Source organism: Chinchilla lanigera, unplaced genomic scaffold (assembly GCF_000276665.1).
Source record: "Chinchilla lanigera isolate Chin_1 unplaced genomic scaffold, ChiLan1.0 scaffold00053, whole genome shotgun sequence".
Classification (NCBI taxonomy): Eukaryota; Metazoa; Chordata; class Mammalia; order Rodentia; family Chinchillidae; genus Chinchilla; species Chinchilla lanigera.
Window position 1 is genome coordinate 1330115 of NW_004955454.1, and position 69474 is coordinate 1399588.

The following is a 69474-nucleotide window of genomic DNA, read 5'->3' on the forward strand; positions in this document are numbered from 1 at the left end:
GCTGAGGTAGGAGGATTGTCACAAGGTTGAGGCCAGCCTGGACTCCATAGCTGTAGTCTAGTGGGAGCGGTCTTCGGAGCATCTACTCTGCTCACTTCAAAGGTTAAAATTCACCCTAGCTTCCTTTCCCACCAGACACCCCAAGTGCTCTGGAGAGATGCAGGTTCCTTCCCACCTCCCCTATCCCAGCCTCTCAGGGGCATCCCACACAGTTGGCTGCTCATCCTCATGGCCATCTCTGCCCTTTGTTCCTGTAATGCCTCACTGCCCCAACTTCCTTCTGCGAATTCCGAGCATCCTCTACTGGGACATTCTCCTCCATCCAGACACGGAAGATGGGAATTTCCCACAATTCTGTCCCCATCTGGTGTTCCCCCCAACGCACACCCTCCTCCCACACCATGGCTTCAGTTTCCTCTGTACACAAATCTTGGAAACCTATCAGCACAGCTTGATCCATTCAGGCCGATTCCTGCTGTCCTTGGCTCATGAGACCTGGCCAGATACACTGTGTGTCAACCCCCACTGCCCTGCTCCCTGTCCCTCAGCATACCTGTCACATGGTCCTCCACTGGGGACAGCTGGCTGGACATGGAATAGTAACCACTGTGGGAAGTAGAGCTCTAGCCTTGGGCTTCTGCCCTCAGTCTGCTGGGAAAGGCCAGGCTGGCCAGATACCTTCAGGTTCAGCTCCTTGGGCAGGCAGCCTCAGCTTCTCCAGCTGTCCCCCCACTCCAGATGCCTCCATAGCTGAGTTAAAGTCCACCTTGTCCATGGATCTGCTGCTGAGGGATGTGGTTAGGAGGTAGAGGTCCTAGGTGATATCTGGGTATCTGATGTGGCCCATCATCTGTATCCTAGGCAGCTGCTTCAGGCATTTGAACTTCTCCTGGGCAGGTTGTGGTGCTATTGTGGGATAAGAACCACATCCAAGGCACTGACCCCTCTGAACATTTGATTTGCATCACTGCATGGCCACTATGAGCTGGGAAGCCTCAGTGCCACACCAGGAAGCCATCCACGGTCCTAATGTTACCATAGGAAGCATGGGCCAGGGACACTGCTGAGGAGCTTGTGCTGGGCTGGAGACTGTGGACCCTGGTGGTGGTGTGCGGGGTAGGTGTCCACGCCAGGAATCCATATAGCAGAGACACAGTCAAATTGAAGGAAGGCAGAGGGTATCTCCTGAGCTGAGGGCCATGTAAAGGGCTCACAGCTAAAGCACAGCAGGTGAATGGGGGTGTGGCAGGTCACCAGAATCCTTGGGGTAGGATAGGAATGGTTCAGAGGTGCAGAGAGAAGGCTCCACTTGGGCTGGCAAGTAGGGAGTGGATGGGGCAGGAGGGGAAGCCAGCATCCTAGACTGGTCAGCATGTGGGACCACCCAGGACATGCTAAGGACAGGAGAGTGGGGAGGGGTTGTGGAAGATGACCCTCAGGTCCTGGGCTCCCTGGGTACCCAGAGCCACTGGTGTCTGCAGAGGGGAGAGCCCAGGCCACATGCACATGTGAATGCACGCAGGTAGGTGCAGGCAGGAAGAACCAGGGAGGCCAAGGTGCACTCTGTCAGCATTTAATAAAGATAGAACTCAACAAGGACAGGGAAGGGACAGGCTGAGTGGCTGCTGAGCTCTGCTCTAGGCCACAGACTGGGACAGATCCATGATGTCTTCCGAGAAGCTCAGGTAGAACCTGCGGCATATGACATCTGGGTCCTCCTGGAGGGCGTCAAAATCTGCAGTGGAGACAGTAGTCTGACTGCATGTCCGCAGAGCCTGGGACACCCTCTGGGGAGGCAGCCTGTCCCCAGATCCCAGTGTGGAGGGCAGAGGAGGGCCCACTCTCAGCCAGAGGGATCCTGGGAGTGTTGGGAAGAGGCTCCCCTTTGGGCCGCGGGCCCAGCTCACACTTCTTGAGGGTTATTATGTCACTCTTCTTCAGGTAGAAGCAGAGGTCCAGAAAGTAGTCCTGCAGCATGCCCCCTGGAAGTCAAGTGGGCCTGGCACCTTCTGTCACAGAGGGTGCTGTCCATTGGGTTGTCTGGCCTCTCATAGGGACGTAAGGCCATCCCCTGTCTGGCCTGTATAGGGAGTGAGGAGGACGCCACAAGGAGCAGAGGGCAAGGTGGCCAGGGCAGTGCCTACCAATGAACTTCATAGCTGCCAGCTTCAGGTTCCTGTAGGGGCTAACCAGGTAGGTCAGGGCCTGCATGAAAAACTGGTGGTGTCTACCGAAGTTGCTCTCCACCTGGGGTAGAAGAGGCGGCCTCTGTAACATGCTCCACCCAAAGCCCCCACTGGTGGCCCCAGCGCGCCTGCCCCAGTACCCAGGCCAGGAAGTAAAGAGGGCAGTCACTCTAGGCTGGGCCCAGAGCCCCACAGGCCCAGCTTCTCTATTCATCTCCACCTCTGGATGGGGCGGGGTATTAAACCATCCAAACCAGCTATATCTGCGACCTCTTCCTCAGCTCACCCTGGACATCCTCCACTATCCCCCAACTCACCCCCAGCCCAGTTCCCCTCCCAGCCCAGTGTAGCCCTGAGCCAGGAGATGATGGAATGCAGGAAGTACTGTCAGGTGAGGAGCAAAGGTCTGCAGGATTGGCTGGCGCAGGCACGTGTGGGGACATGTGAAGCCGCAGAGGTGACACCTCTAGGAGAGGAACCCTGAGAATGACACTTCAAGAGCTGAAAGTGTCTTCCTGGTCTCTCCCTTTTGTAGATCAGTTTATTATCTGAGCCTGTTTGAATTGACTTCTCTGTCACTGATATGACAAAGAGCCCTAACAAGTCTATCACCCTGGCACTCATCCCCAGGCCACACTTCAAACCCTGGGGCCATCTAGGTGCTATTGTTCTGCGCTGACCACTGCCATGGCTGGGAACCAACATCTGGCCTCTCCTGCCCAGCCCAGATCCACCGATGGGCACTCACCACTTGCCTAACACAGAGCTGTCTAAGTTGTGGCCCCTCCACCTGAGCTCTGCAGAGATAGACCCTGGCAGTCTGAACTTCCACAGCTAGCTGTGCCTGGGGTTGTGATAGCTTCCCTGCAAACCCAGGTCCTTCTCAGTTTGGTCCACCTTCAACACAGAAGAGCACCTCAGTCCTCAGCAGACCTGAGTGCACTGTGCATCCCAGGTGAAGTTTGGCCACAACCAAACCATGCACGTGTTCTCCAGGGCAGCCTGGATCCAGGACTCCCTGCAGGAATTCACCCTGTCTTGGAGTGGGAAAAAAATTAGTAAGGGTCTGGAACACTCTACTATTGCCAAAAAGAAGAGTGCTTACTAAAATGTCCGGGGCAATATTCCAAAAGGAAAAGGTTGCAGGGAAAGGGGTAGCTGTTTCCCTAGTGGAATGGCTTGAGTGTGGAAGCCAGGAAGCTACAGATGGGAACAGCAATCTCCAGAATAAACTCAGTCTGCTGTTGGCCACTAGGGTGGAGTTGTGTCGAAATGTGGACAAGTTGAATTCCTGATGCCCCGTAGCTCAGAATGTGATCTCATTCAGAGACGGGGTCTTACAGAGGTGATCAAAGTAAACTGAAATCACTGGGAAGAGCTCTGATCCAGTATGACTGGTGTCTTTGTATAAAGAGGAAACGTGATGCAGTGATAGATACACAGGCAGGGAGAAAACCTCATAGTGGAACTACAGTACCACCAGCTATGGAAGCTAGGCAGAAGGCCTGGGCAGATCCCCAATGGGCAGCATTCCTGGTGCTGGGAGGGGATGTGGGCAGCTCTCTGTCCAGCCCACTGTGGTGCTCTGGTTGATGACCCTAGCAGATGACAGAGGTCACAGACAAGGGAATCATGATACAAACAGAAAGGAGGCACTACCAACGGGAAGGTGCAATTCAATTCATGTAACTTTTTTCTGGTATGACAGGTGGGGAAGCCTGTAACTAACTATGAATATTCTGTTTCTGTACTTGGGATTTTAAAAAACAAGGTGCTTATGTAAGCTGGCTCCACATGGTTGTACAATCAGGGCTGTGAGTAGCCTGGGACAGGGACTGGAAAGGACTGTGGGGATGGAAGGGGCAGTCAGCCTGTGGCGTGGGGCAGCCTTGTATCCCCACCCAGCAACTGGCAGGAGAGCCTTAATCTCAGGCCCCCAAGTGGTGACAGGCGGAAAGCCATGACCTACATGGGATCCAGTTATCACAAAGTGGCAGCCTGGCAGAGGAGTCCTGACCTTGTAGACCTCTGGACACAGAGAAACTGAGGTTTCTGAGAAGGGGAGTCTGCTGGGCAGCAAAGGTCACTACAGATGGGCCCAGAGGTCAGCAACCCTCTGCCTTGGGGTGGGGTTTGCTGCCAGGCAGCTGGTTCCCCTGGAGTCTAATAAAACTAGAGCCATCTTGCAGAGTTGTAAATGCCCTAAAGGCTGAGCAGGGAAGGAAGAACAAGAGAAGGAGAAGGAGGAGGGAGGGGATCAGATGCAAAATCAAGTGATCTGAAGGTGCCCTTCTTGTCTGCAGTGCTAGAAATGCCTAGAGAATCTGATACTTTAAAGTGTTATTTTAATGAAGTCCACAGACGTGTGTCAATAAGTATGTCATCAATATATTCAGAGAGATTCTGTTAAATAAGCTTTAATGTATGGATCACGCACTAATTGGCAAATGTAGTGTTAGCAATGTTGTCTTTTAATGCTTTAAAAGAACATTTTGATGAATTAATAAGATGAATAAGCTGGATATTAAATAAAACACAAATCATAGTCCTCTCTATGCAAGGAAATACATTCAAGATGAAAGAATCTGTTAATGGCAGATTTCTCTTAAACTACTTTGCTAAACTAGCTCAACAGAAGATGAATCCCCAAGGGCAGAACTAGGCAGGGATTGTTATGCTTTGTGTCTGGGTGTCCCCCCAAAGCCACATACAGTCATGGGGTGGACTTTTAGAGTTTATGATTGATTCATGGTCCAATGTTGGAATTATGGATGTGAGTGCTACACCTGCCCTGGGGCAGGTAGTTTACATACAATGTAAGGGAGGGAAAGAAGCTGCTTGCTGCTCCTCCTCCCTTTTGCTCTGGTTGCTTTTGCTGTTTTCCACTGCCATAAACTGTTGCCCTCTGCATGTGCCACTCTGCCTTGGAGCCAGCCACGTATGGACTGAAACCTCCACAAACTGAACGCTAAGCAAACTTTTCCTTCCTTCATTTTGGGCGTTGCGTATTTTATCCCTGCAATGAGAGAAAAGTAACCAGGAGAGGGATATAACCAGCACCTTAAGCCCCAGAGGTGAAGCTCTGGCCACCCTGAGTGTGAATCTGTCTCCCCACATGGATGCTGGCATTGTCTCTTATACCCATGAGGAAATGAGCCCTAAGGCCTGGGAGTCAAGGGAAGAAGAGGCATCCTGGGAGCAGAGTGGAAGACCCCAAAGGCAGGCAGAAAGACCTATAAAAAGGTGGCTTTCAGCTCATTTGAGAAAAGTATGATTTCCAGAAGCATGACACCCATGAGTGAGGGCCACATGAGGCTTAGAATTTGGATTTATAGGGCCTGCATTCTAGGGGAACCTTGGAGCCTAACAGCAAATGTGTCCCATGTCAGCAGCAACCACAGAGATGCATGAGTGCAAGGCCCAGGATGCCCAGGGAAGGCCAAGCCATGCACAGGACAAGCGTTGAAATGAGAGGAAGTCAGCAGGGGTGACTTCCTGAGAGCTAGAGCACAGGTCAGCCAAGAAGCAGAGAATGGGCACTTTCTTAAATGGTCACATTTGTGGGAAACGGGCACTCAGAAGACAAAGGCATGACCCTTGAAGGGAGCAGGTGGCTCACAAATACCAGGCAGTGGACGTTCCAAGAGCAAATCAGAGATGGAGGAAGATGACTTCATGACTAGAAGATAAGCCTGGAAAGCAACCCAAAATGCAGCATCAAGAAGCAAAGAAGGGGCTGGGGACATAGCTCAGTGGCACAAGCACCTGCCTGGCAAGTGCAAGGTCCTAAGTTCAATTCCTAGTACCAAGAAAAAAAAAAAAGAAAAAAAAAAAGAGGCAAAGAAGATGCAGACAGGAAACTGAGTTAAGCCATGTGAACTGTAATAGAATGAGGTCAGCACACACATCTCATGTGTAGACCCTTGCATCCACACCAACTTTTTTCCTCCTTTTTTATTCCAGCTCTAAATTCACCCCTTTTGCCTGCTCTGTGAACATGGATCTGGGATGTCTCTTTTCATAGCTACCCCCGCAAGTCAAGGAGGCAGCAAAGCAGGGACCCTGTAGGGGACACGGCTGCCACCCATGTCTCCAGAATCTGCTCTTGCAGCCCCGCAGTAGTAGCTTCCTCCAGGTTCCCAGGGCAATCTTGTAGCCTATGCTCCATGCAACATCACCTAGCAGAGGCTTTTCCTGGATTTTCTGGGGGTGGGGTTCTTCCTGGGTGCCCACCTCAGGGGAGTGGACCTTATCTATTATATACATTACACATGTCACTTTATGGGTGTTGATTAAAGCTCTTGCCATCTTGTACTATAACTTGTTTCCAGTCACATATCATGCCCCTTTGCATAAGTTTTCCCTACTCAAGTGGCTGTGCCTGTCTGTCTCCTGAGTGGACCCTAATGGATACCAAATATTTAAAGTCAGCATCATGGTATTTGGGCTCCCTCCCAAGGTCCATGCTTCTGTTGTCATCATCACTCACCACGGCATAAGGTGACACATGGCACCACTGTACACAATGGTGCAGCATGCCTACCCACAAGCAAGGAACTCAGCACCACACCTAACATGGAGGCCCCTCTAGTTCTGCCAGATGTGGTACTATTACAGGGAACAGGGAGGAGGCTCTTAACAAGACCCCAAAGCATAAACCACAGAAAGGAGTACATCTAGTTATACTACACTACATTTGGAAACTTCTGCACAACCAGAGACACCATCAGCAAAGCAAACGCACAAGCCACTGATGGCAAAAACAAGTACAACCCAAATAAGCAGCCCAGGACCCACATCTGAGGTGCTCGAGGAATCCACACACATTTCCAAGCCAGAGACAACCTCCCAAAGAACAGGGAAGACTCTGATAGGGCAACCTGTGGCTGGCAGCCAGTCTGTTTGCTCCTGATGAGCTCAACCCTCAAGGCTGTGCTACCCACCAGGAAAGGAAACTTCCATCCCTCTCTGGGACCAGATGGCTCTGTCCCCTGCAGGAAGTGCTCTTGACTGCTCCTGTCCCTGGAGACTTGGCCTTTTCCATCCTTCAGCTGTTCACAGCTTCTAAATGTAGTCTGCTAGCAACTGCGGGGCCCACTCTGGCTGGCACTACCAGGAGACTTTTTACTGGTTTTCCCTTCCGTCCATGTTTTCCTCCCTCCACATTCAAGTAGGAAGTGGCTCTGCCCTTCATCCCCCTGGAGGAGGGAGGTGGCCAGAACAAAATATAGTAGTAAATGTTTCTGTTTCTTTCCTGGGGAACTTTGATTCTCTCAGGTCCAACCCCCTAAGGGTGAAGGACAGTCGTTTTGAAGCACAGAATGGAAAAGGAAACTTCCAAGCCTGGAGGGACGGCAGGGTGGCCAGTATCTACTGTGAGGTCTGTGGGATGAAAGGAGCTATCTCCACCTTGTTTCACTTAAACACGAGCAGGACCACCTGCCCACCCTCCACGACCTTCCTCTGACAGGGCTGAGGCGACTGTGCACATCCATCTCCTCCTCCCTGTCCCCGGTCCTTCTCCCAGAGGGTGCCCACACCTTACCATGAAGACAAAAATGTCGTACTCGGCGCTCAGTCCTTGGCCCCACGCCAACTTGCTGAACAGCTCCTTTCGGAACTCCCACTTCAGCAAGATGGCACAGCGAAAGAAGGTGAACTTTGTCCTCTGTGGGTACAGAACAGAGATGGGTCATCCAGAGTAGACCCAGCCTCCAGCCCATCATCATGTCCCTCCCGGGCAGATCCCAAGGGGAGCAGGATTCTGCAGGGATACTCTCCCAGGACATCTGAGGTCCTAGCTGTGCTGTCTGCCTGCCCAGAGAGAGCTGTGCCACCAGAGGAAGGGGACCCAAGAAGGTGCCCCCACCCTAAGCCCCATGGCACCTACACAAGGCTTAGAGCGAGGCCCGAGGTCACCTTGGCTGCCCAGGCCTCCTACTTGATGCCAAGAAGGAGATGCTGCCCAAAGAGTCTGCTTGGGCCCCCTGTCTCAGAGAAAGGAATTATACCTTCTAAGTCTTGAAAAGGGGCTTAACTTCCCACAGTGCAGATGGACCCAGGGTGGTTTGTTTGGTGACATCTGGGATGGGTAGAGAGGCCCTTGGGTAGAGCACAAGGGTTACAAAGTACAGTGGTACAGGGTAATACTGCAGCACAGAGAAGGCACGCAGGGCCAGTGCAAGTGGTCCTGGTGTGCTAGCTAGTAGAGGCCAGACCAGGTGTCCAGGGAAATGAAGCAGGGGGCCTGTCCAGAAGTGAAAAAGGGTTCTGCCAGAGGTCAGGGGCACTACACAAAGGCAGAATCCATAAAACCTGGGGGCCATGTGATGAGACTGGGGCCTCTAGGAGCCCTTGTGTAGGACAGTTTGGGCCACCAGCCAAGGGAGGGGAAAGTGGAGGCAGAAGACTGTGGATGCCAGGCTCTCAAGGCTGATTTTAGGTGTGGGAAAGGGAAGGTTTCTGTGGCCAGTGGAGATGCCCAAGACCCTGGGCTGACAAGGCAGCAGAGGTGGAAAAGCTGAAGGCAGGTGGCTGAAGGACCACCACAGGAATGGGTTCTTTCCTTTTCTCCATCCAGAGATTCACCTTCAAGAGGCCCAAGCCTCACACTCTGGCCCAGCCTGCCTCCGGTCTCCAGTCATAGATCTGGGTCCTCCCACACACTGGAACCCGGGCCACCCTGGCCTGGGGAAACCTGCTCACCATGACAACCTCTTGGCAGGAATCGGCTAGGTGCAAGAGCAGAGGCACCAGGGCCTGGAAGGCCAAGTTCTTGAGCGTCTGCTGGAACTTTCCGCCACCACTGTAGATAACATCCCCAAACAGCAGGATGGCACTTCCACGCACCTTCACCTTTTTCTGGGGGACAGAAGTAGGCCTTCTGCTTAGGCAGGCAACACACCCAATTCCTGCAAGCCCTCTGGCTCTGCCTGAGACTTCCAATGGCCAGCAGACCCTGGTGCCATATGTGTCACTTTCTGGCTCTGTGACCATAGTAAGCTTCCTTCTCTTTGTGATTCAGTTTCATCGTTTGTAAACAGAAGGTAGTAACACTGCCTTTGTCCTTGGGTTGAGGTAAGGATTGAGGCCAGCACCTCCAGCGGTGCGCATTACTGGCAGCCTTGGTGGTACTGATGCTCACCTCTTCAGTCTCTACCCAGTGCCCCCTCACACCTCCATGAAAGGTAGAGCTGCGTGCTGCCCCAGCCAGATTCGTGCTGTCACCCTCTCCTCACCTGCAGGAATTGCAGCGTCCCCCTCCCACCTGCCCAGCTAAGGATCGTCCAACCATTCTCCAAGGGGTCTTGCATCTCCTCTTCCTGCTGCTGCCCCTGCACAGAGTAAGACCTGTTCACTGCCCACTTTGCCTACCTTATGCACACCCTTGAAACCATATGCTCTGCCCAGGCGGCCCCGCTTCCCAGCTGTTCTCTGCGCAGCAGCCCAAGGGTCTTTCTAAACGCTAACCTGCGCCTCCTCTTTCTCTCCTCATCATAGCCCCTAGCCCCTCTTCCCAGCAGGAGACCCTTGGCCACACTGCCTCGGGGTAGACCATGAGAGCGGTTTTTAAGGGAACTGGTGGTTCCTGTCATCCCATGAGGCTGGAAACAGTAGGGGAGGGCAGTGTGTGCCCCCGCCTTGAAGATCAGCCAGTGGGAGAGTAGTCCAAGACTCAGCGGAATCTCCCATCTGCCTCCAAGTTCTCATCCAGGCTATTCGGCCCGAGGACTTTATCCACAAGCCAGCCATAGAATGGCGTCGGCCTCTCTGATTGGTGGGCTCAGGAGAGACCGTAAGTCCCATCCGGAAGAGGGCTCAGGGCTCCGGGGTTGCTGGTTTCCCAGAGACTACCACCCCGCTACATCCCGCTGCTGCCCGAGTCACCCCATCCCCACCTCCCGCCCTGCTCCCCTCACATGCTCAAACAGCTGCAGCAGGTGCTGGGCAATCTGGACGCTGATGGCGCCAACTCCCTGGAGGCCCAGACGGTGCAGGATGTCGCCCAGGATTACTATCAGACCCAGGGGATCCTGGGGCTGGGGCTGCAGAAAGCTGTATACCAGATCCCTGAGCATGCCATGGAGCAGGGCCACCTGCAAGAGACACGCCCCTCACAGTGGGGCAAAGCGCCTGGACTGCTTACCCTCCTCCAGACTGTACCTATCCATCTCCCGGATGGAGGACCGAGTCCCTGGTTGGACTGACCACAGTTTCACTCCCCACCTCTCCTCCACGCTGGACAGGTAGATGGAAACAAGGCCCTTTACCCCTGCGATGGCATTATGGGGCAATGGACCTGCTCTGGGAGATTCAACAGGCAGAGGGAGGTGGGTGGGGCATGACAGAGGATCCCAACAAGCCTCCTCGGCCTGCTGCTGCCCTTGCATAGTTGAGCCCTGCTCGCTGCCAACCTCTCCTATGTTACACACACCCTTGAAACATATTCTCCAGAAGTAGACTAAGGAAGCTGAACTCAGAGCTCCCTGCAGCTCAGAATCCTCCCCCTGCACAGTGCCTTTTCCACTGGTTGATGTGGCTTCCCCATCTGCCTACCTTGGAGGCTTTTCTCCAGCCTCCTCCCGGCAGTCCTTCTGGGCTGGAAGTGCTTTCCTACAAAGGTTCCCATCTCCTTCTCACCTTCTTGGGGTTCATCAGGATGCTACTGAAGCCCTTCAGGCTCATGGCCCGTACCAGCCAGTTGGGACTCTTCAGGCCCAGGCTCAGAAGTTTCTTCATGGTCCTCTGGGACACGTACTTAGGAACCTCTGGACTGTTGAGAAACTGTAGGGTCAGCACTGTCAGGGAAAGTCAGCCTGCGACATGTGTCAGGCAGAAGCCGGGATGCCTTCATAGCAAGGACAGGGAGGAAAGTTCAGCTCTGACTTTCTTCCTGAAGGGCAGAGGACAGTGTAAGAGAGCAAAGTGTGGGTGGCCAGGGAGAGGCTGACCTCTGAGATGATGAGGATGGCCACAATGTTGTCTTGCTCCTCAGCGCTCCTCATGGAGACGATGGCCTGTCCCAAGACAGCCTTGACCTCACAGCCATAAAGTGCCATGGCCCTGTCAGATGGAAGAAACAGAAACAGGCCCCTGTTCTCTGGTCAGGCTGAGGGTAAGGTTGGAGGCGGGGGCAGGCACACCACTGCCACAGATTTCAGGGCCCTTGTCAGGCAGCTAAGTTGAGTGCAGGATCCAGTGGGAGAAGTTGCAGGCAGGAGGCCCCATGAGGGTGTGATCCAGCCCCTCCCAGCCAGGGTACCCGAGCTTGGGGATCACCTGGCCAGAACGGTCACTCCCTCCGTGTAGGTCTCTAGGTGCCCAAAGAGCTCCCAGCCTCTGAGCAGTTTGATGTGGGCGAACACCTCCCAGTACCGAGTGGTCCAGAAGAGGCCCTTCAGTGCTTCTAGGCAGGTCCTGGGGTGATGCAGAGTGTTGGGAGAGGGTGGAGGCCATGGGGCCTGGACCAGCTGCTGCCTTCTGGGCTCCCCGTGCCCTCTACCCCACCCTGTGGAACACAGTCCATTCCTTCCTCAGTCCTCAGCACCTAGCATCTAGTGGGAGGATCCCCGGCCCAATGGGAGGGTCCAAAAGAGGAGGGGAGTGGGCCTGAGTCTGCGCCACATCTCACCTGCAGGGCCCAAGGGGCTTGGAGTCCAGGATGTCTTCCTGGTAGTCCAAGAAGCCCTCAACCATGCCCAGCTCGAGTAGGTAGTACAGCTGTGTGAGCAGGCCCAGGAGGATCCCCGCAAAGGCCTTGCGGACTATGGCCCTGTACTCCTGCATGTAGAGGAGCTCATAAATGGTACCCAAAGCCTGCAGTAGGTGGTAGGGCAGACACAGAGGTGCCAGATGATTGGAGAAGAGGGCAGCAAGGCCACATGCCCATTCTGTCTCCAGATCCCCCTGCTTTTACTTGGTCTCACCCTAGGACTCAGTATCAGGAACCTTTGGCTACTTGTAGCCAGACCTGGGTTGGTTAACTCCTCCTGCAGCAGCCAGCTGCAAGATAGGATAGGCTGGGCCCCAACCTCCTACCTTTGCCTGGACTCCAAGCTTTGCCCAGACCCTACCACTGGCTGCCCTTCCCCTGCTTGGCTCTGCCCTCTGGTGAGCTGTCTGGCTCTTTCTAGCATCCTTTCTGTGGAGAGGTCCCTTCCAGATGCTTCCTTGGTGAAGGCCTCTCCTGCTCCCACTGGCTTCCTATCCTGGACCGCTGGTTTCTATGTCTGACTCCATCTGGCCTTGTTTCCTTATGTGGGGCTATAAATGGTCACTGTGCCCCTGGGCACTTGCCCCTAAACAATCCTGTGGTCTCCATGCCCTCTAGCTCTTCTGATTTCTAGAGGCAGTGTAACCTCCACTGCTCCTCCCCTTGCCCAGAGTCCTCTTGTCAAGGGCAGAGCTAACCAAATCATTCCTAGATCAAACTCCTCCCTAGCTTCCTGTTGCTTCTATAGGGAACCTACGGGTCACAGTGCTCTGGTGGGCACTTGCTGTGAGTGTGCGGGATGTTTGATCTTTCTGCACTGGCACCCTCATGGAGAAATGAGTGCTGATGGCAGTAGTGAGGCCCTGTGGCCAGGCAGCTAACCAGTCACCCAGTGTCCCAGACACCCAGCGGCTCATATGTGCAGGTGCAACATGGTGGCCATCTTCACAAACAACAGTCTCCCTGAAACTAGGCAGTCACAAACCGACAAGGGCCTAAGTGAGGGCCAGACTTCTGATAGTTGCATAATGTCACCCTGGGACCCCACTGGGTGCAGGTACTGTTGCAAAAGGGACCCTGAACAGAACCTGGAGCCCATCTCACTAAAACAGAGATAAGCTGGACCTGGTGGGTGGACTGGATGATCTCCAAGGAGGGGTGCAGCTTGAGCTTCATGTAGAGCAGGGTCATGACATTTCGAGCCAGTTTGGAATTGGAAGCCAGGGATATCCAGAGGGTTAGGATCTGCCTGGGGAGACAGAAGCCTGTGTCACCACTGGCCACATGGGTGCACAGGCTGTGCTGCCTCACAGTCCCAGAGGAGCCCCTGGGGGAATGGGAGACCTTCCATACACCGGTAAGTGGCAACTGGCCAGGTTCATTGTCTTGGTGGCACCCATCTGACCTCTGGCTCCGCAGGAGGTTGGCCACTGGGGTCTCTCTGAGTCTGAGAGACATTTCTATGCTGAAGCCCCCTCCTGGGACCCTGGGAGCACCCACTCAATGCCCTTAGCCCAGGTTACCCTTGGGGACTGCTTGCCCTGGGCTTGGATTCCAGGAGAAGAGGTGTGCCTGGCAGAAACCCTCAGGCACATGTCTCCTGGTGCCTGCAACAGAGCCCAAGCATCTCCAGGAGGCCACACAACAGTCTTTCTGGAGCGGTGGGCTGAGGAGGAGACCTACTTCTCTGAGGGGTGGCACAGGGACAGGAGCACTTCAGCCACCTCTGATGTGTACTGGGTCCCCAGAGCTATCATGACCCTTGTCATGGTCTGCTGGGTCTTCTTGAAGTGGAAACTTGGCACCTCCTGGAAGAGGCCTTGCAGGACTTCGGCCACCTGTGCAGGAGGGGCAGGTGGAGCAAACCTCAGACGGGACAAAAGAGTAGGACCCTGGGATCCTGGGTGGGGCCCAGCTCTACAGACCTGGCTTAGGGTTTGTGCCACTTTGTCCCTTTGCACACCTTCATTCTGCCTGTTTGTCCCTGGGAAAGTGGGATGCCATCCCTACAAAAGGCCAGTGTGGAGCACCTGAGTTGGTAGGGCCAGGCACCTAATGTGTGACATTAGTGTAGGGTGCATCTTGAATTACCAGACTAACTCGCTGTCTTACAGGCTGCCAGTGAGGCAGTGTATGACTGCAATTGCAGTGGCAGAGCTGCTGGGAGGAGGCTGCTGAAAGAGGCACCGGTGGTCTCCTGTGGGAATTGTGGCATGAGTGTGCACACATGGGCAGTACAGATAGCCCCTGCTGAGTGGCCATCCACTCCCCTTCTAGTATGTGCAGGGGGACACAAGCCAGGCTGAGGACAGGCATCATGCCCCTCCAGGGGAGCCTGAGTGCCAGCCCACCTGCTCTGGCTTGATGCTGCGGCCCTCGAAGATCATCAGGAGGAGCTTGGAGGCCAGATGACATTGCAGGAGGCTGTGGCTGCTGAGGCCGTGCAGCAGCATGAGCACCAGCTGTGTGTGCTGGTCCTCACTCAGAACCTTGTCGAAGGCCTGTGCCCAGGGCGAGGGGGCAAGGGCCGCTGGTCAGCAGTGGCCGGGGCGTCCAGGTTAGGTTGTTCCCAGAGATGGAGCAAGGGCCATGTGCACCTCCTTGTGCACAGATGCTTGGGGGCCCCAGAAGGGCCCAGCTTGCCTTAGCTGCTCATTCACACAGTGACAGGCTGTTACCGGGTGGTTGCAAATGTGGCCACCACAAGCTCCCAGCTGCTCCTTCTATGAAAGATTGCTCTGGGGCAATGGGAGCAAGCAGGCTTGCCTGGGGCAGTAGGGTCGCCACCCTGCAGCCAGTGGCCAGTGCCCTGCCTGTGTGTAGCTCACAGCTCCCTGTGGCTCCTGCCTTTCCTTACCGGATCCTGCTTCCCTCACCCACTTTCCCTGGGAATAAGTCCTTGGTGAAAACAAATTCCTGTCCATTGTGTTTGGGGAGGGAGCCCCTGAGACACAGCCTCAGCTGGGTGCGTGGCCCAGGGGACTCCAGCTGGACAAAGGTGGCACTGTCATACTATAGCCTGTCTAGGAGCAGGAGGGTCTCAGACCTGAAAGGTCCTCATTTGAAAGGTGAGGAAATCAAGGCTCAGAAGGCTGGAATGTTCTACCCAAGGTCCCCTAGTGCAGTGCAAGGGAGGGCTGGGCCTGAGAAGAACGCATAGGGAGGGTGAGATGGGAGAGTATAGGGACCAGGGTCATTCTAGGTTGCCTGGGCAGAGGGGCAGTGCTAAGATAGAGCATCCCTTGAAAAGCAAAATGAGCTGTCTCCCTCCCAAGGAGCCTCAGAGGTAGGCCCAGGATGCCCAGTAAGAACCTTAGGCCTGCAGCTCCAAACGGGCTCATGTCTGGAGAAAACCTGCAAGGTGGAGCAGAGACAGGGCACTCTTCCGCAGAAGGGCAAGGTCTGTTAGGCTGTTCCATCTTGGCTGAGCTCCATTTGCTCCAGGCATAGGCCACAGGCCCCAGCTGTACAACTGGCCGAGGGGAGGAGGGGACCAGAGAAATCCTATCCTCTTGGATAGTGTGGGGGTCCAGCCAGTGTACCCACCTTCCAGTAGCCCCAGCTCTGGGAGGCCTCACCTTCACCAAATGTTTGAGCTCCGCCTCCCCTTTTCCAGAGGTCCTGACCTTGAAGCACTTCACCTTGCTCTGGCGCAGACACACCATTGTTCCTGTGCAGGACTCAAAGTTAGTGCAGGACTCCCCCACCTGGTGAGGGAGCTCCCTGCCTCTGCCAGGTCTTTGCAGCTCACCCTTCTGCTGCACAGAAAGCTGCAGGAGTAGATAGACACACTGGTGGGCAAGGCTCTGGGTCTCTGCATCTGTGTCCCACCATAGCAGTGTCAGCAGGCCTAGCTGGTGGCCCAGCACGGAAGGCATGGCCTCTTCCTAGGGAGAAGGGGAGTAAGCAGAGCCAGGCCTGGCTTCCTAGGGTCCCCTCTGGGGCCTAGCATCTTATAGCAAGTGGCCTGGCTGGGTCAGAAAGGGGCTCCTGTTCCAACCCAGCTCAGCTGTGCCTCTTGACCTCAGCATCCTCCTCTATGGAAGGGGTCCTTATTGTTGCCAGTAGTGAGAAATTATGTTGTGCTCATCCTTACCGCCTAGAGGTTCACATGCCCGTATTTCTACCTTTGGGCAGCTGTAAGATTTTTCCCATTTATCATTATCATTCCCACTTCCAACAATGTTTGGTTTCATTGTGCCTCAGTATAGGTTTCTTGGAATTTATCTTCTTGGGGTTCATTGCTATTCTCAGATCTCTGGGTTTATATTTTTCATAGAATTCAAGGAATTTCAGCTGTTGCGTCTGCAACTTTTTTCTGCCCCTATCTTCTCTTCTCTTGTGACCCCAGTTACACTTGATGTTGTTCCACAGCTTGTTGCTGCTTTGAGTGGTTTTGACTTTTTCTTTTTTTGCTGTGTTGTGGACATAAACCCAGGATCTTGCACATGCTAGGCAAATGCCCTACTACTGAGCTACATTCCAGCCTCTGATTATTTTTTCTCTAATCTTTTTCTTTCAGTTTTGGTAGGTTCTGTTGTCTTTAGGTTCACTTATGTTTTTTTCTGCATCATCTGGCCCACTAGTAAACAGAACCCAGGGACTTTTTCACTTAAGGTACTATATTCTGTTTGTATTTCTACAATGTCTATTCGACTTTTTTATAGTTACCGCTTGTCTTTTGATATTTCACATCTGTTCTATTAATATGTTCATGTTTTCCTTTAAATTGTTGAAAATATAGTCATGCACTGCTTAACAACTTTTTATTGGGTCATTTTACTGTATACAAATTTTACTTTAATAAAGTAAAGTAGTGTGAAAAAGTGATAATGTGTGCCTCTTGCAATCTTTGCAAGCACAGCATGTGTGCATGTGTGCATATGAGTGCATGTGTGTGTCTATGCATGTTGTGGGGGGAGCGTGGTAGTCTGCAACCTCTCCTGTTAGTACCCAGCCTTAGCCTCAGAGATGCAGGGAGTGGATGTAGTGGGCCTTGCCTTGGGCAGGAGCTGCTTTTGAGCCAAGCAGTTAGGACCTGGGTAGAAGCAGCCCCGAGGCTGGGCCCACCCACCTGGAACCCATTGATGAGGTGTGTGGGGAGTGTCATCAGAGACAGTCTGTGGGTGGGAGGATGGCCTCTTTAAGGCTGGGCCCTATCTCGAGTCACACTGGAGTCCTGATCCTGCTCCTCAGCCTTGAGGAAGGAGCTACAGCCTCTGAGTTTCTGCATGGATAGATGTTTTCATTTCTCTTCAATACCTAGGAGTGGAACTCTGTGGTTAGAGGTAAGACTGTGCTTAACCCTAACAGAAACTTCTGGAAATTCTGCTGAGTGGTCCTCACCATTTACACTCCCACCCTCATTGTGTGGTGTTTCTGGCTGGTCCCACTCCTGCCACACTTGGTATCACCAGTCTTTAATTGTACACTCCTAGAGGGCTGGTGTGGGTATCTATCTTATCGTGGTTTTGATTTGCATTTCCTTTATAACAAATTGTGCCTGGCCTGTTTGACTTCATGTGCTTTACAATATGCCTATTTATGTATTTTGCCAGTTTGAGGATCTGGGCTGTCTCTGCACTGAGCTCATTATTTCCAGATACAAGTCTTTTGTATCTGGAAAATACACCCATTATGCATTTTTTTCTCCTGGCCTGAGTCCTGTGTCTTGATGCACAAGTTTCTAATTTTGATGAATTCTATTTAATCAATATTTCCCCAACAGCTATAGCCTTCTGCATTCTGTCCAGGCAGTCTTTGCCTGTCCCGATTGTGTAAAGAGGGTCTGTCTTCCTCCATAGATGTCATGGGTTCTGGGTTCACACCCAATTCTGATGCTTCTGATGTTATTTTGTTTCTGCTGTGAGCTGGGACAGTGCTGTTCCTATAAGGAGCTCTGCGTGTTCCGACACTCCCTGTTCAAAGGACTTTTCTTTCCCACTTAGCATCTCAGCAGGCAGAGGAGGAGGGTCCTATTCCTTTACTCTCTGTTCTTTTCTGCTTAACAGAATTGTTCATTTCCAAAATTGCTTGGCTTCTCTAGTTCCTCCTACCACTGTGGCCTCCTTGTCCCCCTAATGCTGCTTCCTCAGGGATCAGTCTTCTCCCAGGTTGCCACAGCTACCTCCCTTCCTGCCTTCAAGCATTTGTTCCCTGTTGGTGGTAGCCTTCCTGCCTGATTTCCTTAAACCCTCCTATTTAAACTGTAGCAGCCTCAAGCCCAGGCAAGGGAACTCAGGGCAGGGCCTTTGTTCCCCTATAGCCAGTAGCTTGTATGTGCATAGACGATTTCAATCCTTGGGTGCTCCGGGAATGGTCTACTGGGTGGATGTACACCTTATGCCCTCTGCATAGCTGCTCCCTGGGGCAGTGGGCAGAGACTCACTGTGGACTTCAGAGTGTCTACCACACACTGCAGAAGCAGGAGAATGGATTGCACAGCCCGCCGCCGCTCATGGCTGTTGTCCGACTGCAGCCAGTGCTCCATGTGCTGAGATGGGAGAGCAGGTCTGAGGACAGATCCTGTAGGCCCACCTGCTTCCCAGCTCCAACCCAAACCAGTATGTGGGGCTGACTAATAGGGGTAAGGGCGGCCCGCCAGACCATCTGCCTCCCCACTGTGCAAGGACCAGCTCCTTCAGCTAAGGGGCCACCTCCCAGGTGGGGCCTGAGGCCACCTGAGATACGAGACCAGACTTCTCCTACTCTCACACAGGCAGCGCAACACCAGTGAACAAGTCCATAGGACACCACCTAGGCACCTTCCAGTTCCACTATTCTGACAATGTCTACCTGGGACAGGATCAGATCCCCAGGCTGACGGCTCAGTACTCGCAATTGCCCCCACTTTGTCAGCTATTAGCAGCAAGTGGAGTATATTAATTTATCTTTCATTATAAAGGACACCCATACACTCCTGAGAGTCTGCAGGCTTTGGGGGCTATGGGCCAAACCAGGGCCAAGGGCCAAGTACTGTATTCTTTCATAACACCACAAGCCATACTAGAGCTTCCAGGTGTCCAAGAAGCATGAGCCCTGCGTCTGTGGAGACAGCATCCGAAGGGCCTCATTGCATCAGCACAGGTGGGGTGAGGGGAGGCCAGGTGAACACCTTAGCAGTCTCTCTTTCCTCTGTTTCCTGAGTCACTTCGGGGGTTTGGACGCAGTCTCTGTGGCTGGTATTTTCCTTGGAGCTGTCTGCTTCTCCAGCCCTGTTCCTATTGCCCCTGTCCCTAGACTCTCTTGTTCCTGGCTAGACCACTAGCTCCCTGGATGTTGGTCCTGTCCCCTGACCACATACCTTCAAGCACAGATGCTAACCACTGACCCACACACCTGGGCTCCTTTCTCAAGGGGAGGGGCAGAGGGGACATCTGTGTTCTGAACTGGTCAGCTGTGGCTCCATCCAAGCCTCAGCCCTCATCAAGCTCTGGTCAATGGCACCGGCAGTAACCACTGTTGGCTTGACACAGCCTCAGGTGAGACTAAAACCTTTAACAGCTGGGAGTCTGACTCCTCTAGAGGCTCAGCCTTCTCACAGCCACCCTGCTAGAAAATGCACAGAACTACAAAGGAGCATGCCTGATCCCCCTCAGTCCTAGTCTGGCCAGCCACCCACAGAACTACAACTGTTCCTGACCTCCTTCAATCCTTTCCTGGCCAAGGGTACCCATAGAACTGCAGAAAATCATCCCTGACTCCCTTCAGTCCTGGCCTGGCCAGAAGCACCCAGAGAATTGCAGAGGACCACTCCTGACCTCCTCAGTCCCAGCCTGGCAGTCCACAGGCCAGGGCTGCACTCCCGCCTCCTTCACCCTTCCATGGGCCGCAGGCTGTCACAGGGCAGTTTAGGGCTGAACGAGTTCCCTTCAGAGCCAAGAGGAAAGCACCCAACCTGGGTCTAGCACCCACTAGCAGGCTTCCCTTTGAGCCATGTGGCATTCTTGGGGACACACCTGTGCCTAGGCATTCAGGGTAGGGCCTGGGGTTCCACAGAGGAGGCTTTCTCCTTTCTCCACCTCCAGTCATCAGGAGGCGGGGGTGAGTGTGGCCCTCTCAGGCCTGTTTCCTTTACGTGTAAAGTGGAAATGCTGCGGCCCCTCTGGGCTGGAGGGATTAACCCTTGTGAAGTATAGCACCCAGGGCCAGTCACGGGTGCTATCAGCCCCTCCACAAGGGCATCTACTGCCATCCACCCTTTGCCCGTGCAGAACAACTCAGGAAGTAGTGTGGGAGTGTGCAGTGGGCAAAGCATCTGCCAAGTTGCACAGATCATCTGCCATCACTGAAGGCCTCTGACTCCTGAGACAATGCCAGTCCTACTGGGCCACACGGCAGGACTCTGTGGGAGCGAGACCTCCATGCCTGACTGTGGCGCTGAGGCAGGATCCCAGGGGGTGTGGTGAATCTCTCTGCCTCCCTCTGTGCTTCCCTCTCCCCCACTCTCTCATAGCACAGCAGGCTGCTTGGCTGGGGCTGGAGCCCACCTCACCTGCAGGAGGAAGCAGACTTCATCCATCCTGGGGTTCTCAGCGAAGAAGTTCTGGAGGAGCAGGTCGAGGGCTTGCACTGTCTTGTTGTATATGCTCTAGTGGGAAAAGCAGGTCAGCTGGTGTCACACCCTTGCCTTCCCTGCCTCTGAGGCTTCTAAGTGTCTGCTTTGGCCCTGCCCCTATAGTTGAGGACAGACCCTGCAGGTAGGAGCCACAGGGAACTATAGAATCTGCCATGGATAGGACAATATAGGTGCCACAGGGGAGGGACACCCTAGTTGCTCAAGCAGGGCCCTCTTGCACAACTAGGGCTTCTCCAGCTTCCTGCTGCACTTCTCAATCCTGCTATGATCTGCCCCTGGCCAGCCTGAGGGCTGGAGATTTCTCAGGACTCAAGAAGGTAGGACATGCTATGGATATAAGTACAATGGAATCCTTCTCCCACAGGCAGAGCACTTTCTGAGCAAAAGGGCAAGATGTACAGGAAATGGGCTCTGCTTCAAGGATTGCCCCGCACAGGTGAAGAAGCAAGCAAGGAGCAAAAATTCAACAGCAGGAGCAAGCATCTAATCAAGTTTTCCATCATGTGTTGGCTGCTGATTTTAATTGCCCCAGAGAAGGAGAGTAGAGTCATCAGGTAGTGGGGCAGACACTTCTTCCAGATCCCAGGACAGCCAAGATTACTCCCAGGCTTTTCTGTGCTTTCCTCCCACTATGGAGGGCCAGCTGGAGTGCAAGGCAGTGAGGGCATGGAACAGAGAATGGGAGAGGAGAGGGCTTCTCAAGGGAGCAACATCTGAGAGGGTCCCTGGAGTCCAGGCTGAGTGTCACTGCAGAGTGCGCAGACACTACCCAGGACCTCCCAGGGGATAAGAGAGGGACAGTCCGCAGGGCTCACAAAGTGCTGGGCATAGTTCCTAGCTATAGAAACCTGAGCACAGACCCATTCTTACTCAATCTTATTACTCAAATCCATTTATCAGGGATTTTCAATCAAATGATTTTTCAATTCCTACACACATGTACAGTTAATCAGGAGGGCAAATCAGAATCTCTCAGGTAGGGTATTTTTTTTTAAATCAATAGATGATTAGATAGGTAGATCTAAGTGTAGGTATAGATAAAAGTATAAGTAGTGGTATATGATCTATAGGTAGAGTGAAGTAGCTAGGTGTATATTTAGGACCTGTATATATAACTATGGACATAGATGTAAATATAGATATGACCATACAGGACAAAGAGAGAGGGAGGATTAAATACGTATGATACAAATTCCAACACATACACCAAAAAAACTCAATGGCTATAAATAAGAAGTCAAAAAAGCAGGTTAAAAAAAATCTCCATAAAAATGTTAAATGACTTGAAAGAAGGCAGAAAGAGATTAACAGAGGAGCAAAGACTAGATAGACAAATAGAAAAGAAACAGCATAATGGTCATGCGATTCTAACTTCCCTTATATATGACTGGGCTAGAGCCCTGCCTCCAGTAGAAGGCAGAAACTCAGACAGTAGGAAAAGCAAGACCTAACCCTCATACATCTCCTACAAAAAAAATTTTTAGATATCATGATACAAATAGGTCAAAGGTAAAAGAATGGAGAAAGGACTACCACACTACAGATGGAATCAGTTTCAGAGCAAAGAGCACCAGCAGTAAAGATGTCACTGCTAACGACACCAGGGCCAATTCCCCGGGAAAACAGAGGGATCTTAAATGTGTACGGACCTCGCAGCAGAGGTTCGACATAAACCAAGCACCAATGGATAGAACTGCAGGGGGAGGTAGACAAATCCACAGTTTGGGTCAAGGATTTTAACCATGGATCAAAAGAATACCCTAAGCAGAGAAGGAAGGTATGGACAACACTGTCAGTTAGCTTTATCTAGCTGACTTTTGTAAGCCATTCCACTGAGAAACAGCAGAATACATATTCTTTATAAGTGCATAGCAGTAATTTACCTACAAAGTTCACATTCTGGGCCAATAAATTTAAAGAGATTTGGTTGGATGTGACGGTGCTGAGACAGAAAGATCAAGAGTTCAACGCCAGCTTGGCAACTTAGAATGACGCTGTCCCCAAATAAATCGTGGGGGCTGGGGATTTAGCTCAGCGGCAAAGCGCCTGCCTGGCAAGCGCAAGGTCGTGAGTTTGGTTCCCAGTACCGGAGAAAAACCAAAAAAACAAAACAAAACAAAAATAAATCGTGTAATCCCACCACTCGGGAAGCTGAGGCAGGAAGATTGCTGTGAGTTCAAGGCCAGCCTGGGCTGCACAATGAGTTCAAGGCCAGCCTAAACTGCACAGCAAAACCCTGTCTCAAAAAGACAACCAAAAAAAGTTAAACAAAGTATTTTCTCTGACAAAAGTAAGTAAATTTGAAACTAGTTAGCATGCATCTACATAAGCAATAAATCAAAGAAAAACCTGAAATTATAAAACATTAAAATTGAACTAAGTGCAAATGAAAACACAACATAACAAGATTGATCATCTCCATAGATGCGGAAAATCATTTGATGAAACCGACATTCATCCCTGATAAACATTCTCAGAAAATTGGAGATAGAGTTTCTAATAATGACATCTACAAGGGTTGGGGGATATAGTTAAATAGCAGAGAACTTGCTTAGCATATGTGAAGCCCCGGGTTCTAGCTTCAGCATTACAAAAGTTAATAATATTTACAGTGATGATGATGACAGTGATGGTTATCATGTAAAACAAAGACCCACACCCGGCACCATACTGAATGGTGAGGCTGCATGCTTCCCCTCTCAGACTGGGAGCAGCTTGGCATTTCTCACTCTAACCACCACTACTCAAAGCTATACCAAGACTTCTAACAAGTATCATAAATTAAGAGTGAGATATTAAAAGCATCCAGATTTGAAAGGAAAAAGTAAACTGACTTTATTCAAATAAGTCATGTATAAAGCCAGGTACAGTGCTCTATGCCTGTAATCCCAGCTAGTGGGGATGCTGAGAAAGAAAGATCAAGAGTTCAACGCCAGCTTGGCAACTTAGAATGACGCTGTCCCAAAATAAAAAATAAAAGGACTAGAGATGTAGCTTAGTGCCCCCTGGGTTCAATCTCCAGTTACTGCAAGGGCAAAAGTCATGTACAAAATCCCAGGAATTATTTTATGGATATATGGGACATGCCCGTTAATTCTTCACAGAAATGTGAAGGCAACTGAATAAAGAAATGATGGTCCTTTTAACAAGTGATTGTGCAACAGGCAGGCGGATACCAATCTGCAAAGAATTAAACTTCAATCTGTACAATATAGGAATTAATGCAAAATAGATCATGGATTGTTATGGACTGAACATTTGTGTCCTTCCAAATATATATATTCTGAAATCCTAACCCCAAGGTGATGGTGTTAGGTAAGGCCTTCCAGAGGTGACTAGTCATGAGTTAAGCCTGGTGATGGGATAAATGCCCATATCAAAGGGGTCCCAGAGAGCTGTCTGGACCTCTGCCTGCCAGATGAAGACATGGAGAAGTCGGTATCTGCATCCTGGAAGTAGCCCTCACCGAAACCAGTCACCTGGCACCCCGATTTCCAGCTTCCACCTCCAGAACTGTGAGAAGCACATACTGTCGTTTAAAAGCTACCTAGACTATGATATTTTGTTACAGCTACCCACGTGGACTAAGAGGTAGACCCAGGTATAAATCCTGGGTACAAAACTTCAAGGAAAAAGTACAAGATAAAGTCTTATGACCTTGGGCCAAGAAAACATTTTTAGGTACAATGGTCAAAGCACAGTCCATGAAGAAAAAAATAATTGAATCAATTTCTTCAACATTAACAACTTCTGCTCTTTAGAAGACAGTGTTAAGAGGATAGGGAGCCACAAACTGGGAGAAAATATTTTCAAATCACGTATCAGATGAAGGACTCCCATCTAGATTATAAGAGGAAATCTAAAAATTACCTGATACCTGAAGAGATCACCCAATTTCAAAAGTAGCTATGACATTTAGACACCTTATACAGAGATGGCAAATGAATACATGAAAAGATGCTCGACACTATTAGTAGGAAAACAAGACTTAAAACCACAATAACTTACACACATATCAGAATGGTTAATGTGTCAGAGATGCATGGTGCCCAGCGGTGTCAAGGACATGGAGCCACTGGGATCTAGGACACTGCTGCGGGCTGTGAGGTAGAGCAACCTCTGTGGAAAACAGTTGGGCAACTTGCTAAAAAGTTAAACATACACCTGTCATGTGACCTAGTGATCACACTTAAGTATTAACCCAGCAAACACTGGAGCATGTGTTGGTATGGAGACCGGAACATGAATGTTTGCAGCATCTTCTGTAACAGCCACACCTAGAAACAAGCCCCATTCCCCCCATCCAGAGAGAGGCACTGGATGGCAGCATATCCAGGAAATGAAGTGGCCCTCAGCAGGGGAGAATGGTCTACCAGTGCAAGCCACGCCATGGATGGCCTCACCATCACCGATGAGAGGAAAGAACCCAGACAAAGGTACATGCGTACTACATGATTCAGTGTGTATTAAATTCAAGGTGCAAATAGATGCTCAGTGATGGAGTGCGCTAGTGTGTCAGTAATGAGAGATGAGGAGGGACACCCACAGGGGACCCAGAGGGAGAGTCCTAAGGGGTACGGAAGCTTTAGGGACTGACCGTCTTGATTTTGATGATGGTTTCACATATATGTCTATCAAAACATACACAAGAGTGCACTCTGGATGGGTGTGGTGTCTGTCTCAATTTTGCTTTAATCAACCTTAAAACAAAACACTTCCTTCCTGAACCAATTCCTATGGCCGAGTGTCTGACACCCTCAAAGTGTGGACACTGGCTGCTGGGACTCACCTGGGTATAACTAGACGCTTGTGGTAGAAGGCAGGGCTTCTGCTCAGCCTTCCTGAAGGCCTTTATACCCATTCCCCAACTGCAGAGAGCCCCGGATATTGCCCGACACAGTGTTGGAGCACAGCCTGTGGTCAGGGCCTGACTGACCCAGTGACTGACCAGGCCCAGATGAACAACAGAGGGCCAGGGCTCCCACAAGACTGGCTGCCACTCCCTGCTGACCCCCTGGAGATGGGCTTCCACAAGATCCCACCACCTCCTCAGATCCCTGCAGGGTCCTCTCTCCCTGCAGGAGGGAATATCCAGTGGACAGCCATGCTGGCCTCTGTCCAGCAGACTGCTCCAGGAGCCCAGCCCAGGCACACAGCCCAGGTCCCTCCTGGCCTGTTCCCTGGCTCTTGCTGTCCCTGCTAACCAAGTTGTGGCTGTGAGGACAAACATCTTCCCCTGTCACTGCAGACCCTGTACAAGGCCTTGCACAGGGGGCAAAACCTAACCATCGAGGCAGCTGCACCCCATCCAAGAGCAGAGCTGTCCCAGCCTGAGCTGTGGTGGTGGTGAAGGGCGTGCTTTTGGCTCCTGGGATGTGACAAGCCCTTGCTGTGTGCTAAGTGTGGGCAGGAGCAGAGGGAGGCATGTGTGTGCCAGCCTGCACGGCCTGCCTCGGGGCTCAGGACAGGACAAAGTCCTGAGGCAGGAAAGTCCCCCTGCCTGCCTGGCTGAGGACAAAGGGCCAGGAGCCCCTGAGGACAAAGAGCCTGCAGCCAACCAGCCCCTGAGGCTGTGGGGCATTTGTGGACTCAGTAAAGCTGAGTCATAAAAGCTGAACACAGCTCACAGAACTGCAAGGGACCCGGGGCTGGAGGTTTTTCAAGGTCATAGCAAGTCTGTGTTGCAGCCAGGATGGAACCAAACCTGGGCCCCAGCTCCTTCCTTGGCCCCTTCCCCAGGCCGAGCTTAACAGCTCCCAGTCCGCAGCCCCTAACCCAGAGAGAGGATGGCTGGAGCAGGCAATCACCATGACATCGACGCTAGAGAATGGGTCCAGTGACGGCAGGCAGCTTGGCAGCTTCTCTGTAGGGGGCAGCGCATACACACTTCGCAGGCAGACTTTTATGACCCTGGACTTGACCCAGGGCGGGAGGCTGGGCCGCAGGTTGCTGCAAGAAATGAGGGAAGACTCCTTTGCACAGTCAGAGCTTAAACAGAGACCTGACTGAGGCCTCTGCACAAATCCAATGGGCACAAATGAGTGTCGTCTGCATAGAAGCCTGCCTCAGGCTCCAGGTAGGTTAGGGGAAGTGGAGCGTATTTGGACTGGAGGAGCCCTTGGCAGCAGGAACTGCAGCCGAACCAACTCCTTGGCTTCATCCCTTGGGTTCTTCGGCACTTGTGAGAAGCTTGGGGCTTATTCTGGGGTCAAGATAAGGCCGTGAGTGGCACCAGAGGCCACCTGGTGACAAAGGTCAGTACTTAATCTGTGGTCAGGATCAAGACTTAAGGGGCAACAAGGTCAGGGCTTCTTGTATGACCAGGGTTAGGGCTCGGCCATGACCAAGATCAGTCGCAGATGCAGCCTGGGTCAGGGCTTGGTGTGTGTCAGCATTATAAATGTACCTTAGCCATGAAACAAATCAAACCTAACCTCCTATGTACGATATGTCCCAGCCTCAGCCCTCCTAGCTCTGTTTAGCAGCTGGTACTGTCCCTGCTCCTCATCCTTGGCATACTGAGCCCCCTGCATCCTCAGAGGGCCTGGCCTGTCTTCGTGCTGGACCCCAGAGAAGTTACCTCAGTCCTATAATGACCAACATGATCTTCTGCCGAGACAGGGTGACCAGGCAGTTGGGCTCTTCCTGGAGGATCCACTGAGAGGGCAGAAGAGGGCCCAGGTGGCAGTAGCATCTGAACCAGCCATTGAGCTTCTTCACGCTGGGGGTGGTCCTTGAGTGCCCACAGGGCAGGACACCTAGCATGTCACTCACCAGGAGACATTGGATGATCTCCGGTATCTGGGTGAACCTGTACCTCTGAGCACCATAGTCCTGCCTGAGTACTTTGGTGAGCAGGACAGCAGCAGAAAGGAAGCTGACTTTGAGGACAGTATCCTATGGTACACAAGTACCCAGATTAGGCGAGAGTTGACAGAAATCCTGTCACACTGCCAATCTTGACCAGGGTACCAGATAATTCAGGTGCATACATAAATCCATACAGTACACCCTCATACACACACCCATACATCACACCCTCACACTCACACAGAACACACCTTCACATACACACAGCACATTCTCACACTTACATATCCCCACAGCACACACTCATACACACAAATCTCACACCACTCCTTCACACACATCCACAGAGCATACACAGAACACCACTTATACACAGCATATGTATACCACACATACACAACATACATAACACATATACCCCTCGCCCCTCAATCCCTGGCAGCTCTGGTGGTCCAGAGTGGTGAGTCTTAGCCCTTTCACTGCGTCTCCTGGATTGCTGGAGTCCCTGGATGGAGCGCTCAGAGATGTGAAAGGCACACAGCTTCCCCTGCCAGCCTCACTGCCTGGCCCAGCTAGGCCCTACCCGAGCCACCTGCAGCTAGGGCACTCAGCCCCTCATGCACGGAGCAGGACCATTGGGCTTTCCCTGGTTAGGCCCCGCTGCCTCGCAGGTCAGCATAGGGATAGGCAAGGGGACCAGAGGCACCCTCCCTGCCTACCCCCGCAAGAGAATGAGTGGGGCTCACACTGCGGCTGCAGGAAAAGTAGTGCACCATCCAGGAGGTGATGCTGTCTACCCAGGGCAGGATCCGCTCCTTGGCATGTGCGGCCATCTGTCCATAGCACAGTAAGACGGTGCTGCTGACCCACTTCCAGTGCAGGTTGGCATCTGGGTGCTGCAGGTGAGTGGGTAGCAGGGGCTGCTAGTTGTCAGCCCCACCCCATACCAGGCCCTCACAGCCCACACCAGCCCTTGGCACAGGTCCAGGGTGGTGGCCAGCTGTGTCCACACCCCACAGGAGCCAGATCCCAGGCCTGGCACCAGCTCTCACTCCCAGAAAACCCCTCCAGCCAGCACCCTTACACAGGCAGGTCTTCTGTGGCCTACTCCTCCCAGGACGGCTACTGGGGCATGGAGTGGCTAGGAAAATGAAGCTGATCGACATACCCTCCTGGAGCAGGTGCCCTGAGGAAAAACTGAGGCCTGGGTTACACAGCACCTAAAGCCCCATGCAGTCCCCATGGCCTCAGATCCTGCATCTAATAGCAGCTCTGAACTCTGCCCATAGGATCTCAGGAACAGGGAAGTACAGAGAAGACCTTCATCCAGCCTTGTCCCACGTACCAGCCCTCTGGGACCCCCTTGCTACCAGCAGGCACCCAGGCTGAGGCCTTCCCTGCCCTGCACTGCCCTTTGCAGAATGGCTACCAGGAGCCTCTCTACCTGTCCTTCAGGGCACAGGTTCCTCCACCTCAAGAACCAGGTGTTGCCCAGGTGTTCCAGCAGGGCCCACACCTCCTCCAGGTGCGTAGTGGATGCCAAGCCCACAGCCAGTGCGATGTCCTGTGGGGCAGGGTACCAGAGAACAGGACCCCAGGCAACAGTACTGGATGTTTCTGGCGCCCTGAGGGCCCACCCCTCCCAGCGGGAATGCCCTCTGCTGGGTAGGGCCTGTCAGCACCCGACAGTGCTCCTTGTTGTGAGCACAGGACATTGGAGTGCAGGCCAAGGCACAAGGCTGCAAGATTAGGAGAGCCAGGGACCTCAAGGACCCAGCGTACCTCCCGCTGGCTGAAGTCCTGGTGAGACAGCTCCAGAAGGGAGGTGAGGTACTTCTTCACCAGCACCGCATCTGTGCACTCACAAAGGATCAGCCCAAAGAGGCGGAAGAGGAGGGTCTGGGAAAGCAAGAGGGGGACAACGAGGCACTGGGCCTGTGACCAGCTGGGGCTGACACCCACCCTAAGCCTGGGGCTAGTCTGTGTGCAGGGCCCTGTGGGGTGGGGCTGGCAGCCCAAGGGTATGTCCATGCTGGTGTCCATGTGCAGTGCTCATGGACAAGGGGCAAGGGGCTGGGTACCACAAGGGCTCTAGCAACTCTACAGTTCGTAGTGACTCTTGCAGGTGATGCCCAATTCCTGTGCTGATTACTGCACCACCCTAAAACTTAGGCCTTCGGTTCTGGGCCCCTCAAGGCACACCTTGAATGTCACTGTGCTCCCTGATCACTCCTAGATGTATGGACTCGGGCTGGGTCTTGTCACCTCCCGCCCTCTTGGGGAGCTCCAAGTGGCCCTGGCCTGGCACTAACCTTATCCGTGGCCCGCTCGGGTGCCAGGCACAGGGACTCCAGGAGCTTCTGCACGCTGATGTCTGTGTCCACCACACGCTGCTGCCCCGGGGGCTGTGGCAGAGCTCAGTGCTCAGATCCTCACCTCCTGCCCCACCAGTATGGGACATAGCCCAGTGTGGACAAGACTGAGAGCTTGCTGGGTGAGGAAGGGGTGAGGGCTGGAGCCCTACAGTAGCCAGCCATTCGAACTTCAGTGATTCTGGTCATCCTGGCTTCTGCTACAGGCCCCAGCAGATCCCTACCCTTCAGACAGAGGCTGAGTACCTTAATGTGGCCAGTGACCCAAGTTGACATGTGGGAGTGCCCCTGCCCTTTGTGTTGCTGCCATGCTGGCCCCTGGGCCTTTGCATAGCTAGTTCCCTCTGACTGGATGCTTTTCCCTACCCTCTCATCTGAGCCAAGCTGTGTATGCTTGCAGCAGGACTGCTGTAAGCATACAGGCCCTACTGTGTTTCCTCCATCAGCCCTCAGCCCTCAAAGAATCTTGTCACTCAGAGTGGCCCAAGGGGTTGGCTGCAGCCTCCAGAGGCTAGAGATAAAGACTGAAGCAGACATTTGGAAGAGAGGCCAGCACAGCCCTGCCCACCCCAGGATCTACATGACCTCTAGTGGTATTCAGGCCTTCAAGCTGGTCTAAAGAGTCCCCAACATTCACAGAGTGCTGGGGTCCTGCCATTCCCACCCTATGCCCAAAGCCAATTTCAAGATCAGAGGATTCCTGAGGAGTGGGGGCCTTGTGTGCATAGGTCAGTAGGAGGCTCTGGGTGGACGTGGGGTGGAGGGGACTGGATCCCAAGCCTTGGGTCTCTGCCCAGATACCTGCTGATATGGAGTAGCCACAGGTGCCCTGACTCCCTCCAACCTTCCAGCCCTTCCTGGTGGAAGTTCAAGAGTTCCAATGATATGAAGGTCTTGGGAGCCCGACGGTGGTTGCTGGCAATGACAGCCATGCAGTGAGCTCCCCCCAGACCTCCTCAGGCCTGAGACTCTCTGCGGGTCAGGGCCAGAGAGGACTCTCACCCAGTATGGAGTCACCTTGGGGCCTTACCTGGGTGTGCCCTTCCAGGTAGCGACAAATGATGTTCAATGCCTGGCCCTGCTGTGCAGTGGACATGGCCCTGATCCTGCTGGCCAGCTGTCTCTCCAGCACTGAGGGGTCACTGTAACACTCTCTCACATCTCCCAGGAGCCCCAAGTCTCTACAGTCTGCAGAAGGCTCAGAGCAGAGGGGCAGCATGAGAGCTGCCTGTCAGTCCATAACCATGACAGGCTACCCGGGAGACTCCAGGTTCCAAACCCCCAGCCCCCCAGCTGCTGTGCCTGCAGGGTCCCTCCTTGGATCTGCAGAAATCACTTTCCTTAAAATGCATTTGGAGGGAATGGAAAGCACAGCACATAGAGGGCAGGCACGTTGCAGAGCCCTGTCAACCAACCCAGAGCAGGGCCAGTGTGCAGCTGAACAGCCCGGAGACGGAGCTGGGACCCAGGCCACTCACACCACAACTCAAAACTTCAGACCCACTGGAAAACGTGGACAGACCAGTGGTGCCACAGTAATGGCCAGTGGCGGAGAGCAGCCAGTTACCCTGGACCCCAACCTATTCCTGCACCAAAATAGAGCAGTCAACATACTTAAATTGTAAAACGAAAACTGTAAACATACAGAAGAGATTATGAATTTTATCATCGCTAATCTAGGCTTGGGGGGGGGGGCTTTGTAAATATGGAACAAAGACAGAAACCAAAAGAAACCAGCTTTACAGCCAGCAGCATGGTTTCTCGGGCCTGACCCACCCACCGAGCCCTGCAAGCAAAACTAAGAACTGTTTGCCACACCTGTGGCCACAGGTTAAGATTAACTGCATCCAGCCAGTTGTGTTGGGACACACCTGTGAGCCCAGCGTGGAGAGGCTGAGGCACGAGGATTGCAAGTTTCAGCCCAACCTGTACAATTTAGAGACTTTAGAGAGCCCTGTCTCAAAAATAAAAAAGCCTGTGGTTGTAGTTCAGTGCAAAGGCCCTGGGTTCACTCACCATTATTGCCAAAAAAAAAAAGCCTCTTCCTGTCAGTCAGAAAAGAAAGCAAAGGATTAAGCCTTAAACACAGGCAAAGGAACCCTGTAGGCCAGTAATTAAGTGGAAAGATGACCTGCATTGCCGATAACAAAAGAAATAAGCATGAAAAATGAGATGTGCTTTTTCAACTGTCAGCAAGAGAATGATGCGAAAGAGTGTGAAGAAATATGTTCTCACACATTGGTTTGTATGGGGGGAAGGAAGGGAATTCTTCCTCTGAAAACTTGGTTGGTAGCTGGTATCAAATTGGAAATAAAAAATCATGTGCAGAACCATACATATGACAGGCCCGTTTCTCACAAATAGGATGAGCTCTGCAAGCTCTATGATGGTGATACAGAGGAATTTCTGCATGGTCTAGTGCTTTTACAGAGATGTCAGAACTTCGATACGCAGAAGAAGAAAATGACTGCAAAGCCAGCAGTCACTGGGTTGGAAAATAAAGTCAGCCTCTGTTAGAATAGAAATAAAGTCGGCCTCTGGGTCAGGTATGGCTGTGTCACTGGTTTGTCACTCACTGGCAAACTCAGCCCCTGTGACTCGTGCTCTGTAGGACAGGACCCTGGTGTCACCTCAAGGGCCCATATACAATCTGATCCCGGCCTTGGCCCTGTGGCTTCCTGGGGACGGACTGGCCCCAAGCTTCGGTGTCCTTGCCCTGAGTCTGTGCTATGGCCAGGACCTGGACAATGTCTCAGGGTTGTAGGATAAATGTGTCAGTCCCTCTGCTGTGGCCTGAGTTGTTTTTATCTTTGGACCTGATAGGGAATTTCTTACATGGGCCAACATGCATTTAATCAGTCACCATTACAAAGTGTCACCTCAGGACACCTGTTTGGGGGTACTTGTCAAAGGGGGGAACCCAGCCTCTCTTGTTTATAGATAGGTGACACGAAGGCTTCCTACAGTACATGCTTGTCTGGCCTCCTCCGGTGTCATGGGCCATGGGCCACTGACCAGCAGAGTAGGCCTGAGCTGCGGAGTTAATGAGGATTTGCAGGCCGGGTGTGTGCAGTCCTAGCACTGTGTGAGGCAGTTGGCCCAGTGCCTTAGAGACCTGGCCTGGATGCACGTAGCTGAGGGGACAGAGAGGAAGCAGTTCCTGAGTATGCTGGGAGCTGCTCTTTCACTGCTATATGACTTGCTTATCTGAAAACAATCCACCCATCATCTACCAGTCAGACATTGGGGCCACTCGTCAGCACAGGTGTTATACTTGCCCCCCCTGTGACCCCAAGGCCCTGAGAATAAGGACAGGCAGCAGAGGGGTGGCTATGAAGTCCTTGCTCAGCTGGGTGGTAGGAGGTGCCCAACCTGCCTGAGAGTTCCTAGGGCTCCTGGGGTACACCCCTGGCTGTGGGTCCCTTTGCCCTGGACCAAGGCACTGAAGGGGAGTGAGACGGCAGGGGCACTGAGGCTGGCAGCAAACCTTGCCCCTGCGCACAAGGTCACAGGCCTTCCGAAGGTGTTCCATCCCATTCCCTATACTGGACGATCAGAGACAGAATAGACCACGCTCTCCTGTACAGTGAGGATTGCCCCCCTTCACCCTGCAGCGCATGATCTGCCCACTGGGTGTGCTCACCAAGCTCCAGCTCCTGCTCCTCCTGAGGCCATACGTTTCTGGACATTCTGAGGGGCCTGTGGAAATTACCACCGCGGGGCCGGTATGGAGCCTACAGTCTCAGAGTGACAGCACCTGGCAGGGGCAGATGGCTGTGTCTCTCACCCTCACCAGTCAGGCTGTGCAGAGTCACCCTAAACCTGATCACCACAAGGCTGACCTGCTCATACTGCAGTCACCCCAAGCCCAACCAGCCCTTACCTCCATCACTCCAAAACCGAACAGCCCTCACCTCAGTCATCCCAAGCTTCATCAGCTCCCAACCCCAGGCACCCCAGGCCTGACCAGCCCCAACCCGTCAGTAGAGGGTGCAGGGCAGGAATGGGAGGTACCTGTGGGGCCTGAGAGCAATTAAAAAGGGGCTGCTGTCTACTAGCTTTCAAGCCCGGGCACTGCCATCCTCAGAGGCACACAGCTCCCAGGCATCTCCTAGCCAGAGCCTGTGGGCAGCACTGATGGCCAGAAGCCTCTGGACCCAGTGGATGGCCAATTACCTGCTCAGTGACCTGGGTGAACTCCCAGGGCTGTGCAGGTTCCGAGCATCTCTGCTGCCCTCGCCCTGACTGCCCATCCACTTGGCATTCAACACAACTTAGCTCAGCACCATTTCCCCCATTGACTCTGAACCCCTGACTGCCTTCTCCACCCACACTCAGACATAGTTGTCAACTGGGTGGGGATGGGGGAGCTGGAGGGAGTCTGAACTCCTCACAACCCTAGGGGATACCATCCCCCTGCCCGGGCCTGTGCCCCGGGACATGAGTTCATTTTCACACTCTGTCCCATGGCTTTTCCTGAACTCCCCTCCCCTGCTGTACACCCAAACCCAGGCCCTGCTCATCACAGCTACAGAACCAGGTCTATGTACTTAGAGGAGAGAGTTTTCTCAGGAGGATGGACCCTTTCATAAACTGGTCTGATGGACCCCTTTCATAAAGTCTCCCTCTTTATGGAGGTGGCAAAAGCCACTCTCAGTTTGCTGCACTCCAAGCTTGGAGGGCTTCCTGGAGGAAGTGATCTGAGACCCAGGGAACGCCATGTCAGAATCAGATAGCAAGCCAAGGACGATAGGGCTGGGGTTAGCTGAGGCAACCAAGTCTAAAGAATAATTTGGCCCGAGAAGGCAGATGTGGTCTGGGAAGCTTCCAGGCAGGAAGATGAGAAGGAGGTCCTAGCTACCCCTCACCATGGCCCTCCTGCCCCAGGTCACTTGTTGCTTGGCACATGCTTCTGGTCCTCATGTCATCCACCCCTGCCCTGCGCCCTTCCATCCACAATGTCCTACATCTCTATCTCAGGTCAGCCAGGTCCTGCCCGGCCACACCTCCTAGGGTAACCCAGAGAGTAGGCCTGTTAGGCCCTTCTGATTCCCTACTGCTCTGTTGGAGAAAGGCCACCCCAGCCCCACAGTCTATCCTGGCAGGTCCCGCTGCCATCCCCATACAGCTAGCCATAGCCCCTCCCCTCCCCCAGGGAGGCCACACCCTTTTTTTTCAGTTCTGGGGAGAAAGGCATGGGCCCATCCTTCCCACTGCCCTGCATGGTCCCCCATCCCTCTCTCCTTTTAGCTCTCTCAGCCCTTGGCCCTGCCCTCTAACCCCTCCCCAGTCCCAGCACTGCTCCTTTTTACCCTGTCCCTGGGCGGCTGTAGTCTGTGCTGCGGGATGGCCCAGCTGGCCTGCGTGTGCAGGTAGCTGCCTTCCGGACTTGCTGCTCAGGGGGATGACAACGGCTCCTATGGGCTCAAAGGCTCAGAAATGACCTCCTCCAGGCTAGGCAAAGAGACAAACAAGACTTGTTACCATGTGTAAAGATTGCTTGAAAGATTGTAAAGGACAAGAGAGAGTCCCAAGAAGGCCAGACACGGAGGCCCTCACAGATTCCCACCCAGGGCCACGCCTGCTTGGCTGGGAATCCCACACCCAGGAATTCAATCTCCCGAAAAAATTAGAAATGACTAAATATTCACTACTCCAGGATTCTTCCCAGGTTTAAAATAGCCACACATGCTCAAAAAGAGAGAAGAATGGGCAGCTTAGAGACTCGCTTTCTCAAGACTATTTGATGACGTGGAGGTTGCTTGGATCCAAAGGGAGAGAAAAGCCACTCAATTCTAATTTAAAATGCAGTTATCTCTGGGCCTTGGGATTCCAGGCAATTTTGCTTTCTGAATCCTTTTTGAAATTTGCCAACGTGTCTGCAGTGGGCCTGAGTTGCTCTTATTGAGGGAAAAAAAAAAATTGCTTACTTAAAACCAAAAATGAGATGAAGTTTTTTTAAAAGGCCTGAAAAAGAGGCCATCACACACAGCCTTGGCTCTGGGGTGGGGTAGCAGCCCAGCAGGGAGCTTGCTTGGCCTGGAGCTCTGCCCAAGCCCTAGGTCTCGAGTCTAGTGGCTTTGAGGAGCCTGAGGAGAAGACAGGGAGGGTTCAGGCCTTCTAGGGCACTTGCTGCCTGGTCAAGAGGGGCCACCTGAGTCCAGGTTCAGCCTGAGGGTAGACTTGCTGAGGACTTTGGTCTCTGGTTCCATTTCCTGTGACTAGGCCAACATCCAAGGAGGATTTAAAGCAGTCTGGGCCTAGGCAAGATAGAGAGGTGCCTCCCAGGACCCCAAAATCTGCAAGGGGCTCAAGGTGGCTGTCCCCAGGGGGCTCGTTGGATCCCCAGGTATGTCCTAAGATGTTCCTATGTCTCAGTATAGTCACTCGGCCTCTGCTCCTATGTCCAGGAATCAGTGTCCAGGAGGCTGACTGGACCCACCCAGGAGTGACTGCCCTGTCCACCCCACAACCCCTGAGCAGCAATTTGTTGGGCTTCTCTGAAGGTCACCTGCATGTCTGGAGAGCCCTCTGACTGTGAGTGAGACACGGAAGAAAGTAAGATGAGGCAGGCAGGGAAGAACTTGAATCCACCATGGAAATCTCCCTAACAAGTGACAGCAGCTGGGGAGGGACAAAGAAGGAAGAGGCGAAAAGGATCCTTCTCAGGGCCCAGTGTGTCTGTATGTCCCCAAAAGCCTCTTCACCACCACCTGCCCTGGAGAAGCATTTTGAGAGGACTGCCGACCCCCACAGCGGGCTTTGGTGCTCAGGGAACAAACCTGGGTGCTCTGAGGGACTTCAAACTGGATCAGTCTCAAGACCAAGCTGCTTAGCCTCCCCAAGGCCAGCTCAACATCTGCCTTGGGTGGGGGAGTAGGGTGGGGTGAGGACAAATACTTTGCCTAAGAGAAACCTCTTTCAAGCCTGTTAGTCCCTCTCTCCAGGACTCGATGGAACTGTGTGCCGAGAAGGCTGTTCAGAGGCCCCGGGGAGTCATGAGGAATCTGGTCCCAACAGCCACTGCCTGAAAGTTGAAGGAAGTTCAGCCCTGAGAATTCTGTCCTCAACTGACGATGCTGCAGGCAGTTGAGGGCATTTCCTGGCAAACGTGCTCCCAAGGCAGAATGCTCTAGTGACAACAGTGCCTACCGCAGGTTTGAAAGTCAGCCAGGTCCTATCAGCTGAGAAGGGCAACCAGCAAGACCCAGTGACCAGGGCTCCCCTTCTAAGACCTTTCCCATTCTCACCAACAGCCACAAGAGGAGGACACATCCCTGGAGGAGCCTCAGCTACCAGGAGCCTAGCCATCTGCACTCGTTCTATAGGTTTGGGCTCGCTGGATCACCAGGTATGTCCTCATATGTCCCTGAGCCCCCAGCTCTGTTGCTGAGGCAGATCAGGACATGGCAAATTACAGCTGGACAAGCAGGTGTGACCTGTCAATCATGAAGAGCTGTCAAATCACCACCAAGATGCATGTGCGGAGCAGCTTTGAAGCCCTGCAAGGGACAGCCTGGATCTGACTTCAAAAGAAAATATAAAAAAGATAGCAGCCATTGACGTTGCCGCTACTGCCTTCTTATTCCTGCAGTGGCCCGTCCTGCATGCAGGATGTATCTTCTCTTCTCTCTTTCTTCTTCTTTTCTTCTCCTTTTCTTCAATAAAAGCTAAACTGTTATGTTCATCAGTTATCTGAACAGAACAAGAGTCGGGAACTACTGGACACCGTACTATCTGGCAACACTACTGGCTGGGCTGCCCAGACCAAGTTCTAAGACTGTCTGATGTCTGGGGAGGCAAAGAATATAGCTGTCCAGATGCCCTCAGGCCCCAGGCAATGTCCTGCAGGACTCCTGACGTCTTGGCCAATTCTGTTATTGGACTAACCAGGGTGACATCTGGAGGTGGCATGGCTGAGCCGACTGCCACCCTCCTATCTGAAGATTTCCATTCTGTAAACACCCTTACTGGAGACACTTAGGTGACAGACTGGGCACCGGCTGTGGTTGGCAAGAGGCCAGCCACCTGGAGAGCACACAGCCCCTGAGTACCCTAGACAATGCCACCATGGGACCCCAGGACTGACCCCAGCACAGACGAGGCCATCTCCAGGACACGGCTCATGTCTGAAAGTTTTGTTTAAGATCAGATGAGCCTACCCACCACTGGATCTTCATTTGCTTACTTCTAAGATTTTTTTTCCCCCAAAGAGCACTGGAGGAGCCTTCCCGTGGGCAGCTGGAAAGTGGCCTTGGGCTGGGGAAGGAATTCCAATGGATGGTGACTTCTCTGAGCCTTGAGGTGAGAAAATGCAGGAGCTGCCACTCTCCGGGCAGAGATCTTCCTGCAGTGAATGCCAGAGCCCTCCTGCCCAAGTTGGCATCAGAGGGTGTGTAGAGGGAGCCTAGAAGAGTGAACAGCTGTGTGGAGGGATGGACCCCTGAGGGAGCCCACAGGAAGGCTCGGGCTGGGTCACTCCCTGCCATGCTGTCTCAGAGAGATGGGCTGGCTCTGAAGAGAACAGGGGTCTGGACACAGCTATGCCTTCATGCCCCTATGAAACAGGGACAGGGCTCCAACTCGTCCCGTGCCCACATGCTTGTATTACCATGAAGCACAGTTGTACTGGGTCAGAGATACTGCTTCTTAGGGTGGTTTCTGAACTCTTTATCAGAAAACACATTTGCCTTGGGGCTCAGAGTTCCGCATGGGAGAGAGTCTGCATTCTACTTTCCCAGGGGCCCTCTTCCCCTGACAGCATCTCTTGGTTGAGCAGAAGAGCCCTGGCCTGTGTCCTGGGCTGGGCAGATCCTAGGGAGCCTGGGACTCCCCCCGCATGCTTCCTTCACACAGAAACCCCAGAAAGGGGCTTGCTTCACCCAATCCTCATGCTGCCCCTATGTTTGCCTAATCTGCATTTGAGACAAACGCCCCTCTAGCCCCTCATGTGGGCCAAGGTCAAGGGAGCAGGATGGGGTGACAGCAAGAGCCAGGATACACAGGCAGATCCTAGGCCAGCAGGGTTAGGATTGCCTCTGCCTCCACGTCACCTGTGGCCCTGGCTCCCCACCAGGCCGCCGCCAGCTGACTCATTCATTTACTCTGCACAGAATAATTGGGCACCCAGAATGAGCGAGGTAACGAGGCAGTCATCATCCCAGGGGCCAGAAGATTAGAGGGAACACAGACTGGCAAACAGACAGCCTTTCTGAAGGACACATGACCGGAGCGGGTGGCCTATCTGCTGGGAGCATTGCAGCAGGCCTTGCAGGGGAGGGGCATTGGAGATGGTTCTCTCTCAAAGGAGAGAGAAGCGTGCACCAGAGCTCAGGGGAGAGGCTGTGCTTGTGAGGCTGAGAAGAGAGCAGGACAGGGATGGCCTCCAAGGCCCTGTCCAGCACAGGACTAGATTCCTAAGGGACAGACAGAGCATGCAGACCAGGGCAGCCTGGCCCCAGAGAAAGGAAGCTGTGGAGACAGGCCAAGAGGCCAAGGAGCTCTAGACCCCAGGTCTGCATCCCTGGGCTGCAGGACACGGCAATCCCTCCCCTTTCTGGGTCTGCTTCTTCCTGTGCCATTGGCCATGAAGGGCAAGTGGGGGCTAAAGGGAATGGAGCAGGAGGCTGCTTGGTCCTCTGCTGTGCCCGGCATGGACCCAGGTTGTCTCTTCTGGAGTGTGAGGACCCCTCCCTGCCCTCTCAGATTCACAAGTTCCCAGCCCCTGTAGCAGAGAATGACCCTGCTTTGACCTCCTTTCCCAGGAGCCATAGGCTCTTTCTCCTTTGTCATTTTCTCGGGAGATTTAAGAACCTTGGAATAAAATGACTTTTGCCTTAATCCTTTGGCACTTCGTAATTCTCAAAGTTTGTTGAATGACTGACTCAATGAGCAGGCAGATGGAAGGATTGGGCAAAAGAATAGTCAAAGCTGGATTATGCATCCAGGTGGTGACCAGACAATGGAGGGAATGCCATCTGCAACCCCTAGTCAGGAGCTCCCACAGCTGCACCACCCCACTCCCTCCTTTTCCCCCAGGGCACAAGGCCAAGGGTGGGACCCCAGGGCTGTACACTGTAGGGCTCCAGTGGACTTGGGGGTCCTGAGCACACAGCAGTTACCCTTTCAGAGCAGCAGGGCTGGCTGGGGCCATTGTGTGACACTGAGTTTCTGTCCTATTCTGTGTGTCTGTTCCTCCTCCAGGACCAGGGTCCCCAGCCACTGGAGCTTATTAATCAGCCTTGACTTGGGGGACAGACTTCCCCTCCCACCTCATCCTTGCTTTCCAGTTTGCTGTGATAATGCCAGCCCCTTGCCACCCTTCTCCTGAGAGCTCTTTCTGGCTGGTCTGGCATCAGAATCCTGCCTGCTTCATAAAATGACACGGACCACGCCCTTCCTCTCCTGACTTCTGCAGCAGACTGACTGGAGCTGGCTCAGCGACCCCTCGAACAATCAATGGTGTTTTCCAGGGAATCCACTGGAAAGTGGGAGCTCTTCTTTGTGTTTTAAATTACACACTAGTCTTCATCTCTTGCTGGCTCCCTCATTCATTAATGGGTTCATGGTTAAATAAAAGTCTTGACACGTGTTCCCTTTATATGTGAATGAATTGTGGTTTTACTTTTAAAAACTTTTCCTCTTTCTTTCTTTCTTTTTTTGAGACAGGGTCTCACTATGTAGTGCAGGCTGGCCATGAACTCATTATGTAGCTTAAGCTGGCCTCAAGCTCCCAGCAAGCCTCCTGCCTCAGCCACCTGAGTGCTGGGATTATAGACATGCACCACTGTACTGTGTTTTAAAACCTTTCAAACATCTCTTCCCTGGTCAATGAGGCCAGAAGTCGGCTGATTCCGGAGCATAGAGTGTGATCAAAGGTGCTGGAGAGCAGGGACGCCTGGCAGAGGCTCTGCGGTGTGGGCAGAAAGCGGGCTCCCACCAGACACAGGGCAGGGTCAGCCAGAGCCAACCCTCAGCTCCAGAAGCATCGCTGCTGCGCTTTACCAGGCCAACCCCTTGCCTGCTGTCCTCTGTGTCTGACACACACCTGTCCCAGGTGGAGCCGCCACGCTCCTCCCCACAGGTGCAGAAGCCTCAGGCAGCCTGTGCACCAGGAACGCCACACAGGCTTTGGCATGGAGCTCCTCCTAAGACACTGGTGGTCCCTGAACCTGGGAAGCAGAGGTCCAGGAAAGCCAGATTGCCTGGCAGAGGTCACCTGATGGTAAATGCGGCACAAGGGTGGGAGCCTAGGTCTCATCCCCCAGCGGGCTCCTGAATGAGGGCTTTGCAGGTGCATGTGGTCAGGACATGCTCCGGTGGTAGCTGGAGAAGACAGACAGCAGGCTCTGCTCCCCCCTCTGCTGTGGGCCCCAGCCCACCTCAGTGAGGCAGCTCACTGCACCCTGTGTGACAGGTAAGACCTGCACTCGTCTCCAGCCCCGCAGTCCTGAGGACTAAGTACTGTGCCTGTGGGAGGATAGGTTTGAGCCACAGCACAGAGGCATGTCCTCATTGAATGTTTTGTCCCTTCCCGGGCAGGCACTTAATAAGGACAGTGGTGTTAGAGAGAGGAAGCTGGCACAGTGCTGGCCCTGCCTGGAGACTCTCTCAGGACTGGGCTTGGGGTGGAGGTCTGTGCTGGCCATACCTGGCCCCTCACTCTGTCTGCAAGCTCTGGCCAGGCCGCCGCGGCTGTGCAAGGCAGGACTGGCTTGCGCTCAGTCTAACGGAATTGGGCCCAGAGAGCACAAGAGCAGCTGCTAGTGGATGTGCCCCCCTGGAGGGGGTAGCCTGTACTGCAGAGCGGCTCCCCCAGGGGCCAGAATCACAGGTGCTCAGGAATTGGGATAATTCATAATTTGTAGTTATGTAACTCATAATTCATAACCCTCAGCCATGTGGGTTCAGCCCTAATCTAAGCCTCTGGGGCCACAGCAGCCAGCCCACCGGGCCTCAGAGCCTGAGCAGAGGCTTTCCCAAGGCACAGGGATTGTGGGGTCCCTGTTTGCCTTGCCCAGAGTGAGGAAGGTGTAGATAGGGGTGCCCAGGGTCACACGCACGCATCAAGGCTGCTGCTGCCCCGGGAGGTACAAGTCAGCAACCTTGGGCCCGCCCCCAGGCTCATCTGGGTCCCTGTGCAAGAAGGCCAGCCCTGTGATGTCCCCACCACCAGCCTTTCTGGGCATCTTGAACAAGGACATGTGGGTGGCCTCAGGCAGCACTATGTAAGAAAAGCATAAAGTGAGCCACCAGTGTGACTTAGCACTTTCTACCAGCCGTAGCAGAAATAGGAGAAAGGGGGAATTAATTTTAATCATGTATTTTACTCAACCCAGTATATCCAAACCATGGCCCTCTGCAGGAAATATCCCAGTGGCTGGGCACATACAGTCCAGATGGACTCAGAACCTGCCCAGACCCCTGTCTGACAGGGGGGGCCTGGCCCGGCCCTGGACCCCTGTCTGAGGAGGAAGAGCTGGCCCAGCACTGGAGCTGTGCTCAGGGGAGAGGCTTAGCTCAGCCCTCACCCCCATCTGAGGGAGAAGGCTTGGCTCAGCTCTCGGCTCTTCTTAGGGGGGCAGCCTGGCCCATCCTCTGGGAGCCTGATCCGGTGGGGTGTAGGACCCTGCATGGATGAGATCTTGCCTCACTTTCTGGCTTTCTATGGTGCTCTCTCCGCAGACCACCCTTCTGCCCTGTGGTCCCTCCCACTCCACTGGCCAGGCTGGAGACAGAGGGAAGAGGCAGCAGCCTATAAGGGCCCAGCCTCAGCGCTCCTCCCCACCTACACGGCTCCTTGGGACTCTAGGCACGGAGCTCTCAGTGGGAGGGAAGCAGTGACAGGCGGGGGCTGCTGTCAGTGAGAATGGCCGCTCCAGGCTGGGGCTGGGCACAGAGCTGCCCCTGACTGCCCACCTCCTGCAGCTCTCCTGCAAGTGGCCTGGGCCTGAGGGAGGGCAGGAGATTTTGGTCATGTGACCACAACCAAGTGCTACCTCTGCAGAAAAGGGAAGCCAGGGCACGAGGAGGGAAATCTTGTGGGGAGGAGGGGCCCTAGGAGCTGAGCCTGCTGCCCTGCATCTGGCCATGAGTGCCTTACTGCTGGGAAGCCCAGTCCTGGAGCGGGGAAGGATCTGAGCCAAGGAAGGAAGGGGCAGCAGCCAGTGGGGGAGGGAGTTGAGGCTACTGCGCCAGTGATAACCCCAGACAGTAATGGCATGTAACAGCAGTAGGAATCATAAAGGGCAACCTTGAAGAAAGAGAGGGTATCAGTTATGCAGTTGTGCCCTGGATGGGGTGCTAGATACAGGACAAGGAGGAGGTTTCTAATCACCCCACTTTTCTGTGGCCTTTGTCTCAGTCACAAAGCTCCAGGGACCTTCTCAAGCTGCAGCCCTTAAACACACACATACACGCACACACACACACACACAAACACACGAGGACTCCCAGGGCCTGTGGAACCCTCTATCAGGGAAGCCGTGGGTGCCCTGACTGGTTCCCATAGCAACACCTGGATGGGGAGGAGGGAGGGGAAAATGCAGAGAGACAGCGAATGAAGAAAAATAGCTTCCAAAATGAGTAGCAGTGGAGAGAAGGAGCCACTAAGACAGCCCAGGCTAGCCCAGGTCCCTCCGACATCCGACCTCCACCCTCACCATCACTCTCAGTCACACGCATGGGCCAGCTTTACACTTGGTGCTCAGACATAGTGATAGCCAGTGCGGGCACCTTAAGGGCAGCGGCACAGGAGGCTGTCCTCCTGCACCTGGCCCAAGCCCAGTTCTGCAGCAGCCCTAGAAGACACCATTTGTTATGGCCCCAAAGCCTCACGTAGTCATAGGTGGGGTTCTTCAGAGGTGGCTGGATCTGGAGTGTGTGATGACGGAATTAAAGATTCAATACTGGGGTTAATGGTGCAATGCTGGGATTAAGGGTGTAAGTGCAGGTAGTCTGTGTAGAATATAAGGGATAGAAAGAGGGCTGCTGCTGTCACTTGCTGCAGTGTTGCTTTCTGCCCACCTTGGACTTTTTCTCCTCTGCCCTGTCCCTCTGCTATGCTACCCTGCCTTGGAACCAGCCAACTACGAACCGACACCTCTACAAAGTCTGAGCTACAATAAATCTTTCCTCCTTTAACTTTGAGTGTTGGATATTTTGTCTCAGCAATGAGAAAAGTAACTAAGATACCATCCTGTCCCCATCTTACAGGTGAGGAAACTGAGACACAGAGTAGCCACACAAAAGAGAGGAGGGCCATGGCCCAGGCAGCACAGAGATCTACACAGACCAGGCCGCTGAGCTGTGACCCCAGGCCCAGAGGAGACTGTGAGACGTGATAGCAGACTTAGTGCCCCAGATAACATACACTGAGCTTCCTGGGTTCTGCAATCAGAACCCAACCCTAGGTAGCACTGAGCTAAGACCTTGGAGCCAGCAGCTGGACTGCACCATCCTCAAGGCTCTGCAGGGAACCCTCTGCAGCCCTGCCCCTGCCCTCTAGGGCTCTGGCACCTTCCTCCTGCTTTGAGACCACTATGGCTTTGCCTTGTCTCAGCCCTGCTATCCTTCTTGCAATTCCCTAAGATGACACCAGGCCATCTCATCTGGAGGGCAAGCTGAACACTCTGTCCGCTATGCTGGGCCAGGTAACCTAGACTGAGGTGGAGACATTTGGGGCCACTCTGCCTACCACAGTGGTGATATGGGGGTGAGAGGCCCCGGCCTGGTAGAGCAGTGCAGCGGACACTTCAGGTAAGAATGGGCACAGAGGTGAGTGCATCTCCCAAGGGAGTGGCTGGGAAAGGGTGGGGTCAGTGGCCCTGACAGTCTCTTGGTGGTGTGGATGTGGGCAGGGGCCAGAACCCAGCTGTGACAGAGGGCTCCTCTGGACAGGCATCACAGGGACTTCCTGTGGGAGGCAACTTGTGCTGCACCTGCCTGCAGTGGAGGACTGAGCTATGAGGATACTGGCCAGCCAGAAGGTATGGCGGAGAAAAGCTGCTGGGAGGGGGGCAGGGCGCAGGTGGGCTGCACCCCCGAGGAAGGGTGATTCCCGCCACCACTTGAGGAATGCAGTCAGCAACAGGCTTTGAGGCTTGGCTGCAGGGGAGTCCATGGCATCAGCAGCTTCATAGGCCTGGTGTGTGGTTTGGGGTGGGCCCTTGCCCCCCCCAAACTCTGCCACACTGCTGCCAGGGGACCTCAGTCTGCGAACCCAGGCCAATCCAGTCAACCCTCCCCACACATGCTTACTTGCTGCTTCGTCTGCTCTGGACAGAGGGGCCCTGCCAGTGGGGGCCTACTTGCAAGCGCTGGAAGGAAGAGCCTCTGTCATGTCGCCTCACAGCTTCAAGGAGCAGCCAGAGTGCACAGGGCACCTTCTTACCCAGGGCAGGGCCCAGGAGAGACCACGGGTCTGAGTGAACCACAAGCCTCCTGCCTCATCGCAGGACCAGAGTGTTTCTGCTCCCTGAGGCCGGGCCCTATTTTGAGGGCTGTGGAGGCACAAGCAGACCCGTATTCTGAAACCTCCAGCCACTCTCCCACCCTTATTCTCCTGTGGAGCCTCCTAACCTCCTTTGAGGCTGTCCTGGCCTTGGTCGGGTGGAGCCAACATCTCCAGAAGGGGCAGAGTACCCCCCAGAAATGTGAGGTGTGAGTGAAGAAGGCCCTTGATTGTGCTCATCACCCCCTATCTTTGGACACTGACTTCCTGTTCCCAATAGTCCTGAGCATGGAAATGGAGCAATATTTTCCAGTGGGACTGTACCAGGTGCCAGGTGTCAGGGCAAAGCAGAGACAAGATAATTACGGGGGAATAGCAGAAGCTAAAAATAGCCTCCTCCATAGCCCCGTCTCCTGGCAAGGACAACGCCAGACAGGCAGCAGCAGGATCCTGGCCCTGGGAGTGGGAGTTGAGGTGTGCAGAGGATCCATTCTGGGAGCATACTGGCCAGGGAGGTGGGTGTAGGGCTGACCTGGGCTCTCTATCCTCAGCGAACACTGGGCAAGTGCCAGTGCAAAGCAAGAGAGGTCAGGGCTGCCTAGGGCACAGAGTGAGGGGCAGGGTGCCCTCCAGGCAGAAGCCTGGGATCAAGCTGCGGAGGGTGAGTAGGAGTTTGGCACATTCTCTGCAGACGAGTGGTTTTACTGCCCCCATGGAGCACCCAGAGTGGCAGGGAGGCAGGCAAGGGCAGCGTTGGGGACAGTATGGGGGCTGGCTGACTCTCCCTCCCAGCTGAGGAGGGAGCTGAGCCATCCTGGCCAGGGCTTCCTTCCCTCTTCAGAGACCCTCAGAGTCAGGATGTCCCCCTCCTCAGAGCTGCTGTCTTTGGGGGACAGCCCCCAAGTAAGACTTTCCTCCTTGAGGGTAGTCTGAGGTGTTCTCAGTGACCCCAGTCAAGTCTTGGCATGCGCGGCACAGGGCTGGGACCTACTGTGGACATGGAAGGGACTCAGGACTGGCTGCTGTACCCTGGGACCCATCAGAGGGAGGAGGCCTTCTGGAGGGACACAGCGCACAGAGATGAGCAGGGAGGAAGCTGATGAGTGTCAGCGGGGGTGGGAGTCCCTACCCACCCAATTACACGGGTAGCCGAGGTTACCCACACCCAAGAAGCTCTGCCTCAGAGACTCTGGAGGCACAGAGTGCCAGGCAGGATGGGGAGGGGCCAGAAGGCTGTGGGGAGTGAGAGGAGGGAGGGTGGGCCTCATGGGGGGACACTGGTGAGCTGGCCTGGAATTGGGCTCTATCAGGCAGCTGGAGGGATGGCCCAAAGGCCTGGGTCAAGACTCCTGTCAACATTTTAGTTTTAAAGATATTTTTAAGCCGGGAGTGGGGCTCTGACTCCAGAAAGCAGACAAACCAAGGACAAATCCAGGAGTGTCCCTAAGTGTCCTGGCTGGGGGATGGAATTAAGGAATGAGTGGGCAGTAGGGGAAGCAACACAGCAGCGGGGAGGAAGAGAGAGAGAGAGAAAGGAAGGGAGAGAGGAGGAGAGAGAGGAGGAGAGAGAGGAGGAAATGAGAGAGGGAGGGAGAGAATCAGAGACAGCGAGAGAGACAGAGACAGAGAAGAGAGAAGAAAGAGAGGAGGCTCTGTGGGAAGGGCCCGGTTAGGGTGGGGACCCAGGAGAGGGTGAGGTCTGAAGTTTCTGGGAAGCTGAGCACTGTGTGAGACGGGGCTGGAGCCATAGTCCTCTGCCTGGGGTGATGGTTCACAGTTGTGATAACTAAACACAAGGATGATTTCCCCACAGTGGCAATCTGGTTGCACAAGAGGTTATCCCACAAAGCCCAAAGCTGCTAAGCAGGCTGTCACCTGGGATTGGGAGTTGGGTTTGCCTCAGCCTGGTTAGGGTTAGAGTTCGGGTTCAGATTTGGGTTCAGGTTCGGGTTAGGGTTAGAGTTGAGCAGTCATTCTGGGACATAGGGAGGAGAAAGCCTGCTATCAGGAACGGGTCTTGGTAGGTGCACTCCACTGTGCAGACTGGGGTTCCCATAGCGGTGGAAGTATAGGATAGACTTTTATCTCACCTCTTGTCCAGACTGTTTTCAAGACCCCAGGAAGGGGAGCTGGGGATTTAGCTCAGTGGCACAGCGCCTGCCTGGCAAGCACGAGGTCATGAGTTCTATTCCCGGTACCGGAAAAAAACAAAAAACAAAGAAAAGAGACGCCAGGAAGTGTCCGGGCAGCACTGGAGTTAACTATGGTTATTTAGGTGAGGTTCAGTTTGCAGTGGGCAAAGTGAGGCCACTGGTTTTGTGCCTACGGAGCATAAGAAAAGAGAAGTACCTTGAGGAAGGATGGACTTCCACAGGACACTGAGTTCACCTAGTGACTCCCTGACTCTCTTGCGCCTCGGTTTCCCCATCTTCACAAGGAATGGCCATTCCAGCTCTGTGGCTCCTTCCCAGAGAGAATGGTGCTGGACAGCCTCAGGACTCTGTCCCACAGTTACTGACAGTAGCTGCCTCACCCCCAGCCAAGGGGGTTGCCTGGTCTCTTCCCAGGGCAAGTAGATTAATATATGCCACAGTGAGCCTGTGAACACAGGCCACAAGCTGGGAGCTCTAGGCAAGTGTGGGAGAGTCCCCTGAGCTTGGAACAGACCAAAAGACACGAGGAGGCACCAGGAGCCTTCCACCCTCACCCTGCAGGAATGAAGTGTCCCTGTTTGGCCAAGGCCAGGGCTCAGAAGTGGTCTCCCGTGCCCTGTTGTCCATCCTGCCTCAGGTCTCCTGATATCCACATCCCCCAGAGCCCTCCTTCCCATGCCTAGCCCTTGGGTGCCCCCGCCAAGCATGGCTCTCTTTTATCTGCCTTTGACCCCTACCCAAAGCAGGAGGCAGAGATTTAATGCTCCTCTTCTGAGAAGAAGCACTAAGGTTAGGACCTGCATTACGGGAGCCTGACTGGGCACTTCCCCCATTGCTATGGTTTCTTAGCCCCCAGAGGCAGCACTGGCTCCCTGAGGCAGATGTAGCAGTGCTTGGTTGTGCTAAAGCCCATCATGCCTGGTCTGCAAGATGAGCCCTCAGCATTCCCCAGGATCCCTTACCTCAGGCCCAGTCCTGTCCCAAGGCTCAGAGAAAGCACTAGCTTACTCCTTACCTCAGTTTCCCTGTTTTGTAGTAGGGAGATGAGACTGAGCTGTGATATCTGGCTGGGCAGACAAGGTGGTGACGGGATTTGGAGGTATGCAGTAGGCTCTTGAGCCCTGTGTCACATCCCCCACCTATTCATCTGCCTGTTTTCTTGGTAATGGACTTGGAGCTGTCCCAATTGCTGGACCGCCTGCCAGTTACGAGGTGGGGTGACATAAGCACAGCCCTCAACTTTCCTTGGGTTGTGGTGTGTGCAGATGGTGCTGCCTCTACTCCCTGACTTCTCCTCTCCTGCCTCTGGGCAGCAGTTTTGTTATTTAAAAGGAAAAGGGGAGAGGAAGGAGGAGATAGCCTTTTATCCCGCGCACACTCCGGCCTGTGATGAGCGTGATGACATTTCCTGGCAGCAGGTGGCCCTCCCTGCTGCTCCATCTGTGTCCTCCCCCCAGACCTGCTCTCTGTGCCCTGCAGGTTCTATTCTCTCCTTGGCAGGTGCAGTGAGGGCTGCACTTTGGCCAGGAGCCCAGCAGGTGTCCCTTTGCCCTCACTGGACCTGGCTGGCACTACCCATGATGCCCTGGCTGCCCTGCCCAGGCCCCTCCAAGCACAGCAATTCCATCTGAAAGTCCAGGAGTGACTGACAAGCACCTGCATGGACCACGGAAGCTGGGACGGTCTAGCCAGTCAGGCTTCATCCAGTTGCTCTAATCCCAATCCAGAGATGGCGCTGAGGGTGTTTGCAGGCGTGAGGAAAGCCCAGAGTCTGCGGGCAGAAGGACGACTACCTTGCATCGTGTGGACAGCCTGACTCAGCCCACTGAAAGCCTATGGGGCAGCCCTGAGGCTTCCCTACCGGAGAAGAAATTTCTCCTGTGGATGCCAGCTCTTGCCCCTGCCCAGACTTCCAGCTGGCTGGAAGATTTTGTGCTGGCCAGAAGATTTTGTGCTGGCCTGAAAAAACCCTACCCTCTCACTGCCTGTCTCCTCTGAGTCCTGCTTCCCATCAAACACTGACGGGTACAGAGGTCGGAGCACACTTCAGGCCCTCTCCCCCGCCTTTGGGAAACTGCCACCCTCTCCAAAGGCAGGGGAAGCTGATCTCCCACCGGGCAGCAAAATTCTCTCCTTGCTAAGTTCTTGGCCTGCACGTGGGTAGTACCAGGGGTTATTGGCAGATGAGGAAAATTAGGTTTAGGGAGACCAATTCCAGCGTCCTACAACCAGGGCTGGCCAGGGTCCTTTTCCTGCATTGATCATGTCACCCTTTCTCCAGGCTATGTGGGCAGTAGATACCCTGTACAGGCCCTACTGCCCACCAGAACTCCGGCTGCACTCACTGAGAGACAGTCCTCAGCTCAGCAGGAACTGGCTCTTACCCCTCCGCCTCAGGCTGGGAGCCAGGCTGGGGGTGTGGGGGGGAGAAAGGGTCGGGGAGGGACCAGGGAAGGTCTCTGGGTGTGGAGTGCTTGGGCCTTTCTAGACCAAGGATCTAGGGCCCTGACTGAGCCCCGTTTCTGTACTCATGGAGGCTCCATTGTCACCTCAGGCTAGGGGGCCTCCCCACATCCGCTCCCACCAGTTGTACCCTTAGAGAAACAGCACAAACACTCCAAGAAGTTTCAATGTTTTATTAACAAAATCTTATAAAAAGAGCCTGTCTTCAAGGTGAGGTGGCAGGGGTACATATCCTGGCCAAAAACCCATGGCCTGGTCTGGTAAGGGGCAGTCACACCCTCTTGAGGTGTCCAGGGTCTTCCCAGGTCCCCGGGCCTCCATGTGGCTGGTGCTGGCCAATGTGTAAAGGTTATGGCTTATGTGCAAAGAATAAAATCTGTGGGGGCTGGCAGGGGCACAGGTTGGACCTGCAGAGCTGGTCCCCAGAATCTGGAATGCAGTGGGCAAGGCAGAAAGAGGAACCTCCACGCAGGGCCTGCTTGGGCTGCAGACACCAAGGGCTCCCAGTACCGTGGTGCTGGTGCTGAGGCAGTGACGGGAGCCCATCCTAAGCAACAGCAGAGCAGGACAGAGCACCTAGGATGCCCAGGAGCAGTGGTCTAGGGCTCTTCTGGGGCTGGATTTGTGGGCGCCAGGCAGGAGTAGCAGCTAGGGCCCTGGCCTCAGAGCTCCTGAAAGGCTCTGGCAGCAGGTAATGGCCATGCAGCGAGCAGGGGGTTGCCAGGGAAGCAGACCCCGCTCCAGCTGCAGTGGCTCTGGGAACAGGCAGCTGGTGGCCAGCGGGGCAGGCATAGTGGCAGGTCCTGGCCCTCATGCTGGCCTGTCTTCATCACCAGCTCTTGGGCGGAGCTGGGGTGCTGCCCTCTGCCAGGCTGCTTCCTCTCTGGAGCTGCCCTCTCTCAGCTGTCCTGGGACTTCTATGCAGGCTGCTTTGAGAGAGGAAAGGAGACGGTGCAAGGTGCAACAGCAAAGTTCTGGAGACAGCCTTGAGACCTGAAGGAAAGAGGAAAAGGCCGGGCTGTCAGCGACAGTGCCTGCATATCATTTGGGCCCACAGGAAGGACAGGGGTAGATGACAGATGGGCTGGAGTTCTGGAATCCAGGAAGAGTCTCTCAGATTGCCCAGAGGGCTGGGCAATGCCCAGAAACTGGGGCCTGGGAAGGAGCTCATGTCTGGTTAGGATAGACAAGGGACACTCCTGGGCAGAAGGGATGGGACTCCCCTTACCTGTTGTCATTCTCCTGGCTCCAAAGGTGCCGGCTGCTGCCTCAGCCGGATTTGAGGATTCAGTTTCTCTGGGACCCTCCGCCTGCCATGCGTGAGTCACCGAACTGAGTTCTGATTCTTCCCCAGGCTGGTGTGAATCACTGCACTGGGATGAGAAAGAACAGGGTCCCTGTGAGCCGACTCTGCAGGTTCCCCCAGCACTGCCTCCCACCTGTCCCTTTTCTTGGTCCCTAGGGACTCTGCACCCACACCCCTTCCCTGCAGCTAACTTGCTGGGAAAACCTCTGAACCTCAGTAAGTTTACCTGGAAAATGGACCTTTGCTATGGACCCTCCCAGTTCTAAGATGCTCTGGGGGCAGGGGCTCACCTGGGGGCCAGGAGGCACCACGATGTCAGGTCTGCTGCTGCTGCTGCTGCTGCTGCTGCTGCTGCTGCTGCTGTTGCATTTGTGGTTTTGGCTTTCCCTGGGGAGGGAAGCCATGCTGCTCAAAGCTGGCCAACTGTTCTGGGAGGCGAGGAGGGTGTCAGCTAGCTCTGCAGTGTTTGTCAGGGGTGCCGTCTCTGGAAGTTGAGGTTCCTTTGGCACTGGTTCTACCTTAGCTTCTGCCCTGGGGTGCCCCAGGAGCTTGGAGCCCACTGGCCCTTGTCTTCAGACACTTGGTTTTTTGGGTGCCTAGAGGGCCCAGGTATTGGAGCAGAATGAGGAAGCCGAGGATGGTCTGTGATGGCCTGAGAGCGTGGAGGGTGGAGCCACTTGCCAGCTCAAGCAAGGCCAGGGCCAGGAAGACAGACAGAGGGGAAGGCGACAGGCAGGAGCCCTGCAGGGGAGGGGCTCCTTTGCTGTTTTGGGTGATGAGCACAGCTGAATGGCATCTTTCTGTGTGAGCAGTGCCAGGAGGCCAAGGGGCTCCCTGGCTGGACAAGGGCTGCCCCTGTGTGAGTCAGCCAAAGCTCAAGTCCTGGTTGGCAAAGGCCACATGGTGGATGTGGCAGGTAGGTTAGGGGCTCTGGGATGCCCTCTACTCAGGCTGTGTCCGGTCACTGGCCACAGACTCACTGGTGAGGGCAGGTGTAAGGGCCTCAGCCTCATCCTCAGCAGGCAGCTGGGGCCCAGCTGGCTCAGCTGCCTGCTCCAGGCCATCCTGCACTTCCATGCCCCTCTGGATGAGCTGTTCCAGGGTCTTGGGTAGTGGGTGTCGAAGAAAGCGCTTCAGCTTGGGCTGCAAGGTGCCCACCACATACTGGATGATCTCCTCCTCCTCGGCATCCACATACAGTGTCTGGTACAGGTCCCGCTTGCGCCACAGGAACTGGTCCAGTGGCTCTCCCTGCTTCTGCGGCAGGTCCAGTTCACGCTGGATGGCCTCCCGGGACAGGGTGCCCTCGCTGTACTGTAAGAACTCCTTCTTGAACTCCACCCAGTTCTTCACCGAGCCCTGTTTGTACTCCCACCACTTCTTGGCTGGCCCATTCATGTGGTTCTGGATCTGGGACAGCCAGTACTCCTCAGAGCCACCCACCTGCCGCAGGTACTCCTCCAGGTGGCTCAGGAACTCCCGTGGGTCCTCGAAGATCTGCGTGTCCACTCCAGGGCTTGGCTGCCCATCTTCACCCGGCCCCCATGGTGGGTACTGCTGGGCCTCAGCTGGGTCCTGTCCCGGCAGCTCACCAGCTGCCGGCGGAGGGGTGATGGCATAGGGGCTGACCGTATAGTCATAGCCATCAGTCTCGTGGCAGTAGCTCTCAGGACCTCCGACACCCACAGAGACGGTGTGGCGGGCCGGCTCGCTGCCCACCGGGTACTTGCCACCCATGGACTCGAGGCGGTCAGCCCACCTCTCCAGCCGGTAGAAGACTTCTCGCCACACGTGCATCTCACGCTTCACCCAGCGCTCCAGGTTGGCGATGGTCTCCTGGCAGCGGCAGAGGCAGGCCTTGATGGACTTCTTCCAGCGCTGCGAGTCGCCCGTGGGCACATAGCCGTCCAGGTTGTTCTCCAGCTTGCCCACGGACCTGTGCAGCCCCTTCAGCTCACGCTCCACTTGCTTGGACACCTCGGTCAGCAGGTGCCGGTGGGTCCTCCGCACATGCTCCAGCATCTCCGCCCGGCACTTACCGATCTGCAGGATCACATTCGGCTTGGCCACCGGCGCGCCCCGTGCCCCGGGATAGGCGTGGAGGCCGCCGCTCGTCATGTGGTCCAGCTCCATCTTCGCTCAGGCAGTGGCACTCCGAACTGGCGGGACTGGCGGTGGCTGTCGGGACAGGCACAGCAGCTGGCGGCGGCGAAGCGGCTGATGCTGCGGTCGGATCAGCAGGAAGAGCGGCAGGTACTGCGGAGGGAGGACGCTGCCGAGCTCTGTGCGGAGCCTCCGCCGCCGGCTCTTTATGAAGCCCGCGGCTGTGGGCGGCCTCTCTACGGGCTCCAGCTCCCATTGGCCCCCCGCTCCCCGCTCGCTGCAGACCCCGCCTCCCACGCCCACTCGCGCCTCCGGGCGGCCTGGCAGGCGAGCAAGCGAGGACCCGCCCCCTGCACACTCTGCAGGGCTGGGGTGACTAATACTGCCGCGCGCGCCTCCCACCAGGCTGGCTCCTTCAGCCTGGAGGACCTCGCCACTGTCTGGCCAGCGAGGGCGGGCGAAGGCTGCCTGGTGCCCCCGCTCCCAGGGTCTCATGATCTCTCTCCTAAAGGAGGGGTCCCGCTGGACACTGCTCTGCGGACTCCTTGCTGCCCTGGCTTTACAGGACAGACCACTGCTGAGGAGCCCTAGCACACCCTCCCCCAAAGCCCCTCTGCCTTCAGGTGGGGATCCAGTGAGTCCACGCCCACTGTCTCCTCCCATCCCTGCCCCCGGGGCCTGAATCCCGAGTCTGGCCCATATTCTGGATCTGTACGAGGGACAAACACCCACCTGAGCCTCTGCCTGGGCTCTGGCATTGGTGCTGTGGTGTGACGACACAGTGACTGGATGTGGCTGGACTGGGCCCCCGCAGTGCCCCACAGCCAGGCCTTTGTTGAGGCCCTGGACCTCACTTAGGCCCCAAGGTATGTGGAAGTTGATACCTGAGGACAGTGGGGCCGGGTGTCTGAGGAGGTGCTGGGTCATTTAGCCGAGGGAAGGGTGCTGGACCTGAGACCTCAGGTCACAGGCAGAGCCTGGCCAGAGGCTCCAAAATTTCTAACAGTCAGGAACAGGGAGAGAGGAGGGAGGGAAGAAAGAGGAAGGAAAGGGAGGAGGGAGGAGGGAGGTGCAGAAGGGTGCTGGCAGCCCTGGCAGCCGGGAGAGGCAGAGGAAAGCAAGATGCCATATAAGGAATGGGGCTCCGGAAACTGAGATTCCCTGGGGAGGGAGGCCCCTTCCGCTTCCCTGGCAACTGGAGCAGTAGGGGAGGGGTGGGACACACTTCCAGGGTTACTCCGGTGCTGGATTGGATGGATGAGGCTGGGCCTGTCGTCTTCTGATGTTACCTGGGAACAGGTGACACCATTACCCACAGCAGAGCCCAGGGACACACAGTGACAGCCAGGACACCATATCCCTTGCTGCTGCTTCTCCCTGTCATTCTCTCAGACACAGCCACACTGCACAGTCATAGCCCCTCCAACACTTACTCCCCACTCAGAGCCCTCATGCACACTCCTACCCCCAACTCAGAGTCCAGCCCACACTCACACCCCCTACTCAAATCCTTGTATGTAGTCATCCCCCCCACTCAGGGACTCGAATACACTTATCCCCATACCCAGAGCCCTGCATACCCTCCTCCCCAACTCAGAGCCCTGCATACCCTCCTCCCCAACTCAGAGCCCTGCATACCCTGCCCCCCTGCTCAGAGCCCTGCATACACTCATAGCCTCCTCTCAGGGACTCACACACACTCATCCCCATACCCAGACCCCTGCATACCCTCCTCCCCCACTCAGAGCTCTGCATACACTCATAGCCTCCTCTCAGGGACTCACACATACTCATCCTCATACCCAGACCCCTGCATACCCTCCTCCCCCTACTCAGAGCCCTGCATACACTCATAGCCCCCACTCAGGGACTCACACATACTCATCCCCATACCCAGACCCCTACACACCCTCCTCCCCACTCAGGGACTCGCATACCTTCCTCCCCCACTCAGAGCTCTGCATACACTCATAGCCCCCACTCAGGGACTCGCATACACTCATCCCCATACCCAGAGCCCTGCATACACTCACCCCCCACACACACTCAGACCCCTGTATACTCACCTCCCTCAGAGCCTGGCGTGCGCTCATCCCCCACTCAGACCCCAGCATACGCCCATCCCAGAGCCCCCAACCCACCTGTCTAGTTCTCCTTCCCACTGGAATCCCCACATCAGCCCCCCCTTCTCTCTTCGCCCCTCCCCCCTCTCCTGGGCTTCCTCCCTGAGGGGAATGTCTTTCTGGAAAAAAAAAAACTCCCCCAAAATGGCTCTCCTGGCATTTCTAATTAAAGGTGAGTGGGCGAACAAAGAAGGGAGGGTGGAGGGGCACCACTGGGAGGGGGAGCTCGGCAGAGAAACTGCAGAAATGAGAACCCACTGGCACCTTCCCTTCCCGTGGAGGAATCCCAGGAGTCGGAGGCTGCAGGGGCGTCCTAGCCCAGAGGCACCTGCGCAGGTCAGCACAGGACCAGGAGCCGGTAACTTGAGGTGGGCTGACCAGGCAGCTTGGCACTTGCTGTGCCTGTGTGTCCATGCACGCAAGAGCCAGGGGCCAGCCCCCGATGTTTCACATGTTTGTGACCTGATAGGCCGGGGCAGGCTCTCAGGCCTCTGCGCTGCAGTGGTCTCCAGCTGCCTCTAGCCCCACCCCAGGCAGCCCCCAAGGATAACTTCGTGAGTAAGAGGCTGGGGATGCGAAGATGCTGACTGTGACCTGGGGTGCTGCGCTGCCACACTGGGCCTGCAAGGTCAGCAGCAGCCCTGTGGGTGGATAGACCGGGGAGGGAGTTTCCAAGAGAGTCCAGAGAGCAGTCTAGGGCTCAGTTTAAAGCAGACCCTTGGGGAGGAGACCTGGTGCCCCCAGGATGCCATGGCCACTCGCCACCTCTTCCCATTGCTTGCTGCAGCAGAGCTGGACATGGGTGGCCCATCTAGACTGCTACGGGAGCATGAGGCTCAGGGAGTGGGGGAGGGCAGGACCCACGGTTCCCACTCCCTCTCTGCAGGGTCTGCAGAAGCTGTGAACATAAGGTCATGGTGACAGGTGACAGGCAGCAGCTGCTGCTCTGGGAACACTTAATCGCTGCCCAATTATCGCCCCAGAAGCCCTCAGCAAACCCCCGCATTGGAGCCTGAGGCTCCGTTCTTCCGCCTCTAGGAATGAGGCTGGGTTGGCTCCCCACTGCCCAGGAGGGGGAGCCTCTTATAAGAGGAGACTTTCCTTCTCTAGCCCCCACCAGCCTGTTTCCTGACTAGAGGGACAGGGCCTGAGTGCTGGTGGGATGGGGAGGGACTGGAGAGGGGCTGGGGGCTGAGCCTGGGCAGAGAGGGGGCCGGAGGACCCATCTCCCAGAATCAAGCTGGTCTGCTTTTTGATGCCTGGTCTGCCAGAGCAAGAGGGAGTCCTACGGGGATGCGGGCCAGGCCAGGGCAACCACGGGGGTCTGTGCAGCTCTAAAGCCCTGGTTCAGGCGGCTCTCCATTCTGGCCTCTACCCCAGGGCTCCAGGCTTTCAGCCCCCAGATTCTGATCCAGGGATGCAGTGATACCCATTTCAGTCTGGGGTCCTCTTCTCTTATGCACAATCTCAGGGAGCCCTGAGCCACCAGTCTCAGACCTCTCCAGCCTCCCTGTCCTGATTCTGTCCCTGGAGCCTTGAACTCTCTCCCCTACTCCTGAAACTGCTTGACGACATGTGCATCCTGATAGGCTCACACCCCTTTCCTGGATGCTTATGGACAGCCTGGGCCTTCAGAGGTACTCAGGGTAATATCAGTAAGACCCAGGCATCCTGCCCCTGCATCGCCACTCTGCCCCTCAGAGCACATACTCCTAATCTCCCTGGCCCCCTTGTGGTAGCTTCAGCCATCCCTGCCTGGCTCCAAGGACCCGGACACAGCCTGGTTGGCACACACCATCCTGTGTTGCACTGATCGCCAAGGTTTTCACAGGGTTAGCTGCTGCCCGAGAATGAGGGTCTGGCCTATTAATGCCCCCCAACCCCTAACTGCAGTAGACACTGAGCAGCTGAGGGTGGGTGCAGCTGCTTCAGGGAAGAGCTCACTTCCTCACCTATACATGCACACATGTGTGTGTACACACATACAGCACACATCTGTTTGTAGTCATGCACACATACACACACGTGCCTACACACACGAGCACACGGATCACTCACCACGTTCTCCAGGTCCCCTGTTCCCCCTGCTGGTCTGGGCTTTGGGGACCCCCACCCCATCCTCCTTGAGCAAGAAGCTGGGGAAGCGGGGAAGGTTACAGTGGTGACATGGCTAGCCTCTTGCTCTCATCTTCCCTGGGCCCCACCACCTTGAAGGGTATAGGTTTTCTGCCTCTTGCTGTGGATGAACTGTAGGATCTTCCACCCAGCCTCAGAGTCCTGCTGTTCTGCAAGGTCACCCCAGGTTACCTGGCCTCACTCCATCACCACACACTCCCTGGTGGGGTTGGGAGAGACCAGGCTAGCCCTGAGCCCCCAGGGAGCCCACTGCTGTTCCTTACTAAGGTCTCCCAGTGGGCAGCCTTCATCCACACCTTTGTTCCTGGGGTCCTTTGCTGTCCCAGCCTAGGAAGCCACAGCCTGCTCTCAGCCCCTCCACCTCCAGTTGTCACCTCCCTGGCACAGGGCTTCCCAAGATGCTCGGCAGGGGTCCTTGAGGAACTGAGGGGGGAACATACCCTTTTGTATCCCTCTGGAGACAGAGAGTAAGCGGCTGTTCACCTGAGCCTCACCTTTCCGTCTGTAGAAGGGGTGACAGTGCTGGGTGTGGGGGCTGCAGGGAGCTGTCTAGGAAGCCTGAAGTCCCCCAGCCGTGAGCCCCTCCTCACAGTGCCACAGCTGGGACTAGAGCTGGGGAGGTGGGCCCACCTAGGACCCCTCAGGGGAGAGTTCCGGGTGCTTCCTCTCTCCGCCAGCCCCGTTTGCCTTCAGAGATTGAAATAGGGCTGATGTGTGGGTGAGCTGCTGGGGAAGGAAGGATACCATCCTCCCTGGCCCTCCTACTGGCCCTTTGAGGAGTGACCTCCGGTCACCTTCACCGCCCATGTCTGGCCAACATGGGGATGGGTGATGAGGGAGGCAGAAACCAGGAGATGCGGGTGAGGCTCCCAGACTCCAGGGAAGGCACGGGATGTACTGGGACAAGGGTCGGGAAGACCAAAGGAGGGGGCAAAGGATTGGGGTGGGGAAAGGGGAGGCTTAGAAAGGTGGAGAAACCAAAACACGGCTGTTTTAAAAAATTTCTCACAAAGGCATCTTCGCCCCCAGGCAGAGGTCCTGAGAGGCGGGCAAACTGCCCAGCCCACTGAGCTGGAGAGCGACAAGCTGGGGCGGGGGACTGGGACCTCAGGTGACTGAGGCTCTTTCCTCTCTAGACACCCCCTCTGAGCTGCGGGAACATTTTCTCTCTGCCCCCCTTCCTTCCTTCCTTTCTTCCTCTTCCGTCTGGCAGGCTGTGTGCTGCATCCTGGTCCCTGGAACAGGCAGCCTGTGCCTTCCGGGCCCCCACACACCAGACCCTCCTCCCTCCTCCCTCCTCCCTCCTCCTTCCTGCCTCCTGCTTCAGCTCCTCAAGTCCAGCCCCTAAGGGTGCTTGGTATTTTTCCACAGATCCGGCACAGCCCTGCTACTCCCTGTGCCCAGGAGTCCCTTTGGGTCCCAGGGGCTTAGACCTCTGCCCACCTGGCCTCTAAAAGGGCACAGGGTGTGCGAGCCCACCCTCAAGCGACATCTCCTTCTCACCACACCACCATCCTCACACATTATCCAGAAGGGAAACTGAGGCCACACAGCAAGGAAGATCAGAGCAAGGAAGACCAGAGCCCTAGGGTGAGGGGGTACCGTGGGGAAGACCTCCAGTTTCTCAGAGACATGCCACCGACACTTCGTGTCCTGTACCATTTTGGGTGAAACCCTTCAGTCCCCAAACCTTCCCTGGCCTCAGTTTCCCCTAGAGGCCCTTGTCTGCTACCAGTGGAGCCATGGCCCCACTGCAAAGTGTCAGCACCAGCAGGTGGCCCAAGCCCCAGCCTTGGAATTCTCTGAAGGACACTAGCGGGCATCTCGGGGGACTCTTGTCGGGGAGCAGCGGGGCTGACTGCACTGCCCAGGTGGGCACTGCGATCCGATTGGAGTGCATGTGCTGGGAGACGCCTGGGAGGCGGAAACACCAGATGGAGCTGGGTTACAGGAGGTTGTCCTGGATGCCCTTCAGCATAGCTGCCCCAGGCCTGGTCTGAGCACCAGAGCCTACTGAACAGGATTGAAAGCCTCTTGTCCTGTGTCTCCTTCAGGCAGCACAAGGCCTCATGCACATACCAGCTCCCAGGCCCTTGCCCCAATCGTGCAGGGGTCAGATTGGACTAAAGGGCTGCTCTTCTCAGTGTGAGCTGAGTAGGGTAGGGAAGGAAAAGCTTGCTGGACTCATGACCAGGAGCTTTCCTCCACCCAGAATGGGTGCCCACCACTTCTTGTTCAATGGACCAACACTGGCACAGTGTTAAAGCATAAACAGCCTAATTGAGTGTGATTGTGCATGCCTGTAATCTCAGCTGCTCAGGAGGCTGAGGCAGGATGATGGCAAGTGTGAGTCCAGCCTGGACAACTTAGTGAGAATCTGTCTCAAAATAAAAAGTAAAACTAAAGGGCTGGAGATAAAGTAGCTGAGTGCAAAAACTCTGGGTTCAGTCCCTAGTAGAGCACACGCGCGCGCGCGCACACACACATCACATAAGCAGCCTTAGCCAGTGTCTGCACTGCCAGAAAGGCTTCCTGGGTTTCTGTGCCTTGCCTTCCCCTCTGCACACTCCCACTGGATCCCTGAGCACTATGGCACCTTGGTGATGTCCATGCAGATCTGTGACTGTGCGTGTGTGCTCCCATGCAGGCTGTGGAACACCCTTCTGCTTTCTATCTAGTCAAAGCTTCTCCTTACACACTTACCGGGGCCTTCTCTTACACACATTCTGCCAGCAGCCAGCCCTGGCCTTGGTCTGAGCACATGGAGGCTGCTTCTGTGCCCTCGGGATCTCTGCTGGTCAAGTGTGTTGGGGCCAGCAGCCCAGAGGTGAGGAAGGATGACTAGGTGAAGGGGGTAGTACAGTGGGCCAAAGGGCCGCAGGGAGCCATCGCAGTTTGCCTACTGGGGGCAGAAACTGCAGCACAGGGGAGCACAGTGAGAAGGCAATCGCAGGACTCCCTTCATCTTGGCTACAATGCCAGCCTTGAGCCTCCACTGCAACGCAGGAGGACATGGGGACAGGGAGAGACCAGTGGGGACTGCTTCAGACCCAGTGTCCCAGAAGTGGGCTGAGAGGGTCAGGGATGACTCTCTCCAGGCAACCCAGCAATTGAGTTTCTCAGGTGTAAGGAAGGCCTCTAGGAGTTTCTGGGGCTGGGTGGGGGTCGGAGACAGGTGGCTGCTCCCCATCCCTGGCCCACTGGGCCCCTTGCCAGGCCAAATGCCCACCCCACTGACTCCCTGAACACCCACCCATCCTGAATCGTGCCGCAGGAACCCCAAGGGTGGCCTGCCCCTCAATCAGGACAAGGTTTTCACTACCAGCCTGCCCATGCAGACGCCCTCAGGGTGGGGTGGGCGTTGGTGTTCAGGACTTGTGCCAGAGAGGGGGCAGTGTCCAGGACAGCCTGCCACCCCCGCCCCTGTGGCTGTGCTTTCCTGCTGTTCTCTGCATTTCCATTTAAATGCCTCCCCTGAGCCAGCCCGGCATCTGCTGCTCACTTCCGGCACCATAAAAGGAGAAAGGCTGAGAATAGCAGTGTGGTGACGCTGCTAGGAGCTTCCCCACGCAGGCAGGCTCTGCGCCACCGCCACCACCAGCCTGTGCTGGCCCAGGCACTACCCCCAAGAGACCCCTACCTGGCCTGTGCCCCACCGGAAGTGGACAGCCAGAGTCCTGGACTGGGAGGCCGGAGATCAGGACAAGGAGCCCCAGCCACTAGCAGGTGTGTGACCTACTGCAATGGATCTCTGTGCTCCCTGGACTTTGGGATCCCATACATTGCACCCCAGGGTGCTGAGCCTAGAAGGATCTGTGCGCCCGGAAGGGGGGAAGGTTGGCCTAACTCAACCCAGCCCAGCAGTTCTGCCCGGCAAATCCCCAGCGACCCTGCCCAAGCTGAGGGATCTGTGCTCTGTGCTGGGCACACCATAAGAATTGAACAATGGGGACAGTGTGGCTTCTGAACACTCTCCACCTTGACCATGTGATGGTGCCATCACAGGAGGGATACATCGACTCCTACAGGGGCCAGGGTGTAGTGAGAGCCCTGCTATGAGAAGGACCCAGAAGAGCTCCCAGCAGGGGAAGCTAGAGCCCTACGGTACCCCTCGAGGCCTTCATTTCTGGCCACCTTTATCCAGCTGGGCACCACACCTCCCTGAGGCTGGCGTGTGGACCCCTCCCCTTCCCAGCTGCCTTCTTCTCTTTTTACTGGGCCAGCTCCTGTACTCTTGTACAGGCCACCTAGGCTGAGTCCTCAGGCCAAGTCCTCTCTCCTGGTCCTAACCTAGTGTCCTCCAGCTGCAGGCCCCCATGACCTGCATAACTGCAGGCACTGGGTGCCCCAGGCTGGCTTCTCACCTCGTCCAAATGCCTGGACATGGGCACCTCTGTCTGCCATGGGTTTCCCAGGTACCGGGCATGAACAAAGATCTCAGCCTCACCGGAAGGTGTGAGCAGGGCCAGAACCTCCTCTTCCTCACTCTCAGCTTGGTGTCTCCCCAACACCAGCAGGGGCGATTTGATAAACCTGTTCCCTGGGGCATATCAGTGCCCTCTGTCCCCTTCCCACTCACACATCACACAAGAGCCTCTAGCTCATGTTCCCAGGTTCCTGCTGCGGGAATCCAAGGTGGGTGTAGTGGATTAACTAATGGTCAACTTGGAACACCCAGCTGAGCTGAATCAGCATGGCTCTGGGTGTGGAAGGCCCATCTGAGATTGTTGCCAACAGCATAAAAGGAGAACTGGAGGGGAAGATGGTGTGCAGTTGATCCTCCTCGAGAAGCCTGTCACACTAGTTTCCTGATAAGAACTCAAGTGCTCTCATTGTCAGAGGAGCTCAAGTCCTCGCTGTTGCTGAGGATGGCTATGGTTCTTTTTGGGGGAGCTCTGTTCTTTACCTTGGGTGTCACTTCCTGGCTCTAGTGCAGATCCCTCAGCCTGCTGGCACAGATCCTTCACCCTGCTGATGCAGACTTTCTAGCTTCCACCGCTGAGCTTTGTGCCTTCCAAGTGCAGATCCTTCATACAGACCTGCATGAGACATCGTTGTGGGCTCTAGGCCTCCAGCTGGACTCAAGCAGGACATTGCCAAGGAATCCAGGCCGAGGAATCCAGGCCTTGGATTCTCTGGGTCTCTAGTGCATGGGTAGATCTCCTACACTTTTCTGCATTTCACTTGTTAGGTGAATATTATAAAACAATACTATAAATTACATATCTTGTATTTAATTTATTCCTTTGTAAACCCTGACTACAACAGTGGGTGACCTGGGTGGTTGCATAGAACCCTGGGCTCAGAGTGGTCTGTGCTGGCCTTAGTAATGTGCTGCACAATTCTTATTGATTTTTTGAAACAAAGGGCTCAGGTTTTCACTTTGTGCTAGAGCTGGTCCTGCCTGCCAGGGCCCCCTTCCTGGTTCCAGGGCAGGTAGGACTCCACTGTTCTCTGATATTTCTGGAAAAGGAAGTGAAGCAGGAATCAGTGGGGGCACCTGTGAGCTGAATATCTCACTGAGCCTTAGAACATTTGGGAAGGCGATCACTGTCACCCCACTTTACAAAGGGGAAAACTGAGGCATGGAGAAGGTAAGTAGAAGGTTGAGTTTGAGCTTAAACTGGAGCTTCTGGCTCTGAGGTTGTGTCCTTATCCACTTGCTTGCTATTGTCTGACTCCCAAGACCCAGTGGGGCTGTGGCTTCCTCCCCTGGCAAGGAATCATTGGCATCAGGAGGCGCAGGGCTCAGCAGAGGTAGGACCTGGGCTAATGCCTCTGTCCAAGATCTTCTGGATGGGGCCTTGGGGCCTGGAGGGTTGTGGCAGGCTGAGGGCTGGGCTGGGCTGGGCTGGGCTGGAGGCAATGAAGGGGTGAGAGGCCCCATGGAGAAAAAGCACCCATCTCTCTAGTGCTTGCCTTCCCCAGAGCAGTGTGAGCCTCCTGGGAGCCCAAGGCGAGTGGTCAGGGAAGATCAGGTTAGGGTCAGCACCCACCTAGGCCACTGGGCTTCTCCCACCATGCCCGGGCAGGGGACAGGCAGAGTTCTGATGGCCCCTGCCCCTTACCCAGGGTTCTCAACTCTCCTAGAACCCCAGGGCTCATTTGCCATGTGCAGGCAGGGCTAGCAGAGGGGTTTGTCTCCCTCTAATCTGGGATGCCTTGTTACAAGATCCAGGCAGAGCCAGGGGATCCAGGGAACCTCTGAACAAAGGCCAGATAGCCCCAGACACCGGCCTCAGCCCTGGGAAGTCGAGTCTCTCAGACCTGAGGTGGAGCCCTGGAGGCCAACAGAAAAAGGCCAGGTAGGCTGCTCCGGCAGAGTGGGTGATGCAATCCTCGGGCACAGGCACTGCTGCTCTTCCAGAGTGGAGATGGCAGACTCTGAGCCCCTCAACCTTCTTCTCTTTACCCACCTCCAACCTCAGGGCTCCACTGAGCCCACCTAGGTCAGAGGAGGAGGGCGACCCATGGCCAGTGCATCTCTGTCAGCTGTGATTTATGCACCACGCTGAACCCCAGTTCTAGGACTATTCACCTCTAGATGTTCCTCATCTACCAGCAGGAGGAGGAAGTGGGAGATAGGTCCTTGATTTGTAGCTGGACCACAACACAGTAGAAAACTTCTCTCACTGAACTGAGGGAACACTGCATTTCTCTAAAGGAAAAAAGAATGCCATCTCAGAAGCCCCTGAAAATCTATCTCCACTGCAGACCGAGGCCAGGAGGAGAGTGTCCCAGCCCCGCTGGGCAGTCCTGTGGGCTCCAGGTGCTGTGGGGGCAGGAGTGGCCCACAAAGATGTGATTCTCGACAATAGGTGGCTCCCCTAAGATCCACTGCTCTTTTACAGACAACTCAGGCACCGCCCTGCATTGGGAATGTCTCACTTGCAAGTAACCAGAATCACTGTCACAACAGCTCTCTCAGCCCACTGCCACAATCATCTCCATGAACATCACCGCAACTACCACCACACCATGGCACATGCCAGCACTACACCATCGTCACCATGGCCACTGTTCCCATCACCACCGTGACTCCTAACGTCATTGTCCCCTCCCAACTCTACAACCATTAAAACCACCAGCTCACCCATACCGACTCTTCTCCCTCCATAGCCACCCCAACATGAGCCTTGCACATGTCCCGGCCAAGACCACGATTGCCAGCACCATCACCATCTCCTTGCTTGTGCCAGCCACCATCATCTCATCCACAGCCACCCCCATCATGGTGACCTTCATAGCCATAACTTTCTCCATCAACATAACAATTACTAGCACATCCCAGCCACTCCCATCACCCCCATCAGTACCTCCTCTAGGCTCAGTCTCCCCACCATGGTCTCCATCAGTCCTATAACCAGCAGCAAAACCACCACTTCACCACCACCACATTAGTTACCAACACAACCAGTGATAGTAACCACCACCACCTCCATCACCATTACTTCTGTCTTCAACACCACACCAGTCACCTCTCATTATCATCACCATCGTACACATGACTTCCCTATTGTCATCACTATCACATCACTCTTATGCCCTTCCCACTGTCACCATTATCATCACCCTACCTCTGTGCCTGCTGTCATCACCACCATGCCCATGACCTCCCCAATATCATTACCATCACCAACAACACCGTCACTTGCTGCCACCAACAACCATCATTCCCACCATCAACACTTTCGCTGTCATCACCACTTCACAGTATTGCCACCTCCCTTTTACTGCCACCACCTTTATTATCAACATGATGAGATCTCTTCCAGCTTGCTTCCTTGCTGGCAAGAACTTTTACTAATGAAGGGTAAGGGTTTTGAGAGAGACAGTCATAGCCTCAGGTCCCATGCTCATTACTGGCTATGTGTCCTTGGGCAAAGATTTACATTCACTTTCCTAACTGATGGGAAAAAAGAAAGTATTCCAACTGAGACCCTTTTCCTGTTGTGTGATAATCTTGAAAGTGACATCTAGGTCACCTGGCTTCCAGGGGCTGTGGGTTTGGCTCTCTGACCATACACATCCCTCTCCTCCTTCCAGCCAAAGGGGGGGTCCCGTGATTGTGGGCTGGTAGCTTGGCTGGTCTGGTAGTGAAGAGGATGCTCTAGCTCCAGATCTCCAGAAGCTTCTACTCAGGGATCAAAAGTAGCCACAGCTACTGAGCAGCTCCTGGACTCAGGGCTGGGCACAGAGGATGCTGTTGCTTTGGAGAGTCTCTCAAGCTCTTCCATATAGAAGCATGGTCCCTGTTTCCAGATGTGAGTTGAGAGGACATTTCGTCACTAAGGAAGACACTTCTCTTGCTGTATCAGAGGTGGGGGGGGGTCTGACGAATTTTAAAGCATTTTCTCAAATACCCATTTTGTGTTCTGACGTCTGACCTTCAATCTTCTCAACGTGAACTAGCTCAACAACAATAAAGAACCTGCCAGCACTTGCAGTAATCATAACTAGGATGACAATAGCGCCCACCCAGCAGAGTGGGGAGGATTAAATCAGCAGTGCCTGGCACATAAAGTTCTTGCTAAATGTTAGCTGCCTCAGCTGTTATTACAGTGATTATCCTTGGAGGTGGCTTGCACTGGTCCTGGGCTGGGCTTCTATCAAGAAAGCTCCAGGTCAGCAAGCCTCCCTGAGGCCAAGGCAGCCCTGTGGCAGACTGACAGGAGGGCCTGGGGGTGATGAGGGTCACTTCAAGGGAGCAGTGGGCCACACCCCTTTGCCTAGCCTTGTCTCTGACCACTGAGGGGTGGCCTCAGGTCCCCATGTGCAGGACAGCCTCTGATTCCAAGAGACATTCCCACCCTGAGCTCCCACAGATGTTGGCATCCCAAAACACTTGTGCCAGGAGGTCCTGGTCTGTCTTGTCTGGGTGAAGAGCAAGAGAAATGCTCAGTGAAGATGGTAGATGACTTTATGGCTTCATTCAGAAGCCAATGTGGGTGTCATTGTACCCACCTTTCCCCCTCAGTGGCTATAACAGCAATTGCACCCCCCCCACCTCCCACCCAGGCTGCTTTGCTCAGCCTGGCCCAGAACCATGGGCCTGAATCTGAGACTTCAGCCTCCGGGCTGGATGGCAAGGGAGCCTGGGATGCCAGGAACAGTGGGTGGGTGGCAGCAGCTCAGCCTCCCGAAAGCCACACTTGTCAAGCCTCCCAAGGACAACACTTTTTTGTCCTTTTTTCTAATTAAAAAGAATTACTCAGCAGAGTGACACGTTTACAGGGAGAGCCAAGTGACATCGCTGCCCTGCTTTACTAATAAAATAAGAAGGGGACAGATTTCCACACTGCTAGAGATTGTGCAGACTCTCACGCTTGAGGCACAATGGCTTGGCAGCCCAAGCTATTTCCTAAATTGACTAAGTGGGCTTTTCTCCTGGCTCCCTCTCCTCTCCCTCCCACCTTCCTTTTTCTATCTTTCACAGACCTCCTGCCTTCCTCCTCCATTGCAGGGAGGCTGAAGGACAGGGGCCCACATGAAGGGCACAGAACCAAGCCTGGTACCCAGGGTGGGGGACAACCCAGCCAAAGAGAGGTCTGCCGCATAAGCAGGGTTTGCCTCAGGTCCCTGGAAGAGAGCCAGCTCTGGACTGGACTTGATCACTTCCCCTCCTCTGACTTCAGATTTCTTCAACAATGATGGGAACATTAAGCCATGGTGTCTTTGCTGCTCTTACATCACCTGCCCAGGGTACAATCTCTGTCAGTCCTATAACCAGCAGTAAAATCACCACCACCTTATTTACCAACACAACCAGTGATGGTAACCACCACCACCTCCGTCACCATTACCTCTGTCTTCACCACCACACCAGTCACCTCTTATAATCATCACCACCGTACACCTGACTTCCCTATTGTCATCACAATCTGAGGGCAAGTGGGACTTGCAGTGGGACTTGGCCCCACTGGCTCTGTAGAGGAGTCACAACACACTCTCCCTCCAGTACAGACAGGAGGCCAAAGGTGAGGCAAAGGCAGCAGCAAGGGACACACTGGCCTGTCATCTTTGTCTCTGTGGACAGAGAGGGAGAGGCCATGTCACAGCCTCCATGGGGGGCATTCTTCAAGGGACCCAAAGGGTTTCCCCTGCCAGCCCACTTGGCACAAAGGCTTGGAGGGAAGGAGGACTTAGATTTACGGACTTACAGAAGTAGGATTTACGGACAAGTGGCTGAGCCAGTTCTGGTAAGAATTTCAATCTACTCAGTACCTTCAAGCCTGACAGTCACAACCACCACCTCATCTTTACCCTTGACACCTGCCCTCATTACTTCTACCAAAACCAAATCCACCACTGACACAGATGCCCTCAACCCACCCCAACCCACCACCTGTAACATCTCTGTGATTATTATTGTTATCAGCCTCACTGCCATCACCACCATGATTACTGGTAGAGGTATCACTACCATCACCATCGCCATCACCATCATCACCAGCACCATCACTACCATGGTTGCTCTGATCACTATTATGCCAGTATCACCATCAACATCAACATTATCATCACCACTGTCATGATCACCTTTCCCATCACCTTTCTTAGCATCAACTTCTTGCCATCACTTGTATCTTTTTTTTTTAGACAGGGTCTCACTATGTAGTTCAGGCTGGCCTCAAACTGTAGGCAATCCTCTTGCCTCAGCCTCTGGAGTGCTGGAACTACAGGGGTGCACCACCACTCCCAGCTACCACTTGTGGTTTTTTGTTTTGTTTTGTTTTGTTTTTTTGGTTTTTTTTTGTTTTGTTTTGTTTTTCTCTGGTACCGGGAACCGAACTCAGGACCTTGCGCTTGCCAGGCAGACGCTTTTGCCGCTGAGCTAAATCCCCAGCCCCCCACTTGTGTTTTTATTACCACTACCGACATGATTATCCTCACAAGTATTACCTTCATTACTTTCACCACCTGGGCTCTCAGTGCTCAACACCTGCCCCATCATGGTCAGTATGCACCATCCCATGGTTAGAACAATCACTCCCTATCCACCCATCTCATCCACTCTAACTTCTCACTCGTCAGCTAACCAGCTCCACCCTGTCTCTGCCCTTTCCCATTTATGATTTGAGGCCAAGGACAGAAAAACCAACTACACTCCTCATTGGGCCCAGTGTGCACCAACTGCTGGGACACAGTCCTCTGGGGGTTCCAAATTGTGCACCAGGCTCTGGGCCCAGGAGAGCCCTATGCTGCTGAGATTTTAGGTACCAGGCATGAGTGGCTACATATCTGGGTGGACAGTGAGTATGCCTGAGCCCGTGGTCAGCTGCATGAGCCCATGGAGCTCCTCCTCTTCAGGTCAGGAACATGAAGCCATACCAGGAAGGCCTAGGAAGAGCAAAGTCCTAGAAGCAGAGATAGGAGAACCTTGGAGGCCAGAGGTCTCAGGAATAGAGACCTTTGCCATGTTCTCACCAGAGGATCAGACTCTTTGCTACACTCCTAGTCTGTGTGTCAAAGGACCTCATGTTGATTTATCTTTTTTACTACACAGCTCTTTACTGGTGACTTTCTTTGATGGTGGCATGTATTGGAAAAACTCGGGGGTGACTCCACATCTCTACCCTTCCAGAGCTCAGGCTTGTTTGCAGGAGACTGTTATACCAGGTAAGACTTGGAGTGACTTCACCTTCAGGAGAAGCAGGCAGCTTGAGAGGCGATAGAGCCAGGGATGCTGTAGGCAGGGCCTAGCCCAGCACCTCCCAGACAGTAATACTGAGGCCTAGGGGGTGTCCTGGAGATAGGAGAGGGGGCTATGACCAACAGTATGTGCCTCCTCTCCTCAGCCAATGCTGCCTGAGTAGCGCCATGCTTGCCCAGGTCAGCTTTAGCATCCAGAAATCCCCACTCTTCTAGGTCAGTACTCAAAGCCAAGGAAGAGTAGTGCCCATGCAGGGGTGGGAGCTGTGCAGATGGCACTATGCCCTCACTCTTGCTGCTGTCCAGGTTGGAAGGTCATGTTCCCTCCTTAGCCTCTCTCTGAACTCTCTCTTTGCACCCTTCCCAGGGAGGCCCACTTCTGGGTTCAACAGAAAGGGTGCTGGCTCTGGATTTGAACTTGTTCAAGTG

At 54.6% G+C, this 69474-nt stretch overlaps 2 protein-coding genes across 6 annotated transcripts; both read right to left on the reverse strand.

Annotated features, from left to right (window-relative positions):
- Positions 1-1563: 1563 nt before the first annotated feature.
- LOC102018360 (maestro heat-like repeat family member 5) lies at positions 1564-36706 on the reverse strand. Of its 5 annotated transcripts, XM_013520086.1 has the most exons (31): positions 36441-36706; positions 34971-35112; positions 33302-33415; positions 30689-30846; positions 30460-30573; positions 29599-29691; positions 29069-29185; positions 28731-28850; positions 28033-28182; positions 27251-27373; positions 27057-27133; positions 26284-26425; positions 20393-20488; positions 18287-18391; positions 15650-15785; positions 15477-15568; positions 15211-15252; positions 14250-14399; positions 13582-13736; positions 13024-13147; positions 11818-12002; positions 11466-11603; positions 11138-11249; positions 10827-10970; positions 10106-10282; positions 9425-9520; positions 8892-9047; positions 7732-7854; positions 2145-2247; positions 1908-1982; positions 1564-1735 (listed from the first exon to the last, which is right to left on the reverse strand). In XM_013520086.1, exons 3-31 carry the CDS (start codon positions 33345-33347, stop codon positions 1638-1640), a joined length of 3447 nt encoding a protein of 1148 aa, XP_013375540.1. In that variant the 5' UTR covers positions 33348-33415; positions 34971-35112; positions 36441-36706; the 3' UTR covers positions 1564-1637. The 5 variants fall into 5 exon arrangements, with proteins under 5 accessions (XP_013375540.1, XP_013375541.1, XP_013375544.1 ...); XM_013520087.1 differs by lacking the exon at positions 1908-1982; XM_013520089.1 differs by lacking the exon at positions 2145-2247 and having other exon boundaries at positions 1644-1735; positions 1908-2080.
- Positions 36707-49883: 13177 nt separating this feature from the next.
- Positions 49884-53300, reverse strand: Arc (activity-regulated cytoskeleton-associated protein). The gene is made up of 3 exons (XM_005395731.1): positions 51322-53300; positions 50954-51098; positions 49884-50718 (listed from the first exon to the last, which is right to left on the reverse strand). The coding sequence occupies exon 1, from the start codon at positions 53162-53164 to the stop codon at positions 51974-51976; it is 1191 nt and encodes a 396-aa protein (XP_005395788.1). The 5' UTR covers positions 53165-53300; the 3' UTR covers positions 49884-50718; positions 50954-51098; positions 51322-51973.
- Between the last annotated feature and the right edge of the window lie 16174 nt (positions 53301-69474).

Excerpts from the sequence above, each read along its gene's own strand:
- LOC102018360 (XM_013520086.1), bottom strand. The coding sequence starts at position 33,347 with ATGTCCAGAAACGTATGGCCTCAGGAGGAGCAGGAGCTGGAGCTTG. Across the intron at positions 29,186-29,598 it reads CCGAGCGGGCCACGGATAAG|ACCCTCCTCTTCCGCCTCTT; the intron begins GTTAGTGCCAGG and ends TTGCTTTCCCAG. Across the intron at positions 2,248-7,731 it reads ACGACATTTTTGTCTTCATG|GTGGAGAGCAACTTCGGTAG; the intron begins GTAAGGTGTGGG and ends CTTCTACCCCAG.
- Arc (XM_005395731.1), bottom strand. The coding sequence starts at position 53,164 with ATGGAGCTGGACCACATGACGAGCGGCGGCCTCCACGCCTATCCCGGG.